This window comes from Chiloscyllium punctatum, chromosome 40 (assembly GCF_047496795.1).
Source record: "Chiloscyllium punctatum isolate Juve2018m chromosome 40, sChiPun1.3, whole genome shotgun sequence".
Taxonomy (NCBI): domain Eukaryota; kingdom Metazoa; phylum Chordata; class Chondrichthyes; order Orectolobiformes; family Hemiscylliidae; genus Chiloscyllium; species Chiloscyllium punctatum.
The window spans coordinates 63689-130388 of record NC_092778.1 but is presented as its reverse complement, the minus strand read 5'-3'; the positions used below and the strand labels follow the sequence as shown (position 1 = coordinate 130388).

The window sequence follows — 66700 nt, the reverse complement described above, 5'->3', positions numbered from 1 at the left end:
AGAACTGAATAGTTAGAACAATCAGGAAAGATTTGAACAGGCCAGGGCAAATTTCTTTGGAAAAGAACACCCTGATGATGATGATAGATCTTGAAAGGGTTTGATAGTCTAGATGCAGAGAAGATGTTTCCTCTTTTGGAGGAGACCATATCAGGATTTTAGGAGAAATGTCTTTACACAGAAAGTGATTGCAAAGTGAAATTTGCTACCAAAGGACATAATTAAAATGAATAGGCTGGAAGCATTTAGGCATAGCCCTTGTGGGGCAATGGTAATGTCCCTATATCTGAGCTAGAAGGCCGTGCAGCAAATCCCACCTGCTCCAGAGGCATGCCACACCCTGCCTGAGCAGGTTGGTTAAAATATCTAGAACCATTTAGGGGAAGCTAGATGATCTCATGAAGGCGAAAGGATTATATTGAACGATGAAAGAGCAAGAGAAAGGCAATTTCTTTTAAAATGTTATCTTGGAGTGTGATGTCACTGGTTATCATTGTCGTCAATACTAATTGCCCATGAGAGGGTGGTGAAGAGCTGCCTTCTGCATTACTGCTCTACTGCAGTCCATGTGGTCAAATACTCCCACAGTGCCATCAAGATGGATTTCCCACAATATGAAAAGTCAGCAATATAATTCCATGTTAGGGTGGTGCATGACTTGGAAGGGAGCTTGCAACCGGTGCTGTTCCCGTTTCCCTACTTCTAGGTGATAGAGGTTGAAGTTTACAAGGTGCAGACAAACAAGTCTTAGTGAGTTGTGGCAGTGCATCTTGCAGATGGTAGATATCACGGCTGTACATGAACATTGAAGAAGAAGTAAATGTTTAAGTTGGTGGGAAGGGTATTGATCAAGGGGACTGCTTGACAGCATTCCATAATACTTCTGACTTGTATCATGTAGATAATGAACACATTTTGGGCATTCAGGAGGTGAGTTACTCACTTCAAAATTCCCAGTCTTTGAAATGTTGTTGTAGTTACAGAGTTATGTGCCTGATCCAATTCAATTTCTGGTCAGTGGTAGCTCCCAAAATATTGACAGTGAATTTTTCATCAAGAGTAACACAATTGAATATCAAGAGACATTGGTTCAATTCTCTTTTGTTTGAGATGGTCATTGTCTGGCATTCCTGAGGTATGAATGTCAATTGCACATTATGAGTTTGAATCTTGTCCAGTTTTTCTGCATTTGAGCATGGACTGCTTCAGTATCTGAGGAGTCACAAATTGTGCTGAATGTTGTGTAATCATCAGCAAACATCCCCACCTTTGACCTTATGATGGAGGGAAGATCATTGATGAAGTAGTTGAAGATAGTTGGCTCTAAGACACTACCTTAAGGAAGCTATCTTACCTGGGATGATTAGCCTTCGATCACCACAACCAGCTTCCTTTGTGCTAGATATGATTCCAAGCAGTGGAGAGATTTCACCTAATTCCCATTGGCTGTAGTTTTTTTTCCAGGGCTCCTTGATGTTATAGTTGGTTAAATGCCGCAATGACAATAAAGACAGTCAAAGCAAAACGGATGAAACGAGAGCACAAATAGAAATACATAAGTATGATCTGGCATCCATTTCCAAGACATGTTGGTGAGGTAATATGGATTGGGATTGTATTCTTGGAGAGTACAGATATTTATGAAGAAATGGAAGCCAGGAAAAGGTGAAGGAATGAATGTTTGCCAACGTTAGCACAATAGTGTGAGGTGATTTTGTTCAGGAAACCAGCATATGGGAATAGTTTGGGTAGAGGTGGGAGATTATAAAGGCCAACTGATAGAGGTTGAAGTTTACAAGGTGCAGACAAACAAGTCTTGGTGAGTTGTGGCAGTGCATCTTACAGACGGTAGATATCACGGCTGTACATGAACATTGAAGAAGAAGTAAATGTTTAAGTTGGTGGGAAGGATGTTGATGAGTTTACAGACCAACTGATAGTAACAATATGGCAGAGTGGAGCATGAGAAGAAATGAGAAATTGTCAGAAAGGTACAGCGATATTTATGGGATACTCAAATCTACATATCAATTGAAAAAGTCAGGTGTGCAAAGATAGCCTAAATGAAGAGTTCATAGAATGTTTTTGAGGTTGTTTCTTTGAAAAGCAAGTTCTGGAGCTGGCCAGAAAGCATGCTAAACTCGAGCTGGTTTTATGCAACAAAATAGATTTAATTAACAATCTCATATTGAAGGTGTCCATAGATTTACATTTAATTTGAGGGAGAGAGGAGTGGGTATGAGATAATATTTTTATAAAGGCAATAATGGGGGCTTCAAAGTGGAACTGACTGAAATGAATTGATAAGTAGGTTAAACGACAGTTCTATAAAGTAGCAGTGGAAGATATTTGACGGGATATTTCCGAATACACAGAATAGATGCATTCTCTAGAGTAAGAAAAAATTCAAGGAATGAACTCTTGGAAGTTAACAGACATGATATGATAATATCAAACTTAAATGTCAGTAAAACTAAAGAGCTAATCACCAACTTCAGGAAGCAAGGAGGAGGGCACATCAATGGAATTGTGATAGAGATGGTCAAGAGTTTCAAGTACCCAGGAGTGACAATCACCAACAATCTGTCCTGTACACCCCCCACCACCCACCATGTTGATGTGACGGTCAGGAAGGCACAACAATGCCTTTTCTTCCTCAGGAGGCTAAGGAAATTCGGCATGTCCATAAAGACCCTCACTAATTTTTACAGATGCATCATAGAAAGCATTCTATCTGGACGCATCACGGCCTGATATGGCAACTGCTCTGCCCAGGAGCATAAGAAGCACAGAAAGTTGTGAACACAGCTCAGACCATCACGCAAGCCAACATTCGATCCATTGATTCCATTTTTACTTCTCATTGCTGCAGAAAGGCATCCAACATTGTCAAAGACCCCTTCCATCCCAGTCATAATTTCTTCCAATCTTTTCCATCAGGCAGAAGATAAAAAAGCTTAAACACACATACCAACCGATTCAAGAATAGCTTCTTCCCAGCTGTAATTAGACTTCTGAATGGACCTCTCAAATTTCAAATCTAGTGTTGATCTGGCTTTTTGTGCACCTTCTTTGCAGCCGTAACTTTGTATACCTCGCTCTGTTCAATTTCACTATGATCTTTGTATATTGTGATCTGCTTGTGCGCAAATAAAATCAAATTAATTCAAATCGAAATGAAAAACATATAATTGTGCAAAGGCAGGTCAGCAGTCTGGACAGATATTTTTAAAATACGCAAAGAATGACAAAAGATTATGAAAAAGGGTGGGGAAATGAGGGAAAGCTAGCCAGAAATATAACAGTGAACAGTAAGAGTTTCTATAATTATTTTAAAATGTAAGGTGTTTTCAAAGCGAGTAGTAGTCCTAAAGAAAGTGAGGTCAGAGAATTAATAATGGAAAATAAGGCAACAACAGATGGATTGAACAGCCATTTTGCATCGACCTTTACTTTAGAGGGTATAACTAATGTCCCAGAAACAGTAATAAATTAAGAAATGGAATGGTAGGTGAAATTCAGGAAATAATGTTACACCAGAGAAGTGATGTTGAGTAAATTGTTGGAACTGTGAGCTGACAAGTGCCCAGATCCTGATCCTAAGGTCTTAAAAGAAGCAACTAGTGAGATAGTTGATATACTGATTTTAATTTCCAAAACTCCTTTGTGGTCTACATAAATTGGAAGGTATCAAATGTAATTCTTTTATTCAAAAAGAGAGACAGAAATAAGGAAACTACAGATCAGTTAGGTTAATATCTGTCCTAGGAAAAATGTTAGAAGCTATTATTAAAGATTTAATAGGGAGAAAGTGAGGACTGCAGCTGCTGGAGATCAGAGTCAAGAGTGTGGTGCTGGAAAGGCAAAGCAGGTCAGGCAGCATCCGAGAAGCATGAGAATCAATGTTTCAGGCATGAGCCCTTCATCAGAAATTAGGGTTGTGGGCCGGAGGCTGAGAGATAAATGGGGTGGGGGGGCGGGGTTGTGTGGGGTTGGGGGGAAGGTAGCTGAGAATGCAATAGATTGATGAGGGTGGGGGAGAAAGTGATAGGTCGGTGAGGAGGGTGGAGCAGAAAGATGGGAAAGGCAATGGACAGGTCAAGAGGGTGGTGCCGAGTTGGAGGCTTGGGACTGGGATAATGTGGGGGGAGGGCTAATGAGGAAATTGGTGAAATGCACATTAATCGCAAGTGATTGCAGGGTCCCAAGGCAGAAGATGAGGTGTTCGTCCTTCTGGGGTCAGGTTGGTAAGGGTTTGGCGATAGAGGAGGCCCACGACCTGCATGTCTTTGGCGGAGTGGGAGGGGAAGTTGAAAGTGTTCAGCCACGGGGCGGTGGGGTTGGTTGGTGTGGGTGTCCCAGAGATGTTCTCTAAAATGATCCGCAAGTTAGCATCCTGTCTCTCCGATGTAGAGAGGACTGGGTTGGCGCACCGACCTCTACACCACTGAAGCCAGGTGCCAACTCGCAGTCACCTCCTCCTTTGCCCCCTTGACCACGACCTCATCTACCATCACCAAACTATCATCTCTCAGATCATCCACAACCTCATCACCTCTGAGGATCTCCTATCCACAGCCTTCAACCTTATCGTGCATGTACCCTGCGCCGCCCGATTTTATCTCCTACCGAAGATTCACAAACCTGACTTCCCTGGTCAACCCATTGTCTCAGCCTGCTCCTGTCCCACTGAGCTCATCTCTGCAAACCTTGACACTGTCCTGTCCCCCTTAGTCGAGGAATTCCCCACATACATTTGGGACACCACCCCACATCCTTCACCTCCTCCATACTTTTGTTTCCCAGTCTCCCTACGCCTTATCTTCACCATGGACATCCAGTCCCTGTACACATCTATCCGCCGTGACGAAGGTCTCCAAGCACTTTGTTTCTTCCTCTCACGCCGTACCAACCAGTACCCTTCCACTGACACCCTCATCCACCTGGCTGAACTGGTCATCACCCTTAACAACCTCTCCTTCCAATCCTCCCACTTCCTCCAAACCAAAGGGGTAGTCTTGGGTAGTTGCATGGGCCCCAGCCATGTCTGCCTGTTTGTCTGATACATGGAACAGTCCATTTTCTGTACCTATACCGGCACCACCCCCCCACCTTTTCCTCTGCTACCTTGATGACTGTATTGGCACCCCCTCATGAGCTCGAACACTTCATCAACTTCACTAACAGCTTTCACCGCTACCTCAAATTCACCTGGACCATCTCGGACACCTCCTCCCCTTCCTGGTCCTCTCCATCTCCATTTTCGGCAACCAACTAACCACGGACATCTACTACAAACCCACCAACTCTCACAGCTACCTGGACAACCCCTCCTCCTACCCTACCTCCTGTAAAAATGCCATCCCTTATTCCCAATTCCTCACCTCTGCTGCATCTTTTCCCAGGATACCAATTCCACCTTAGAAAATCCCAGGTGGCCTCCTTCTTCAAAGTTGTAATTTCCCCTCCCATGTAGTCGATGATGCCCTCCAGCACTTCTCCTTCACTTCCCGCACCTCCGCTCTTGAGCCCCACCCCACCCAAAGCAACAAGGACAGAATCCCCCTGGTCCTCACCTTCCATTCCACCAACCTCAGCATACATCGCATTATCCTCTGCCACTTCCACCACCTACAAACAGACCCCACCGCCAGGGACATATTTCCTTCTCCACCCCTGTCACCATTCTGGAGAGACCATTCCCTCCGTGAATCCCTCGTCAGATCCATGTCCCCCACCAGCCCGCATCCACTCCCAGCATCTTCCCCTACCACTGCAGGAAGTGCAAACCCTGCACCCACACTCCCTTCCCCTCACCTCTGTCCAAGGCCTCAAAGGATCCTTCCACATCCGATAGAAATTTACCTGTACCTCCACCAATGTCATCAACTGTGTCCATTGCACACGATTTGGTCTCTTCTACATCGTGAAACAGGACGACAACTTGCGGATAATTTCAGAGAACACTTATGGGACACCCACACCAACCAACCCCACCGCCCCATGGCTGAACACCTCAACTCCCCCTCCCATTCAGCTAACGATATGTAGGTCCTGGGCCTCCTCTATTGCCAAACGCTTACTACCCGACGCCTCGAGGAAGAATGTCTTATCTTCCACCTTGGGACCCTGCAACCATACGAGATTAATGAGCATTTCACTAGTTTCCTCACTTCCCCTCCCCCCCCATATTATTCCAGTCCCAAGCCTCCAACTTGGTACCACCTCTTGATTTGTCCATTCGCTTTTCCCATCTATCTGCTCCACCCTCCTCCCCACCTTCATCTACCTACCGCATTCTCAGCTATCTTTCCCCAATCTCCACTCCTCCACACTTCCATTTATCTCTCAGCACCTCCGGCCCACAAGCCTCATTCTTGATGAAGGGCTCATGCTCCTAACATTGATTCTCCTGCTTCTTGGATGCTGCCTGACCTGTCTTGTCTTTCCAGCACCACACACTCGACATTTAAAGACTTAACAGGAGGACACACAATTAATTTCAAGGTGATCAGGCAGTGTCAACATGATTTTGTGAAAGGAAAATTACATTTGATTAATCTGTTGGGAGTTGTTTCAGGTGGTAATATGCTGTAGATAGAGGGGGACTGGTAGATGTACTGTAATTTAGTTTTGATAAGGCGTTTGATAAGGTGGCACATCAAAGGTTATTGTGGAATGTAAACATTCATGATGAGGAGGATGATGTATTGTCGTAAAAGATTGGTTGCTACCAGGGAGCCCAGTGCAGATATAAATGTCATCTTCAGTTCGGCTATCTGTAATGTGTGGTGTGCCATAGGGATTGCTGCTGGGACCTCAGCAGTTTACAAGGAATGTAAATGAGGTAAATGAAAGGACAGAAAGTATGGTGGCCAAATTTGCTGATGACTCAAAGATAGGTAGGCAAGTAAGGTATGAAGAGGACTTAAAGAGGCTACAAAAAATATTGATAACTTAATTGAATGGGCGAAGATATGGCAAATGAAGTATAATGTAGGAAAATGTGAAATTGTCCAATTAGGCTGGAAGAATACAAAAAAATGCATCTTATTTAAATGGTGAGATAGTGCAGAGCTCGAAGATACAGAAAGGTCTAGGTGTCCAAGCGCACACATCACAATAAAATTAGTATGAAGGCACAAAAAGTAATGAGGAAAGCTCATAGAATGTTATCATTTATTGTGAGGATAATTGAATACACAAGGAGGGGGGTTATGCATCATTTATATATTAAGTCTGCACACAGTATTGGTCATCTTATTTAAGGAAGTCTGTAACTATGATGTACGCAGCTCAGAAAAGGGCTACCCGACTAATACCTGGAATGGGGTTGACTAATGGACAGGTTAGGCTTGTATCCACCAGAGATGAAAAGTTAAGAGTGACTTGATTGAAACACCTAATCCTGAAGGGTGGTAATAAAATAATGTAGAGACAATGTTTCCTCTAATGGGAGAATCTAGAAAAAAGAGTTATCGTTTAAAATTTAGGGGTTACTCATTTAAAACAAGGGTTTGGCATGTTAGGCAGATACCAGATAAAAAGCTTGGCATGAGTCTGGAAGGGTCTGAAAGTACTACTACTTGATTGTGAATGTGTCGTGAGGATTAATAGATAAGAGCTTATTCTTATGCTGTGTAAATAATTGCAGAGATGAAATAAACTATACTTGTTTACTCTGCAAGACTCTTCTTGTTAGAGCGGAAGCAGGCGATCCTTGCAGATCCAGGAGACCATGTAATCCTCCAAACGTTTACAAGATATAGTTGGCAGCACACACAAGTAAGAGATGGAAAGCAGAAAAGAGATAAAAGCATTATTTTGGATTGGCTGTCTGTAACTCATAAATTAATGCAAGGACCAGTGTTTGGGCCTCAGTTATTATAATCTATATCAATGAGTAGATGAGGAAACCAAGTATAATCTGATAAATGATTTGTTGATGATATAATAGATAGGTAGGAGAGTAAGCAGTGAAAAGGCTACAAAGAGATGTAGACAGATTAAGTGATGCAAAGGAACATGGTGGATGGAATATAATGGATAGGACAGTGAAGAAGGCATTTGGTATGCTTGCCTTTATTGGTTAGTGCATTCAGTATAGGAGTTGGAAGGTCATGTTGCAGCTGTACAGGACATTGATTAGGCCACTGTTGGAATACTGCGTGCAACTTTGGACTCCCTACTACAGGAAGGATGTTGTGAAATTTGAAAGAGTTCAGAAAAGATTTACAAGGATGTTGCCAGGTTTGGATGGTCTGAGCTACAAGGAGAGGCTGAACAGGCTGGGGCTGTTTTCCCTAGATTGTCGGAGGCTGAGGGGTGACCTTAGAGAGGTTTACAAAATCATGAGGGGCATGGATAGGATAAATAGACAAAGTCATTTCCCTGGGGTCGGGGAGTCCAGAACTAGAGGCCATAGGTTTAGGTGAGAGGGAAAAGATATAAAAGAGACCTATGGGGCTACTTTTTCATCCAGAGGGTGGTATGTGTATGGAATGAGATGCCAGAAGAAGTGTGGAGGCTGGTACAATTGCAACATTTAAGAGGCATTTGAATGGGTATATGAATAAGAAGGGTTTGGAGGGATATGGGCCAGGTGCTGGCAGGTGGGACTAGATTGTGTTGGGATATCAGGTCGGCATGGATGGGTTGAACTGAAGGTTTATAGAGGTTTATAAAATCATTAAGGGCATGGGTAGGGTAAATAGATAAGGTCTTTTCCCTGGGTGGGGTTGTCCAAAACTAAAGGGCATAGGTCTAAGGTGAGAGGGGAAAGATTTAAAAGGGGCCTAAGGAGTGACTTTTTCACACAAAGGGTGGTGTGTGTACAGAATGAGCTGCCAGAGGAAGTGGTGGAGACTGGTATAATAACCACATTTAAAAGGCATCTAGATGGGTATATGAATAGGAAGGGTTTAGAGGGACAGAGGGATCCGGCCCAAATGTTGGTAAATGAGACTAGATTTATTTAGGATATCTGGTCGGCATGGATGAGGTGGACTGAAAAGGTCTGTTTCCTTGCTCTATATCTCTATGCCTGTGTGACTCAATGACCAAATGTAATATCCATGCTACTGGACCATATTTCTGGGAGCCCTAACAGGATTAAATCTTACACAGGTGTTTAACTGTCTCTGTTCAGGTTACTAGGGCTTTCGGGGGGACATCTTACTCCCAATAGCTGCTGGTCAATCGTAGGTCATTGAAATGTCAGCTCCTGGAACACCACTGCAGAATGCCATTGGGAGGAGCAGGTATGGAGGTTCTGAGTACAGGTGGGTGGGTGGGCCTCATTTGAGCCAGCCATTCATATACTAGTGAGGAAGGTGAGAGGTGGGATTGCTATTGGGTGTCAGTGTGGAAAATAGGAGTTTTCTACCACAAGGGTGGCCCTTGATGCCTGTAGGTCCCTTAGTGAGGCACAATAGTGTCTGATCAGGGGATACTTCCTGCCAGCACAAACCTGCAGCAAGGTCATTGGGCTACATTTGACAATTATACATTTGATCTAATCACTCCCTGCTGCTGGTAGAATTAATGAAGAAAACTACTGCAGATGCTGGAAATCAGAAATTAAAATAGAAAATGCTGCAAATATTTAGTAGGTCAAATAGCATATATGGAGAGAGAATTAGAATGAAGTCCCAGGTCAATGGCAAAGCCCAAACAACATGGTTTGGAGCTCCTAGGAGTACATAATTGAAGATGCTGTTGCTGAAGCAGTGATTTCTCTGTGTAGTAATGAAACAAATCTGATAAAGAGCTGAAAGAACATGTGGTTCCATTGAGGGAGATGGTTACACTGGAATCTTTGGAATGCAACTCGTCTGGGTGGAGTAGAATAAACTGTAGGTTCAGCCAGAGACCTTGGAGTTTAGTGTCCCTCAGGGGCGTTTATATTGTTCAGGCTGCCAGCTTCTTGAAGGATTTCCCCAGAGGCTGTTCGTAGTTTGAAACAGATTTCACTTACTTAAAACAAAAGCAAAACGCTGCAGGTGATGCAAATTTGAAACAAGTTCAGAACATGCTAGAAATATTCAACATGTTGGGTGGTGATTGGCAATAGAGAAAGAGCATTGACATGAATCATGCACCGTCTTTCAGCTCCGTAGCTGTGACCTGATCTGCTGAGTGTTGCAGCATTTTCTTTGTTTTTATTTCATTTACTGAAGAGTTTTTGCATCCTCAGGGTATTCCCAACTGTTACAAAGCTAGTTTGAAGTATAATCTCTGTCATTTTAAATGCAGTGAGACGGAAGGTTTGTCATGGTGATAACAACCTGTCATGAATGGCAACAGAATAAATAAACAGATACATTTTGGTGGTGCTGGTTAAGGGAGGAATTTTGGCAGGATACCAGGAGAGCATCATTGTTCTTCTTTGAATATAACCAGTGCAAATTAAATAAACTCTTAGGTGGTGTCTTTTAATGTATCATTTAAAATTAGCACCCTGATTGCTGCATTTCTTCAGTCCTGCATCGAAACATCACTTTAGATTAAATGCTCATCTCTGGATCAGAAGTTCAACCTCTAACTTTCTGAATCAGAGATGAGATTGAGACACAATAGCTAAGTTTGCTTTAACCTGATTCCAGGAACCCAACATCTATACATCAGCTCTTTTATCACAACTCAGAAACTGACTGAATCAAAGACGGGGTAAAAACAATGACTGCAGATGCTGGAAACCAAATTCTGGATTAGTGGTGCTGGAAGAGCACAGCAGTTCAGGCAGCATCCGAGGAGCAACGAAATCGACGTTTCGGGCAAAAGCCCTTCATCAGGAATAAAGGCAGAGAGCCTGAAGGGTGGAGAGATAAGCTAGAGGAGGGTGGGGGTGGGGAGAAAATAGCATAGAGTACAATGGGTGAGTGGGGGAGGGGATGAAGGTGATAGGTCAAGGAGGAGGGTGGAGTGGATAGGTGGAAAAGAAGATAGGCAGGTAGGACAAGTCATGGGGACAGTGCTGAGCTGGAAGTTTGGAACTAGGGTGAGGTGGGGGAAGGGGAAATGAGGAAACTGTTGAAGTCCACATTGAAGCCCTGGGGTTGAAGTGTTCCGAGGCTGAAGATGAGGCGTTCCTCCTCCAGGCGTCTGGTGGTGAGGGAGCGGTGGTGAAGGAGGGCCAGGGCCTCCATGTCCTCGGCAGAGTGGGAGGGGGAGTTGAAATGTTGGGCCACAGGGCGGTGTGGTTGATTTGTGTGGGTGTCCCAGAGATTTTCCCTAAAGTGCTCTGCTAGGAGGCGTCCAGTCTCCCCAATATAGAGGAGACCTCATTGGGAGCAACGGATACAATAACCTCAATTTGGTGGAAAAAGACTGAGGTATGGGATAGTAATGATGTGCAGACTGAGGAAGTATTAACTGTTGGAATTTGGGGTGAGGGAGTATTGAGCAAATGTATGCTGGGGGAGTATTGAGGGGTAAAAAGAAGAGGGTAAGTGAAAAATGCAGGACTATTGAGGGATAAGTGTAGGCTGACGAAGTATTAAGGATTAGTTTGGAATGGTAGTCATGATTTGGAGGTGCAGGTGTTGGACTGGAGTGAACAAAGTTAAAAATCACACAACACCAGGTTATAGTCCAACAGGTTTATCTGGAAGCACTAGCTTTCGAAACTCTGCTTCTTCATCGGGTGATTGTGGAGCAGAATCATAAGACACAGAAGTTATAGCAACAAGATTGCAGTGAAATGGAATGTAATGTTAAACAAATTTAGCTTAAGTCTTTAATCTTTTAGAATGACCATGTTAGTTTCCGTTCCTTCATATGTAAATCCCGGAACTTTTTTAAAGTTACATTCTCAAGATAGCTTTTAACAATAGAATAGATTACCTACAGTGTGGAAACAGGCCCTTTGGCCCAACCAGTCTACACTGACCCTCCGAAGAGTAACCCACCCAGACCCATTTCCCTCTGACTAATGCACCTAACACTAAGAGCAATTTAGCATGGCTAATTCACCTGACCTGCATATCTTTAGACTATGGGAGGAAACCAGAGCATCCGGAGGAAACCTACAGAGACACAGGGAGAATGTGCAAACTCCACACAGACAGTTGCCAGAGGCTGGAATTGAACCTAGGACCCTGATGCTGTGAGGCAACAGTGCTGACCACTGAGCCACCTCAGAGGGGTAATATTGGGGATTAAGTGAAAAGTGGGATGTATTAGGGGTTAGAGTGTGAATTAGGATAGTATTGAGAGTTAGAATGTTGAATGGAGCAGAATTGATATATAATTGGACTTCAGTGGGGTGGATGGGGTGGGGGGCAATGGGAAGTATTGACAGTGTTATGCTCAGACCCTGGGCAAGCTTCCTCAATTTGTTACAGCTCCATGTGGGATGCCCAAAATCATTAAAATCCAGGGTGAGGAGTGATGAACTGCTCTCCCTGATTATTCACCTGCCCCCTTGGTTGGTTGCAGCAAAGTTTGTTTGAAAAGGATCCCTATCTTGTGGATACCTCTCTCCCAGATCCCAATGAGCCTGATTTAAAAGGAGCCAATTAAACCAGGGTTCTTCAATTAATAAAAGGAATGAGTTTTCAAAGTCTGATTTGTAGCTCGGGTGCTCATTGTTGTGGTTCTGTTCGCCGAGCTGGGAATTTGTGTTGCAGACGTTTCGTCCCCTGTCTAGGTGACATCCTCAGTGCTTGGGGGCCTCCTGTGAAGCGCTTCTGTGATCTTTCCTCCGGCATTTATAGTGATTTGTACCTGCCGCTTCCGGTTGTCAGTTCCAGCTGTCCGCTGCAGTGATCGGTATATTGGGTCCAGGTCGATGTGCTTATTGATTGAATCTGTGATCTGTGAATCACAGGTACAAATCACTATAAATGCCGGAGGAAAGATCACAGAAGCGCTTCACAGGAGGCTCCCAAGCACTGAGGATGTCACCTAGACAGGGGACGAAACGTCTACAACACAAATTCCCAGCTCGGCGAACAGAGCCACAACAACAGGAATGAGTTTATTAGTTATTAAAGAAGAAATAGCAATACAACAGATCATGAGGTGAGTCCAAAAAGATAAAAGTAAAGAAAATGTGGATCACCCTTTTAATTGTTCATGAAGAACAGATCTGATGATTCTATGGACATTACTTTGATATTGGCAGTTCAGCAGTTCATTTTGAGGTTCTTGGTTTTTCAGCTTGGTGGAAGTTCTGTTGTTTTGATTTCTTATCACAGTGGCTGAGTTCCAACACAGACAGAGAAAGAGCCTTTCCTTCTGTTTTAGCTGTAGTGCAGGTACGTTTTTATTGGCTGCTGCCAAAGCTGTGACCCTCATAACACTTCACATACAGGGATGCACAGCCAATACACACACACAGTCGTGTTGCAGTCAGTTTTCAATCCATTTTTTTCAATATGTTTCTGGAGGGTAGAAAAGACATGATTGCAAGAAATAGCTTTCTGCTAAGAGAGGGATATTCGATTCTCATTATCTTTTTCAGAAGCCTTTCCCTATTTGAAGTTTCCCTTCCACTTTACAGGTGGACTGCAGACAACAATTTGCCAGTCACTGAATTTACACCCGCAGTTATTTTTGTTCTAAGATATTCCTCTTTTGCAAAAGAAAACTTGCGAATTTTTAAAAAATCTGTAAATACTTCAGGATTCTGATATCCTTCAGGATCCTTTAGAGTTGTCTTAATAAGGTTTAGAGTATGAAATGTGGGTGCATTGAGAAGTAAATGAGGAGTAGGGCAGTATTGATGTGTGAAGATTGAGGTGGGAGTCTCCAAATGTCAGATTGTCGGGTGGAGGATTACTGAGGGTTATAGTGTAAAGTGGGGGAGCGGGGGAATGTTGAAAGTTCAAGTGTGGAATGAGGGAGTGTTGAGAGTTAAGAGTGTGGAATAAGGGAATATTGAGGATTTGGGTTAGAATGGGGGAGTATTGATGATTTGATGTGGAGTTGAGGAATTTTGAGGGATAAGAGTGTGGAGAACTTGGTATAGAGTGGGAGAATGTTGAGGGTTTGGTGTGGAATGGTGGAGTACTGAGTTTTTGCTTAATGGTAACACTAAGATATTGATAGTGAGGGATTGAGTCTTGGTAATGCTATTGAATGTCAAGGGGAGTTGTCAGATTCTCTGTTGTTGGAGATGGTAATTATTGGCACTTCTGTGGCAGTAATGTTACTTTACAGTTCTCAATGAATGTTACTCTCATCTTGCTGCATTTGGACATGGATTGCTCTGTATCTGAGGAATCACAAATTATGCCAAACACTCTGCGATTATCAGTAAATCTCCTCACTTCTGACCTGTGATGGAGAGAAAATATTTGAAGAAATAGCTGAAGTTGGTTGAACCAAGGACCTGCCCTGTGCTGTGGGAGAGCACTGAAGTTTAGAAGATGAGTAAGGCAAGTAAGTATTGAGGGATAATGTGTCCAGAGAGGTGGCATTTAGTGATGCAGGGATTGGGGGAGACTCTGAGGGGTGGCATGTATGGGGGTGGAAAGGCAATTTCTTTTCTTATTTGGAAATTAATTAGTCAGGCATGTAAAGCAACCTGTCTGACAGTTACACAAAACAATCCTGTCCCAAATGAACTGGCGTTGCTATTACAGCCTCTCCTGCTTGTGTTGTTACTGAGAATGGACCTGGAAATCAAAATGAACAAAACTGTCTTTTAAAAAATGTGATAACCTCAGAATTGCCTGAAGCTAGTTTCTTTTTGGACTTGAAGCTGAATTCTCTCTACATTATCACAGAACCTTGTTGCATAGAAAGAGGCCATATGGTCTATCATGCCAGACTCTTTGAAAGAGCTATCCCATTATTACCACTTCCCTGTGTATCCCCATTCCTCTGTCATTTGTTGATCCTTTTGAGGTATTTTCCAATTCTCTTTAGATGGCTCCTATTATACCTGCTTCAAGTAACACATTCCAGACCAAAGCTTGCTGCATGAACTTCCTTATCCCTATTCCTTTCTTTTGTCAATTTTGTTAAATTTAGATAGTGACCCTCCTCTTAGTGGGAATGATTTTTCTTTATTTATCAAAGCCACTCACATGGGTGGCTCAGTGGTTAGTGCTGCTGCCTCACAGCACCAGGGTCTCAGGTTCGATTCTAGCCTTGGGTGACTGTGTGGAGTCTGCATGTTCTCCCCATGTCTGCGTGGGTTTCCTCCCAACAATATGCAGGTTAGGTGAATTGGCTATGCTAAATTGCCCCTGGTGTTAGGTGCATTAATCAAGGGGGAAATGGGTCTGGGTGGGTTACTCTTTGGAGGGCCGATTTGGACTGTAGGGAATCTAATCAATTTTGAAAACCACTATTTAAACTCCCTTTTGAAAGAGAATAATCCCAATGATAAATGATGGACTTTGTTTCTGGTCTGCTCGATATTCCTTGCCAGATATTCTTAACTGATCTGTTGTCGGAGTATGCAGAGTTTGTGGATGGAGATGGATAGAGTGGATCAGCTCAATGGTGAGGCACAGTACAAAACTTGCACAAAGACTTCCTCCCTCTCCTGAGCACAAAATAAAACCTCACCCAATGATCTAAACAAATAATCAACTGGAGATAATGTGCAAGATGGGAATTAATCACTTCTTTGAGAGAGGAGCTAACACTGAGACACACGTGAACTTTATTGTAATAGATAAAAGTAATATGTTCTTGATTTTAAATCAAATATTTATCTTTACAAATAGCACCATGGGAAAACAATGCCAACCTCCGGTCTTTTTAGTTTGCCCTTGCAAGTTGTTTCTATTCAAATAATTACTTAATGCCCTCTTGAATGACTCGATTGAACCTGCTTCTACCACATTTCTGAGATGTGCATTCCAGACCGAAACTACTTGTGTGAAGAGATTTTTTCACACATCACATTTAGTTACATTGTCAGAGTCAAACATGGAAGAACTTGTTTTGTTGAGACTAAACTAGTTCCAGCTGGGTAATCAGTGGTTTGTTATTGAAACAGTTTGAAACATTATTTATTACTGATTGAATCACAAAGATAAAAGGTAAGTAAAAGGTAAGACTAGTTTCTTGACCTCTGGAATTATTTGTTTTGATTATTGTGATCTACAGGCTCACTCCTTCCTTGCACTACCTCACTCTCTCCATGCTCACCCTACATTGGCTCACGTTTTCCTATACACCCCTCCCCCATGGCTCACCTCTTTCTATACATCCCTCCCCATAGCTCACCTCTCCCCATACACCCCTCCCCCATGGCTCACCCCTCCCCAGACACCCCTCCCCAATGGCTCACCTCACCCTATACACCCCTCCCCCATGGCTCCCCTCTCCCCATACACCCCTCCCCCATGGCTCACCTTGCCCTATACACTCCTCCCCCATGGCTTACCTCTCCCTAAATAACACTCTCCCCCCTCATTGGCTCACCTTAGCCCATAGGTCTCTCTATACTGGCACACCCCTCCCCCAGGGCTCACCTCTCCCTATACACCCCTCCCCCAGGGCTCCCCTCTCCCTATACACCCCTCCCCCAGGGCTCCCCTCTCCCCATACACCCCTCCCCCTTGGCTCCCCTCTCCCCATACACCCCTCCCCCATGGCTCACCTTACCCTATACACCCCTTTCCCATGGCTCACCTCTTCCTATACACCCCTCCCCCTTGGCTCCCCTCTCCCCATACACCCCTCCCCCATGGCTCACCTTTCCCTATACACCCCTTTCCCATGGCTCACCCTATCCTATACACTTCTCCCCCATGGCTTACCTCTCCCTAAATAACACTCTCCCCCCTCATTGGCTCACCTTAGCCCATAGGTCTCTCTATACTGGCTCACCTCTCCCTATACACCTCTCCCCTCGGCTCACCTCTCCCCATACATCCCTCCCCCATAGCTCACCTTACCCTATACACTTCTTTCCCATGGCTCACCTCTTCCTATACATCCCTCCTCCATGGCTCACCTCTTCCTATACACCCCTCCCAGAGGGCTCACCTTTTCCTATACACCACTCCCCCAGGGGTCACCTCTCTCAATACATCCCTCCCCCATGGCTCACCTTACCCTATACACCCCTCCCCCATGGCTCACCTTACCCTATACACCCCTCCCCCATGGCTCACCTTACCCTGTACACCCCTTCCCCATGGCTCACCTCACCCTATACACCCCTTTCCCATGGCTCACCTCTCCCTGTGCACTCCTCCCCCATGTCTCACCTCTTCCTATACACCCCTCCCCCATGGCTCACCTCTCCCTATACACCCCTCTCCCATGGCTCACCTTACCCTATACACCCCTCCCTACACAGGCTCACCTTTCCCTATACACCCCTTCCCCATGGCTCACCTTGCCCTATACACCCCTCCCCCATGGCTTACCTCTCCCTAACCAACACTCTCCACCCCCTCACTGACTCACCTTAGCCTATACGTCTCCCTATACTGGCTCACCTCTCCCTATACACCTCTCCCCCATGGCTCACCACTCCATGCACACCCCTTCCCCACTGCCTCACCTTCCCTATGCACCCCTCCCCCGGCTCACCTTTCCCTATACATCCCTCCCCCATGGCTCACCTCTCCCTATACACCCCTTCCGCACTGGTTCACCTTTCCCTATACCCCCCTACACTCGTTCATTTTGCCCTATACTCCTCCTATACTGCTTCACCTGTCCTTAAGCTCGCCCTACTCTGGCCCATCTGTCCCTATATTCCTCCTACACTGGCTCATATGTCCCTATGCTCACCCTACACTGGCTCCCCCTACACTGGTTCACCTCTCCCTAAGCTCAACCAACACTGACTGGCTCCCCACTCTTCCTGTGCTACATTATTCTACAGCTAAGCAAAAGTATATACAGTACTGCAGTCAAAAACCTTTGCAATGCTGCAGTCAGTGCTTGCAAGACTCCATGGTGGAGATGTCAGGACTGAAACTGCTGTGTATGCGCAAGGTCTCGTAAGTTGGGGGAAGTGTGTCTTGGACATGTGCTCGAGGCAGCTGCAGGGCAGTGTTGAAAGTTGGTGGGTCTTCGTCACTTATGTAGACAGGAGATCCATGAGCTGTATTACTGATGGCTGGAGGGATCTCCTCCTGTTTGTTTTGCCACCACTTGCGTATAGTCTGTATGCATTTCCGGACAATGATCATGAACATATCGATGAAGAACACCTCCACAAACTCGATGATGCAAACAACTGAACAGCTCAACCACAGACCCAGCTGGCCTCCAAAGTTCGACAATAAAGTGACAATCTGGGATGAGAGAGTAGAGATATGAGATTAACTACAGAGATAATGACAGTAGCTTGAACTGGGGGAGCGGAATGTCTGCAAGTTGCAGATGGGGATATCCTGATCAGAACACTGCACTGGCATTTTAAAAAATTCTTTGACAGGATGTGGACTTTATTCACTAGGCAGCATCTGTTTCCCATCACTAATTGCTCTTTTAAAAAGTGCCTTCTTGGAGAACTGCAGTCCATGTGATGTAGGTAAACGCACAGTGCCATTAGGAAGGGAGCTTCAGGATTGTGATCCAACAGTGATCTAGTTCCAAGTCAGGATGGCGAGTGGCTTGGAGGGGAAATTAAAGGTGGTGTCTTCCCAGGCATCTTCTACCCTTGTTCTTCTTGGTGGCACAGTTTGGAAGCTAGGAAGGTGCTTTCAAAGGGCCTTGCTATGTTCCAGCAGTGTATTGTGTAGATTGTATACTGCTGCCACTGCTGGTGGGGAAGGGAGTGAATGTTCCCAGTGGCTGATGGGGAGCCAATCAAATCAGTTGGTTTTTCCTGGATGGTCATAGAGCAGCACAGCATGGAATTAGACCCTTCAGTCCCACTCGTCCATGCTGACCAGATAGCCTCAATCAATCTAGTCCATTTACCAGCTCTTCGCTGTCCCTCTAAACCCTTCCTCTTCATAAAAACATCCAGGTGCCTTTAAAATGTTGTAATTTTACACACACCTAACACTTCTTCTGGCAGCTCATGCCATTCATGCACCACTCTCTGCGTGAAAAAGTTGCCTCTTAGGTCCCTTTTAAATCTTTCCCCTCTCACCCTAAACCTATGCCCTCTAGCTTAAGACACCCCTACCCTGACCATTCACCTTATCCATGCGCCTCTTGAATTCATAAACTTCTATAAGGTCACCCCTTGGGCTCTGATGCTCCAGGGAAAACAGACCCAACCTATTCACCCTCTCCCTTGAGCTCAAGCCCTTCAAACCTGGCAACATCCTTGTAATTCTCTTCTGAACCCTTTCAAATTTCAGATCTTATCTACAGCAGGGAGACCAGAATTGAATGATTATTCTAGAAGTGGCCTCACCATTATCCTGTACGGCTGCAACATGACCTCCCAACTCCTATACTCAATGCACTGACCAATAAGGGAAAGCATACCAAACGCCTCTTAACCACTCTGTCTACCTGCACCCAAGGACTCTCTGTTTGGCAACACTCCCCAGGAACTTACCATTAAGTATATAAGCCCTGCCCTAATTTGCCTTCTCAAAATGCAGTACCTCACATTTAACTAAATTAAACTCCATCTGCCACTCCTTGGCCCATTGATCCCATTGTACTCTGAGGTAACTTTTGCTGCTGTCTACTACACCTCCAATTTTGGTGCCATCTGCAAACCTACTAACCATACCTTCTACATTCAAATACAAATCATTTATATAAATGACAAAAAGTAGTGCACCCAGCACCGATTCTTGCGGAACATTGGCACACTGCTGCTCACAGGCCTCCAGGCTGAAAAGCAAGCCTCCCATACCATCCTTTGAGTTCTATCTTCAAGCCAATTTTGTAACCAAATGGCTAGTTCTCTTGTTGATTATTCTGAATTAGTCCTTGCCTTTCCAAATACATGTAAATCCTGTTCCTCAGAATCCCCTCCAAAAACTTAGTCACCACTGATGTTAGTCTCACTGGTCTATAGTTCCCTGGCTTTTCCTTACCACCTTTCTTAAATAATGGCACCATATTAGACAACCTCCACTCTTCTGGCACCTCTGTGGCTGTCGATGATACAAATATTTCAGCAAGGGTCCCAGCAATTTCTTCCCTAGCTTCTCTGATCAGGTCCTGGGGTTTTATCCACCATTATGCATTTTAAGATGTCCAGCATCTCTTCTTCTGCAATATGGACACTTCTTATAATATCGCTATTTGTTTTCACAAGTTCACTAGCTTGAATATCCTTCTCTAGAGTAAAAACAGATGCAAAATACTAGTTTAGTATCTCACCCATCTTGTGCAGTTCCACATAGGGGTGTCAAAGTTCCTGAGTGTTGTTAGAGCTGCAGCCATTGAAACAAGTAGGAAGTGTTCCATCACACTCCTGAGCTGTCCATTGTAAATGAAGGACAGGCTTTGGGAGTCAGGAGGTAAGTCTTTTGCTCCAGAGTTTCTAGCCTCTGACTGCTTTTGTAGCCACAGTATTTATGAGGCTGGACCAGTTCAGTTCTGTCACTGGTGACTCAGGCTGTTGAAAGTGGAGAATTCACATTCAATAGCATTATCATTGGTGAATTCCCCACTATCAACAGCCTGAGTCACCAGTGACAGAACTGAACTGGTCCAGTCTTAAAAAATATTGTTTGATGACATTGTGAAGTGCATTAGGAATTTTTCATATACATACAATTTGCTGTGTTGAGGTGCCTGTACCACTGAGATGGGAACTGTTACCAATTTTCCAATCACTAAGCCATTGGCAGTGAGCCTGTGCTGTTGTTCATTTCGCTCAGCACAGAATGATGAGCAAACCTGAGACCTTCCTTCTTCATTTGGTTCAGGAAGGCACAATAAGCTTTACAGACCATTATGGAGTCCAGTGGGTAGGTTTCAATACTTACATTATTTGCAGCTATTTCAGAGATGTTCCTCTGATTGAGATCTTTGTAGAAGATGCCCAGATTGGCTAATTCATTCCTATCAAAGAAAGATCATGAAGTCTCAGCACAATCTGTGCCCTCTGTTATATACAGGCCCAATGGACGCAGACATAAAGATGAGAAATATGCTAGATCCCTGTCATTTACTCTTATTGTATGGATTTCCAGTCAAGGAAGAAAGACTTGCATTATTTCCCTATGGGATGTGAGTGTCACTGTCTGGGCCAGCATTTGTTGCCAACCTGACATGCCCTTGATCTGCCTTTCTGAACCACTGCAATCTCTGTTGTACAGGGACACCCACAGTGCTGTTCGGGAGAATGGTGTTAATTTTTATATAGTGAAGTGGAGGAACAGTGATATATTTTCATGTTAGGTTGGTGTGTGAGACTTGGAGTGAAACTTGCAGATTTCCAAATATCAGCTACCCTTGTGCTTCTAAGTGGCAGAGACCCACATGTTTGGAAGTTGCTGACAAAGGAAACTAGGTGATGTGTTGCAATATAATTTGTAACTGGTGCACACTGCCTCCATAGTTCAGTGGTGAAGAGAGTGAATGTTGATGGTAGATTAGATTCCCTACAGTGTGGAAACAGGCCCTTCGGCCCAACAAGTCCACACCGACCCTCCGAAGAGTAACCCACCCAGACCCATTTCCCTCTGACTAATGCACCTAACACTACGGGCAATTTAGCATGGCCAATTCACCTGACCTGCATATCTTTGACTGTGGGAGGAAACCAGAGCACCCGGGAGAAACCCATGCAGACATGGGGAGAATGTGCAAACTCCACACAGTCGCCGTAGGCTGGAATTGAACCTGGGACCCTGGTGCTATAAGGCATTAGTGCTAACCACTGAGCCACAATGCCACCCCTTTGAGGTAGCAATCCACAGGGCTGCTTTGTTTTGGATGGAGTTGAGTTTCTTGAGTATTGTTGGACCTGCACCCATCCAGGCAAGTGATTAAAGTATTCTATCACACTCCTGACTTGTGTCTTATGGATGGTGGACAAATACTGGTGTGACAGGAATTGATTTACTCACTGCACTTATACCTGCAATATTAACCTAGTTGATCCAGTTCAGTTTTTGGTCAGTGGTAAGCTCCAGTGATAGTGGGGATTCATTGATTGCAATGTCAAGGTATGTTGTATATGGTGCCTTAAACAACCTCAGAGTGCCCTAAATTATTTAAAGGTAATGAAGTACTGCTTGAAGTGCAAATATTACTGTTAAGAAGGGAAATCAATTCCCATTCATTCCCATTGCATATAATCCCAATGGATAAACTTCCTTCCCATCTGTTTGTTGAATATTTAGTGTCAGGAGTTTCTGCTGAGCACTACAAACACTTGGCTAATTTTATAGGCATATGTGAGTGTAACTATGTGATAGTATGTGTAGGATAGCGTGTGCGCACATGTGCGTGTGTGTGTGTGTGTGTGAGAGAGATTATGTGAGTAATAATACGTGAGTGAGTGTGTATGAGAAATAGAGTGTGAGTGAGATAGAGCGTGAGTTAGAGTGTGAAAATGTGAGCGTGTATGTGTAAGTAAGAGAGTTTGTGAGAGAGAGAGTGATAGAGAGAGAGTGTGAATAAGAAATATGATTCAGATGAGGAATTAGAGGGAAGGTCCATTTTGTGTTGTGCAACGCAGCTCCCTCAGGAAATTTGGACAAGTTAACAACTTAGAGCTTACTTTCTTAAAGTTCTGTTTCCATGGAGCCCTTTTTCCCAACTCAGAAGACGAAGAGTCCACTCCTATTTGAAGAAGGACAATGGAGTAAAATAACGTCATCATCACATTCAGCCAAGCATTAGCTCAATACCGCCTTCTGAATTGCTCTCCTTTCTCTCGCTTATGTGTTTGTTTGCATGCCTGGGTCTGTGTGTATCTTTGTTATAGATTTGCATGCATTTTGAGCTGTATGTTTATGTTTAAGTGTCTGAGTAAGTCAGGATGTGAGAGAGATTGTGGGCAATTGAATATCTATTTGTTTATGTTTGATTGCGAATGAATGTTTTGTTGGTACCTGTTCAACTAGACTGCTAAACAATGCTTTCTTTTAAACTCATTTCTCATTCAATACAATCCAATAATAAATGAATAAGCCAGGTCCCAGAGAATTAATACATCTCACCTCAGATGCTGATGAAGGCCACTGAGCAACACTCATGGTCATTGTCCATTCCTTGGAACTGTGGAAAGACCACACAAAGTATTATCTGAGTGAGTCAGAAACTAATAAAAAGAAAAATAGATAAATTTATCTGGATGCTGACTCTGCACTGGCAGAAACAACATCTAACCAGATATCAAAACAAGAACAGTATTGAACTGAACAATAGTTGCAGACAGCATTCTTTACTGAAAACAAAAATGCTGGAGATCATAGTGGGTCATCTAGACTCGAAATGTTAGCTTGCTTTCTCTCCATGGATGTTGCCTGACTCACTGTGATCTCCAGCATTTTTTGATTTCAGTACAGATTCTAGAATTTGCAGTAATTTGCTCCAGCATTCTTTACTAAATATTTGGACAGTCTGATAATCTAAATATCAAGGGGGAGATACATTTCTCTGTATTGAGTGCTGAGGAGGAACAGTGTTGTAACTGCAATGGGGAATATTTGCACTTCTGTATCTTTCATGTGTCTGTCCAGTCTCTCACAGTTGGGAAAGATTGTCAGGTTTTGAGCCTCAGGAACTTACTGACAGGCAGGTCGACAGGTCTTCTGGCAAACCAACTGCTCCTGAATAAACTGGCTGTGCAGCCTGTAATAGCAGAAAACTGTGGGAAAACAAAAGCAGTTTCTTAAACAGTCACATGTACAATGATATTCTTGCTTGCTATAAATATAGAGTTAAGTCTATATAATTTAAGATTCTCACTACACCTGTGTGAAGAAGTGCTTCCTTATTTCAATTTTGAAGTTGACCAAATTTTAATTTGAAGATTATTAACCCTAGTTCTGGACTATTTCACCCAGTCCTCCTGCTCTCCCCCAAATATACAAAATAACTTCTCCAGTCATACGTTTCGATACCAACCATCAGTGACTTGTGAATGGGGCAGACTTCTGCCACCAATCCTCTTTTCTACTATTTCAAAATTAACAATTTAGCCTCTCAGGGACATTGTCGAGAAAATCAAAATTTCTAAGGAAACTTCAAATTTAAATTAGAATATCATTTTATGGGATGATGACTGAACCCAGCCCCATTGGTGACCACTAATTGCAGAAGAATTTTCTTTCTGAGTAATTAGACATTAGTAGATTAGTTAGCTACTGATGTGGCACTGTAACAAAAAGTCTAAAGGTAAACAGAAACTTAACAAAATTAAACCGAGGGCCTTGATGATGGCCTTCATGCTCATGCAAAGCCCACTGATCAGCAAAGAGTCCTTCTTTCTATACTAAGTCTAAGAGGTACCAAATTAGCAGTGGTAGAGTACAAAACATTATTGAGTCTTAGCAAGAGGAGGAACAAGAAGATGTAACTTATTGCATTCTAGCAATGGATACAAGGTACATGGACAATTAGGTACAATCACAAAGGGTATTAGGAGTCAGAGATGATGTGTCTGCTGCCATCAGAACCTAATGCTGGATTGCTTCTTCTCCATCTTATGGCTATGTGTCATCATCAGATTGGCTGGAAATGATTGCAGCTTCAACATGAATCTTTTCAGAATCGTTACCTTTTACCAAATCTCTGGTTAAATCCTGCAACAATTTTAAATACCCCTCACCCTTTCTCCAAACATCCTGCCGGATATTCTTCCCCTAATCATTAGTTTCAAAAGGAATGAGTCAGCAATTCAATTTGTGACTGTTTGTGTGGACCTTGTTATTGCTCAGAATGACCATCGTATCCAAATACTTAGAGGCTACAATATTTCAAAGGGATTCTCTATATGATCATCTTTGGCTGGGATAAAATTCTACCCAAGTGAAAAAAATCTACAGACCGGGGAAGTGTGAACTCACTCCATCCTGGGTAGGTTTTGTAGTTACAATACTCTGCTTTCACTGGTAATGGCTTCTCATAGTGGCCACAGCCACACCTACGAATCATCTCCATCTGAAAACACGAGTGCAGGCACATCTGTGTGCAAATCAGAAAATAAGCCATAGGTTAAGGTGCAATCTTTATCCTTAATCATTAGGTCTATTTTGCCTTTTATTTTCCAAAAATTATATGATTGGCCAAAAATACATGACAAAACATTTTAATTTGAACATTACATATTTTCAAGAAACTTGTTCCCATACAGCATGTTCCACTTGATACAGTTGTAATAGACTTAATATTTACAAAACATATACTTTGTCAGATATACAGCCAAGGATGATAATATTTCAAATTGGGAATTACAGAAGTGTAATAGATATAAACTCGCAGCGTGGGTTGGTACCTGGGACTTCGATGTTGTGGCTATTACGGAGACGTGGCTAGATCAGGGACAGGATTGGCTGTTGCAGGTTCCAGGGTTTAAATGTTTTAGTAGGGTCAGAGGTGGGGGTAAAAGAGGGGGGGGTGTGGCTTTGCTTGTCAAAGATAGTATTACAGCGGTGGAAAGGAAGATGGACGAAGATTTGTCATCTGAGGTAGTTTGGGTTGAGGTTAGGAATAGGAGAGGTGAGGTCACCCTGTTAGGAGTCTTTTACAGGCCTCCTAATAGTCCTAGAATCGTTGAAGAAAGGATTGCGAAGATGATTCAGGAGAAGAGTGACAGTAATAGGGTGATTGTTATGGGAGACTTTAACTTTCCTGATATTGATTGGGAAAGCTATAGCTCCAGTTCGTTAGATGGGTCAGTGTTTGTGCAATGTGTGCAGGAGAGTTTCCTGACACAATATGTAGATAAGCCAACAAGAGGTGAGGCCATACTGGATTTGGTTCTGGGTAACGAACCAGGCCAGGTATTAGAACTAGAGGTAGGTGAGCACTTTGGGGACAGTGACCACAATTCGGTGATTTTTACTCTAGTGATGGAGAGGGATAAGTGTGTACTACAGGGCAAGAGTTATAGCTGGGGGCAGGGAAATTATGATGCGTTGAGGCATGATTTAGGATGTGTGGATTGGAAAAGTAGATTCCAAGGCAAGAGCGTAATTGATATGTGGAACTTGTTCAAGGAGCAACTATTGAGTGTCCTTGATAAGTACGTACCTATCAGGCAGGGAGGAAAGGGTCGTGTGAGGGAGCCGTGGTTTAATAAGGAGTTGGAATCCCTTGTTAAATGGAAGAGGGCGGCCTTTGTAAAGATGAGGCGTGAAGGTTCAATAGGGGCGATTGAGAGTTATAAGGTAGCCCGGAAGGACCTGAAGAGAGAGCTAAGAGCAGCAAGGAGGGGACATGAAAGGTCCTTAGTGGGTAGGATTAGGGAAAACCCTAAGGCTTTCTATAGGTATGTTAGGAATAAAAGAATGACTAGGGAAGGAATAGGTCCAATCAAGGATAGTAATGGGAAGTTGCGTGTGGAGGCTGAAGAGATTGGGGAGGTGCTGAATGAATACTTTTCGTCAGTATTCACTCAGGAACAGGACATTGTTGTCGATATGAATACTGGGGCACGAATAAGTAGAATGGATGGCTTTGAGATATGTAGAGAAGAGGTGTTGGAAATTCTGGCAAGGGTGAAAATAGCTAAGTCCCCTGGGCCTGATGGCATTTATCCTAGGATTCTCTGGGAAGCAAGGGAGGAGATTGCAGAGCCATTGGCCTTGATTTTTGTGTCCTCTTTGTCGACAGGAGTAGTGCCAGAGGACTGGAGGCTAGCAAACGTGGTTCCCTTGTTCAAGAAGGGGAGTAGGGATAATCCTAGTAACTATAGGCCAGTGAGTCTCACTTCTGTTGTGGGCAAAGTCTTAGAGAGAATTGTAAGGGATAGGATTTATGAACATTTGGATAGGAATAATGTGATCAAGGATAGTCAGCATGGTTTTGTGAAGGGCAGGTCGTGCCTCACAAACCTTATTGAATTCTTTGAGAAGGTGACTAAGGAGGTAGATGAGGGGAAAGCGGTAGATGTGGTATATATGGATTTTAGTAAGGCGTTTGATAAGGTCCCCCATGGTAGGCTACTGCAGAAAATACAGAGATATGGCATTGAGGGTGAGTTGGAGGTTTGGATTAGGAATTGGCTCTCTGGAAGAAGACAGAGGGTAGTAGTTGATGGCAAAGGTTCATCTTGGAGTGCCGTCACTAGCGGTGTTCCGCAAGGATCTGTTTTGGGACCATTGCTGTTCGTCATTTTTATAAATGACCTGGAGGAAGGGTTAGAAGGTTGGGTGAGCAAGTTTGCGGATGATACGAAAGTCGGTGGAGTTGTTGACAGTGAGGAAGGATATGGCAGGTTACAACGGGATATAGAGAAGCTGCAGAGCTGGGCAGAAAGGTGGCAAATGGAGTTCAATGTAGCTAAGTGTGAAGTGATTCACTTTGGTAAGAGTAATAAAAAGATGGATTACTGGGCTAATGGTAGACTACTTGGTAGTGTGGAAGAGCAGAGGGATCTTGGTGTCCATGTACACAGATCTCTGAAAGTTGCCACCCAGGTAAATAGTGCAGTGAAGAAGGCATATGGCGTACTGGCTTTTATTGGTAGAGGAATTGAGTTCCGGAGTCCTGAGGTCATGCTGCAGTTGTATAAGACTCTGGTGCGGCCGCATCTGGAATATTGTGTGCAGTTTTGGTCGCCATACTATAGGAAGGATGTGGAGGCACTGGAACGGGTGCAGAGGAAGTTTACCAGGATGTTGCCTGGTATGGTAGGAAGATCCTATGAGGAAAGGCTGAGGCACTTGGGGTTGTTTTCATTGGAGAAAAGAAGGTTTAGGGGTGATTTGATAGAGGTGTACAAGATGATTAGGAGGTTAGATAGGGTTGACAGTGAGAACCTTTTTCCACGTATGGAGTCAGCTATGACAAGGGGGCATAGCTTTAAATTAAGGGGGGGGTAGATATAGGACTGATGTTAGGGGTAGGTTCTTCACTCAGCGAGTCGTAAGTTCATGGAATGCCCTGCCAGTAGCAGTAGTGGACTCTCCCTCTTTATGGGTATTTAAGCGGGCATTGGATAGGTATATGGAGGATAGTGGGTTAGTGTAGGTTAGGTGGGCTTTGATCGGCGCAACATCGAGGGCCGAAGGGCCTGTACTGCGCTGTATTCTTCTATGTTCTATGTTCTATGTCCTATATAGACAACAGCACAGATACTTTAATGGTCAAATTGATATTGGGGCAGCACAGGCTAGAGTTATACTTTGGAATCATATGGAATTGCCGATGTAGCTGATTGTATGGAGGTTATCTGGGAAATTGAACTTTCTGATGGGCAACTCCTCTTCATCTAGAACCATCCATAAAATTACATTTATAGAATTTGGAATTATGACTTTCTTAAGCTTAATAATTAACCAGGAAAAAGATTAAAAACTCATTATAGCTCCTTGGTAACTATTAAACGGAACCCTGACTCATCACTGATGACCCCCATGTACATCCTCCTCCTACTGCATGCCTTACATCTTCCAGGCCATTGACAACATCTCCCCCATAATAATGCAGCCCCTTCCTCCTGCTGGACCTGACACTCCCCTGCACCCCCCACACCGTTGCTGGCCTACCCTTCTGAAACTGATGACTTTGCCCCACTCTTGGCTCCAATACCCATGACTTGACTGGACAATGGCCTAACATCAACACCCTCCCCCCCTCATCCAGGACCTGACAAACCCCTGACCTGAGCCAACGCACCCCTCTACCACAGGTTTGATTGCTTCCCTGGATGTTATTCTACCTATGTCATGCGCTGACACCCTCAGAACAAACACCTTCTTCCTTCCCATCCCCAGTGGTGGACCCCAGGCCCAGCTACACCGTCCACTTGGATCTGCCCAACATACCTCCCCAAACCACCCTTGGATCTGACAATCTCTGACATCAATAGTTCTCGCTCCATTTCTGTCCCTCTGCTGGCCTGATCTGCCCTGGAACAAAGACACACCCACACTCCTGCCTTTGAACCCCTCTCAGATGTGTTTCACCTATCAAATCTATCCATGTTACTGCTGCTAGACCTGACATGCCCTCAATCTCTGATGTACCCTAAGGACACATTCACTTACCTGGCAACCTGATTTCCCACCTCCACTAAGGTAACACCCTTACCTTTACCATGCATACTTATTCCATCACAGGAGCTGGCAAAGTGATTTACTGTGATACTAATGTCCTCCTTCTCCTCACTCTGTTGGTTAATGAGAGCGATGTTGCCTTACCTCATGGATTCAGACACACTGCTAGTCTTGTACACCTCCAGCATGTCTTGGCCAAGCAAGTCTAGTAAAAATGAATACAGCTCATCTAGTAAGTCATCGCTCTTGTGACTTTTGGCTTTATCAAAATACTCATTTGTCTTACTCTTCCAGAGTTAGCAGCTTGTCCATTTTCTCCCACAAGCTGCTCTCCAAGACCTTTGGGATCAAGGACTGGAATACCGGGAGAATGTGCTGTCTGGGATTTATGTTAAAGGGAATCCTCAAAATGTCAGACTGTGGTGACATTAAACAGCCATCATCTTCCTTCAGAAAGAATCTGCTAATCATAGCACGCTCCTTATGTCCCTTCTGAAAAAAGAAACACAAATTTGTCCTTGCCTGTACCATGGAGCAGACTTTGGACTGGAAGATAATTTTTAAATCCTCTGAATCGAATAACAGGCCTAGTCTTTGCTTCTTGGAGATTCTCTTTGACATTGATTCCCATTGACTTCGTCCAGAGAATATTTTGCATGATTTTCTGGAGTTGGCACCTAATGATTTCTTTCTACACCATTACAATTCTGTCATTCTGTGATTCCCTTGGTTTCTCTATCATCTTCTGAAAACCTTTGAAGGTGAAGAACCTCTTCAGGTTCACTTTGACTGCTTCCCACCAATGTCCTGAGATTCAAAGGGGGTTTCATGGCTTTCCAAACATTGAAATCCTCTTAAGTTCTCGAATGTTTTCTTGGGTCAGCAGACTCACATTCAGTTTCTATGTCCATCGGCTAACTGTCTAGTCTTACTGTATGTGGCAGTCAGCCAGTAGGAGGCAGTGGTCAGAGAAGAACATTTGTCTGATACTGGTGGATCTGAGCCTTAAAGCACAGGACACACACAGATAATATTATCTTGACCAGGTCAGTCTGTACTATAGTCCATTTACAAGCTTGCTGAAGACATGCAACTTGTCACTATTCTTTCCATTGTTTCCATCAGTAGTCTAGTCATGATATCCAATGTGCTGTCGGCCCTGCTGGATCATCCAACGGCAACAAAGATGATGCAGTTGAAGTCACTTTTCAGAATGACCAGTCTGGACATTGGCAGAAGCGATTGGAGGTGCTGAAGTGTGACCAGCTGCTTGCTATTTTGAGCTGTGAAATACTTGTTAGGAACCAGAGTGCAGGATTTGAGGAGTTATGAGGAGGCATCTATCCATCTTGTCCTTAATTTTGGAGATGGTGAATGTGTATTGCTAGAGCAGAATACATACAGCAGAGGTACCAGATTGATGGCATCTTCGACCACCATTTTGATTATTAGATGTAGGAGCAAAGAGCTGTATCACATCCTACTGCAGAAGCAGCTTGTCAGCTTTAGTCTTGGCCAGGTAATTCAAAGTTGAAACACATTGCCGAATAGGCATATTACTATGCATGTTAACTGATGTCATCTGAACAACCATTTTTAAAAATGTCACTTACCATTACCATTTGTCTTTTATAATTGCAGTCATCTTCTGTACTCCCAGAGTGGTCACAAATTATTTCACTTTTTGTGAGTCGAGGAAGCCATTCTGGTCTGCCCCATTTGTCCAGTCCAGATGGCATTGTTTGGTCCATGCAAAGTTTGGATTATTCCCTATTGACTGTTCTCCTCCCATATTAGTTCCCCTTTGAGGGCATTGCTGCTCCCTGCTTCCCCGAGCTGAGAATTTTACTGCTCCAGAGTGAGGATGTGCTTGTCTCTCTGCTTTGTGGTTCGTGCATGTTTCCCATTTCACTGTCCACAATGGATTGTGCCTCGGTGTTGCCTCCAGTTCCCTACAGCATTGTGACTCCTTCTCAAGTGTCATCCTTCCCTTTCCTTATCTAAAAAGCACCAGTACTTGTTGTCTGTGTTGTAAGGGTGTGGTTTGTTGCTGGTGGTTTGAGATGTGAACAAAGATAGGTAGAGGGACAGGTAGTGTTGAGGAACTGACGAGGCTGCAGAAGGACTTGGAAAGGCTAGGACAGTGGGTAAAGAAGTAGCAGATGGAAAACAGTGTGGGAAAATGTGAAGTTATGCACTTTGATCGAAGAATTGAAGCATTGTCTATTTTGTAAATGGGGAAACACTTTGGACATCTGAATCACGGGATTCTCTTAAGATAAACATGCAGGTTCAATGGCAGTTGGGAAGGCAAATGCAATGTTAACATTCATTTCAAGAGGACTAGGACACAAGAGCAGAGATGTATTGCTAAGGCTGTATAAGGCTCTGGTCAGACTGCATTTGGAATAATGTGAGCAGTTTTGGGCCACGTATCTAAAGAAAGATGTCCTAGGGTGGAGGGGTGGGGTGGGGGGGAAGGGGAAGGTGGTCCAGCGGAAGTTCACAGTGATGATCCCAGGAATGAAGGAGTTGTCATGTGAGGAGTAGTTGAGGATTCTGGGTCGATACTCAATGGAGTTTAGAAGCAAAGGGGGTATCTAATTAAAACTTACAGAATACTGAGAGGCCTGGACAGGTTGTATCTGGAGAAGGTGTTTCCACTAGTAGGAGAGACTACGACTCGACTGCACAAACTCAAAGAGAAGGAATAACCTTTCAGAATGAAGATAAGGAGGAATTTCTTCAGTCATAAGATGATGAACCTGTGGAACTCATTGCCACAGAAGATTGTGTGTTTTTAAAACAGAGCAACATAGGTTCTTGAATGGTAAGGGGATCAAGGATTACAGGGAGAAGGCAGGAGAATGGGTTTGAGAAACCTATTAGCCATGATAAAATTTTATGGGCCGAATAGCCTAATTCTGTTCCTATATCTTATGGTCTTATGTCATGCTCCCTTTGTAGCTTGCTAGAGGCATGAAAGGTTCTAGGACACATGTCTTCTATGTTAATGCCAGAATGTTATCACAGCCCATTGTCTTTGCAATATCCAGTACCTCCTACCATCTCTTGATATGCCCTAGTTTGGAATATACACACTTCCAAGATGGCAAGGTGGGTATTGTACAAGGGCACTATCACCATCCATATTTTGATGTAAACCAACAATGGCTCCACCATGAAGAGTTCCAGCTGCAGCAAGTTCTCCTCCTCAAAGACCTTGAAGAATATCAAGGTTCATGATATTGTTGACGTTCTTGAAGGTTATGAAGAAAGTATAGTGCATTGATGTGTCTCCCTCTCCATTTCTACCTGAATAGTATTCTGGACCCCTCTGGGGCATGACTGGCCGTAGTTGACACCTTCCTGACCATGGTCTCTTCCTTGAAAATGAGTTGAAGCCTTACCTGCAATGAATAGGTCTTGTTGTAAAGGTTTGTCACAGGAACATCAGCTCCGTCTATTGTACAGTCACTATACGGACTGCTCAGCCTCTTCAATACAGTCTAAATAAAACAGTAAAACACGACTGTTTGGAAAACAGTGTAGTCCCTAGAAATTTCAGAAAGAGGTAAATTACAGTCAACAAAACCATCGTCACTTAGTATATGCTTGTGCAGTTTTTTCTTAAACATGTGTCAATGCACTAGAGAGAATTTAGCATGATTTGGCAAGCCTCTGTACACCAGGTGAATTAATCATATCACTTAACATGGAGTGGTTACAGCATAGAAGGAGGCCATTCAGCCTGGTGTCTCCAGACCAAAACTGAATGATCTAATATAAGAAGTGTGACTGCTTCTTGAAGCAAGCATCCAGGTAACTTCTCCCTTTCCTAATGTAGCTCAATGTCTGTAGTTTGGACTCAGCTCCTCACCTCAGATGAACCAATGTTTTATAAAGGTTCACCATAGCTTTGCTTTCTTTTGCATTCTATGTCTTTATTTAGAAATCCCAACTTTAATTGCATTAAAAAGATGCACAATCATAAACCAAGAACATCAGGTCCTACAAGTCTTAAAATAAGCACCACAGAAGAGAATTCATGCAGCAATGATGTGATTGTGAGACACTAATGTAAGTGGTGAAACCTTTGTTTTAAATTTTATTTTGCTTCTTCTCATTCTTATAACCAAAATATATTGCTTCAAACTCTCCTGCATTAAATTTTATCTGTTACGTGCCCAACCATTTCACTGGTCTGTCCACGTCCTCTTGAAATCTGTTACTATCCACCTCAATGCTTCTAATGTTTTGTACCATCTGCAGAGTTTGAAACTGTACCCAGCGTAGGTCATTAATACATTTCAAAATAAGCAATGGTCCTAATACTGACAGATAAGGAACTCCACAAATACTTTCCATCAGTCTGAAAAACAACATTTCATCACTACTCTGTTTCCTGTCTCTCAACCAAATCCGTATCTATGTTGCCACTATCCCCTTTAGTCCATGGGTGTGAACTTTGCTGTCAAGCCTGCTTTGTAACATTTTATCAAAGGTCAGCTGGAATTTGTAACCACATCAACCACGTAACCCTCAGCAATCACACCTCTTCTCTGTTTGTCCATCAAAAAACTGAATCTCAGTCAAGCAAACAAGTATATTCATTTTCCCACCCCTTCTCTCTCTCCGTCCAAAGCACATCTATTCAGTCCATTTATGCTGGCTGCATTTCTGTATTCCATTCTGGAAAGCTACTTGGTAAAAGATAGCACTGGAGGTAATTTAATTAAAGAATTAAACATTACAGCATCAACTAAACTCAACCACCTCCAGTTTCAGTGCCTTTTGAAAGTGTATCTTTTTAAAAGATATGCTGAGGTGAAACCATAGATTCTGCCCATCACTGACAATCAAACACAATTAAAATACAATTAACACTCTATAGGAATTCCATAACATCTTCTCTGTCTCACTCCAATTCTTAATCCTAACGTACAACATTTTTAAATTGCAGCACAACAGTTTTATCCATTCCTTTAAAAATCTTTGGTCAGATAAGCTCAAACTTTGGATTCTGATGAAGAGTCGTATATGGTTCAAAATTTTGACTCAGTTCCTCTCTCCATAGATCCTGCAGGAATTGCTGAGTTGTTCCAACTTTTCCAGTTTTTAGTAACCTCAAAATCTCCCCTTTTTTCTCTGAATGAAACAGCCCTGACCTTGTAGCCATGAGATTTGCTGAGACACCTGTCAATGTGGAATTATAGACATATGTAAGACTGCTCTGTCATTCAATAAGATCATGGCTGATCTGTTTGTGATCATCAGCTCTCGTATGATATTTAATTCCCAACCCTCCTGGACAAAGCTCCAATTTGTTGCTTTACCATTTCGAGGCCCATAGCTGTCTCCGTTGCTGTCTGTACTTCGATTCCCATGTCTTCCACAAAGGGCTCTTCATTCTGATCATGAATGACAATTGTTGCCCCCATTGAGGTGACCAGAAATGGATTATATTCATTTTCATCCAAGTGCAAAATCATTTTCAGGCCTGGGAGAGAGGAAAGAAAGATATGTGTTTACACAGCATATATGATAATTTAAGGACATCTCATGCCTCGGGTGACTGTCTGTGTGGAGTTTGCACATTCTCCCCATGTCTATATGGGTTTCCTCCAGTGCCCTGGTTTCCTCTCTCAGTCCAAAGTTGTGCAGGTTATGTGGATTGGCCATGCCAAAAATTTCCTGGATAAGCAGGTTAGGTGGGTTAGCCCTGGTAAAATATCCCAATGTGGGATTATATGGATTTGTTTGGTATGGGCGAAATACTACTTGGTTGGTAAGTGTAAGCTTATTGGGTCTTTATACACTGTAGGGAGTCTGTGACCCCCAAATTGCTATATAAGCAATGAACAATAGTGACAGTTGTATAATATAGGAAATACAGCAGTCAATTTGTGTATAGCAAGTTGTCACAACAGAAATGACCAGATCATTTAGTTTAGGACATAGGAGAAAGTGAGGACTGCAGATGCTGGAGATCAGAGCTGAAAATGTGTTGCTGGAAAAGCGCAGCAGGTCAGGCAGCATCCAAGGAGCAGGAGAATCGACGTTTCGGGCATGAGACCTTCTTCAGGAATGAGGAGTGTGACAAGCAGGCTAGGATAAAAGGTAGGGAGGAGGGACTTGGGGGACGGGCGTTGGAAATGCAATAGGTGGAAGGAGGCTGAGGTGAGGGTGATAGGCTGGAGTGGGGGTTGGGGTGGAGAGGTCAGGAAGAAGATTGCAGGTTAGGAAGGTGGTGCTGAGTTCGAGGGTTGGGACTGAGACAAGGTGGGGGGAGGGGAAATTAGGAAACTGGAGAAATCTGAGTTCATCCCTTGTGGTTGGAGGGTTCCAAGGTGGAAGATGAGGCGTTCTTCCTCCAGCCGTTGTGTTGCCATGGTCTAGCGATGAAGGAGTCCAAGGACCTGCATGTCCTTGGTGGAGTGGGAGGGGGAGTTGAAGTGTTGAGCCACGGGGTGGTTGGATTGGTTGGTCCGGGTGTCCCAGAGATGTCCTCTGAAACGTTCCGCAAGTAGGCGGCCTGTCTCCCCAATATAGAGGAGACCACATTAGGTGCAGTGGATGCAGTAAATGATGTGTGTGGAGGTGCAGGTGAATTTGTAGCGGATATGGAAGGATCCCTTGGGGCCTTGGAGGGAAGTAATGGGGGAGGTGTGGGCGCAAGTTTTGCATTTCTTGCGGTTGCAGGGGAAGGTGCCAGGAGTGGAGGTTGGGTTGGTGGGGGGTCGGGTTGGTGGGGGGTCTGTATCGGCGCTGCCTCGTGCTTCCACGAGGCGGTTGAACAGTTCATCCACTTTACCAACACCTTCCACTCCGACCTCAAATTTACCTGGACCATCTCAGACTCCTCCCTCCCCTTCCTAGACTTCTCCATTTTGATCTCGGGTGACCGAATGCCTTATCTTCACCATGGACATCCAGTCCCTGTACACCTCCATCCCCCATCACAAAGGACTCAAAGCCCGCCACTTCTTCCTTTCCCACCGAACCAATCAGTACCCTTCCACTGACACCCTCCTTCGACTGACTGAACTGGTCCTCACTGAACAACTTCTCTTTCCAATCCTCCTACTTCCTCCAAACCAAAGGAGTATCCATGGGCACCCACATGGGCCCCAGCTATGCCTGCCTCTTCGTAGGATATGTGGTCTAGTCCATCTTCCGCAGCTACACTGGCACCACCTCCCACCTTTTCCTCCGCTACATCGATGACTGTATCGGCGCTGCCTCGTGCTTCCACGCGCGGTTGAACAGTTCATCCACTTTACCAACACCTTCCACTCCGACCTCAAATTTACCTGGACCATCTCAGACTCCTCCCTCCCCTTCCTAGACTTCTCCATTTTGATCTCGGGTGACCGAATCAACACAGACATTTACTATAAATCGACTGACTCCCACAGCTACCTAGACTACACCTCCTCCCACCCTGCCCCCTGTAAAAATGCCATCCCATATTCCCGATTCCTTCATCTCCGCCGCATCTGCTCCCAGGAGGACCAGTTCCAATACCGAACAACCCAGATGGCCTCCTTCTTCAAAGACCGCAATTTCCCCCAGACGTGATCGATGATGCTCTCCACCGCATCTCCTCCACTTCCCGCTCCTCCGCCCTTGAGCCCTGCCCCTCTAATCACCACCAGGACAGAACCCCACTGGTCCTCACCTACCACCCTACCAACCTCCATATACGTCATATAATCCGTCGTCATTTCCACCACCTCCAAACGGACCCCACCACCAGGGGTATATTTCCCTCCCCTCCCCTATCAGCGTTCCGTGACTCCCTTGTCAGGTCCACACCCCCCACCAACCCAACCTCCACTCCCGGCACCTTCCCCTGCAACCGCAAGAAATGCAAAACTTGCGCCCACACCTCCCCCCTTACTTCCTTCCAAGGCCCCAAGGGATCCTTCCATATCCGCCACAAATTCACCTGCACCTCCACACACATCATTTATTGCATCCGCTGCACCCGATGTGGCCTCCTCTATACTGGGGAGGCAGGCCGTCTACTTGTGGAACGTTTCAGAGAACACCTCTGGGACACCCGGACCAACCAACCCAACCACCCTGTGGCTCAACACTTCATTTTGATCTCGGGTGACCGAATCAACATGGACATTTACTATAAACTGACTGACTCCCACAGCTACCTAGACTACACCTCCTCCCACCCTGCCCCCTGTAAAAACGCCATCCCATATTCCCAATTCCTCCCACTCCCACACCACCAAGGACATGCAGGTCCTTGGACTCCTCCATCGCCAGACCATAGCAACACGACGGCTGGAGGAAGAACGCCTCATCTTCTGCCTAGGAACCCTCCAACCACAAGGGATGAACTCAGATTTCTCCAGTTTCCTCATTTCCCCTCCCCCATCTTGTCTCAGTCCCAACCCTCGAACTCAGCACCACCTTCCTAACCTGTAATCTTCTTCCTGACCTCTCCGCGTCCCCACCCCCCGCTCTGTCCTATCACCTTCACCTTAACCTCCTTCCACCTATCGCATTTCCAATGCCCCTCCCCCAAGTCCCTCCTCCCTACCTTTTATCTTAGCCTGCTTGGCACACTCTCCTCATTCCTGAAGAAGGGCTCATGCCCGAAACGTCGATTCTCCTGCTCCTTGGATGCTGCCTGACCTGCTGCGCTTTTCCAGCAACACATTTTCAGCTATTTTAGACAGAGAACATTACAGCACAGTACAGGCCCCTTCGGCCCTCAATGTTGCGTCAACGTGTGGTACTAATCTGAAGCTCTCTATCCTATAGTATTCCATTCTCATCCATATGTTTATCTAATGTCCATCTAAATTCCCTTAAAGTTGGCAAGCCTACTACTGTTGCAGGCAGTGCGTTCCACGACCCTACTGCTCTCTGATTAAAGAAACTACCCCTGACATTTGTTCTATATCTATCAGCCCTCAATATAAAGCTGTGTCCCCTCGTGCTAGCGATTGCCAACCAAGGATAAAGGCTTAGTTGAGGAATAAATATTGGCAAGGACCTCTGGAAGAACTCCATTGCTGTTCTTTGATTTGTGCCATGTGGTCTTGTATATTCATCTGAAAGGAGTTTGGTTTAACATTTCATCTGAAACACAGTGCTGCCAGCAGTTTAGCACTCCTTCAATACTGGATTGTCGGGATTAGGTTCTCAAATTGGGAGGGGTGCCTGAACTCATGAGCTTCCAACAAAGAGGACAATAGAGGTGCCTACTGAGCCATGGCTGATTGCCCAATCCTCCTGAAAATTGGTAACGAAAGGACAAGCATTTAAAGAATAAAAGGAGAGGTTGAAGAAATGTCTTATATAGAGGATATGGAATGTTCAACTGGAAACATTTGAGGGGAGCAAACTTTATATGAACCTTTGAAAGCAAATTGGATAAATGCTTGGGAAAGAAAACTCAGGTACTGGGGAAATTGGAGTTATTTCAAAGAGCCATCCATCACAGGCACAATGGGTCAAATTATCACCTTCTGTGCTGCCCAGTTGTGTAATTTTAGTTCCTGAGTGCAATCATGGATCTATCGAGTGGGACAGTGTGTTTCATGTAAAGTTGAAACTGTTGATAGGAGGATAATGGGTATAGAAGAGAATAGCACCTCATATGGCTGGGATGCTTATCAGTCAGTTTGAGATGGATGTCAGTCAGAGATTTTGATCGATATCAGTCAGATTTTACTTCATGCAAGATGAAGTCTGTCTTGATGGTCATCTACTTTGTGGTTATAATCATTAGCAAAACTTAGGAAACAAATTGAAATTGCTGGAGGAGAAGGAAGAAAAATAAAGAGAAATATGACATGCAAAATGAATGATATAAGATTTCGTTTCTTGATAGCTTCAGTGAGTTAATCCATATGCTAATTGAGCTATTCAAGTTGTGAAAGATCCAGAATTAAGCCCTGATGTACATTGTTAGCTGGTAGTGGACTGTAACAAAAAGGCCATGATGTGGAGGAGCCAGTGTTGGACTAGGGTTGGCAAAGTTATAAATAATACAACACCAAGTTATAGTCCAACACGTTTATTTTAAAGTACAAGCTTTTGGAGCAATTAAACTCCATCTGCCACTTCTCAGCCCATTGGCCCATCTGGTCCAGATCCTGTTGTAATCGGAGGTAACCCTCTTCCCTGTCCACTACACCTCCAATTTTGGTGTCATCTGCAAACTTACTAACTATACCTCTTATGCTCACATCCAAATCATTTATGTAAATGACAAAAAGTAGAGAGCCCAGCACCGATCCTTGTGGCACTCCACTGGTCACTCTTAGCAGAACTTATACACTTAATGGTAAGGTACTAGGGAGTGTCGCTGAACAAAGAGACCTTGGAGCGTAGGTTCATAGCTCCTTGAAAGTGGAGTCACAGGTAGATAGGATAGTGAAGGCGGCGTTTGGTATGCTTTCCTTTATTGGTCAGAGTATTGAGTACAGGAGTTGGGAGGTCATGTTGCAGCTGTACAGGACATTGGTTAGGCCACTGTTGGAATATTGCGTTCAATTCTGGTCTCCTTCCTATTGGAAAGATGTTGTGAAACTTGAAAGGGTTTAGAAAAAATTTACAAGGATGTTGCCAGTGTTGGAGGATTTGAGCTACATGGAGAGGCTGAACAGGCTAGGGCTGTTTTCCCTCGAGTGTCGGAGGCTGAGGAGTGACCTTATAGAGGTTTACAAAATTATGAGGGGCATGGATAGGATAAATAGGCAAAGTCTTTTCCCTGGGGTCGGGGAGTCCAGAACTAGAGGGCATAGGTTTAGGATGAGAGGGGAAAGATATAAAAGAGATCTAAGGGGCAACTTTTTCACACAGAGGGTGGTACGTGTATGGAATGAGCTGCCAGAGGAAGTGGTGGAGGCTGGTACAACTGCAACATTTAAGAGGCATTTGGATGGGTATATGAATAGGAAGGGTTTGGAGGGATATGGGCCGGGTGCTAGCAGGTGGGACTAGATTGGATTGGGATATCTGGTCGGCATGGACGGATTGGACCGAAGGGTCTGTTTCCATGCTGTACATCTCCACGATTCTATGATGATGCAGGATCATAGGACACAAAATTTATGGTAAAAGATTAAAGTGTCATTCAACATGCAAAGTAATGAACAAACCTAGATTGCAGTTAAATCTTTAATCACTTAGAATGGGAATGCAGCTTTAGAGTGATTAATATGTAAATCCCAGAACTCATTTCAAGTCACATTCTTGAAATAACTTAAGCTTTTGTGAAAAAAAAGGTGACATCTCAGCTCACAAAATGCATTAAAGGTGTGAGGTTGGAGTCTGTCTAACTGCCTACAGATTATGTGCTTTTTGAACAAAATAGAATGCAGCATAACAATGCAGAGTCGAACAGAAGCTGACAGCCAAGGTCGGTACCTATGAAGATGGCCTCAACCAGGATCTTGGGTTCATGTCACACTACAGGTGTCCCCACTACACTCTACACTCTCACACGTACACTCATGCATAAGCACACATACATATACACTCTTACACACAATCACACTCACACATATCCGCTCTCAACCACACTGTCTCTCAGACACACACATACACCCACACTCATATTCACGTGCACATCCTCTCACAGGCATATCTCCATCACACTCATGCACACACTCTATCAAGCAAGTGCACGCACACACACACACAACGCATACAAGTCTATAGAATGAATTTGCATTTGCAGATTTATTTTGTTTTGTTCAAAAAGAACACAATTTATAGGCAATCAGTCCATGTGACATTTTATAAATTCTTACTTTGAAAATAGAACCAGTCTGACCCAAGGCTGGGATACAGACAGACGCTAACCTCACACCTTTAATGCATTGCCAGCGCTAAGGTGTCACTTTTTAAAAATAAAAGCTTAAGTTATCTCGGGAATATGACTTGAAATGAGTTCTGGAATTTACATATTAATCACTCAAAACCTACATCCCCATTCTAAGTGATTAAAGACCTAACAGCAATCTAGGTTTGTTCAATACATCATATCAGTTATATGACAATTTTACCTTTTACTATAAGTTGTGTCCTTTGATCCTGCCCCACTAGCTACTTGAGCAGTGCTCCGAAAACTTGTGCTTTGAAATAAACTGTTGGACTGTAACCTCAAGTTGTGTGACTTTAACTTTGTAACAAAAAAGGGACCAGAATAAAGGGTAGGCTGCACCTGGGGCCCAGAATAAAATCTGTATCCACGGGCTAGTGTAAGGTGCAATCCACACCCAGGGATTCAAGAGTGATGGATAGGCCACACCTATATTAAAGGTTAGGCTGCTCCCAGGGTCCAGAGTAAAGGATCTAAGTTTTCATCTTAATGAGCTGGGACCTCTTGCAACATTGCATGCTAAGGGAAGTGTGCTACAGTACATCTGAATTGCTCAGCTTGAGCTGAGACACATTAGTACCTGTGATTGTAGTGTGTTTATGTAAAGCTGTGATAAAAGTTCATTGAATTCCTCACAAACTATGTGACCCATTTCTCATCCTTATGATATGGACTTAATAACTGTATTACAGTATAATAGTGACAGACCATCAGTTTATCAAGTCACCTTACTCTCAGCCACATAGAGGGGTCAGAGTAAAGGATTGGCCCATCCAGGGGGCCAGAGTATATTGCACTACGAGAGTTAAATGGAACTCCCGAAGTTCAGTTTTCGCTTTAATCTTTAACATTGCCTCTCTGTCGGAGGTAGATATTTTTTAATGTCTGCTTTTTTTTTACCATTTTCACTGCCACCAATGATGGTCTGGAGAATGCTGCCATTCTCTCCACTGTTGAAGGTGAAACAGTTTCCGTGCAGGGGATGGTGCATTAGGCTGAAGTTCCTGCATTAAGGACAGACAGAGACACAAACCTTAGTAGCTGAACAAGGCAGTGCAGTCATTGGAAAGAAAGGACAAATGCTGTCACTTAGCTAACATGTGTTTGGCTTCAGAATGTCTGTCATTACTGTTCCTCTGATTGCAGCACTTCCTCATTATCACCCCTCTAGTATTGCTGCACCCACTCCGTACAGCTCCACTGACAATGCAGAGCTCCTCAGTAGCATCTCTCTATCTCTGAAACACTCCCTCAGTGCTGCCCTCCAACAAGGCAGCACTCCCTCAGTGATGCCACTCTAATAGTGCAGCACCATCTGATAGGCTCCCTCAGTGCTTCCCTTCCAAATGTGCATCATTCTGTCATTATTATCCTCCCACAGTGCAGCACTCCCTCCATCCTGCTGCTTTGATAATTTAACATTTTCTCATTCATGTCCTCTGTTGTGTGCCTTCAATACAGTCCTACAGTGCAGCATTCCCTCAATATTGCAGCTCCCACAATACAATGCGCTCTCAATATTGCTCCTGTGACAGTGCAGCTCTCCCACAGCATTACCCTTTAGCAGTACTGTTGCCAGAGCAAAAGGGATGTTAGCCCGGAGAGAGCTTTGAACTCGTGACTACAACCAGTGGCTAGAGCACTGTCAATTTAGCTAAGGTTTAATAATTAATAAGATGTAGTTACATAAATCTCAATACATTAACCTTGAATCACATGGTAGTCCATCAAACCGACAGCTGAATATGAGGTCATCAGCGGAGTAACCCATCTGCAGTTTCTTTTCATGAGGCACCTGTGCCATGATATTGAGATAGTGCAGTCGGTACCATTCCTGAATGGCCGTTATGCCTGAGCTGAATGTGTATATAATGCAGGTAGAGTTTTCATTATTGTCATTGTCGCACTGTCACCATAGAGAGGGAAAGAAGAGAAATGTTATCACTAAGAGAGACAGCGTCACGAAGGCACAAGGTCATTGCCATTTGCACTCTTCATTGATAGCTCAGTAGGTCAATACCCATCCTCTTGATAGAGTCAGCACCAGTCCACATGCTCTGGTCAGTGTCAGTTCACTCACTCCTGCCAGTGCCAATCCACTCCCTCTAATCAGTGCCAGCCCACTAATACAAAGTCCATTCATTCTAGTCAGTGCCAGTGCACTTGTTATGGTCAGCACCAGACCCACTCTGTCTAGGAAGTGCTAGCTTGCGTGCTCCTGTCAGCGTCAATTCATTTAATTCCAGTTTACCAGACCTGCCGGTGCCAACCCATTTAGTCCAAACAACACCAGTCCACTTGCTCTAAACACTGCCAGTCCATTCACCCTGTGAATGTCTATCAACTTACCTCAGTCAGTGCCAGTCCATTTGCTCTGGTCAGTGCCAGGTGAATCATCACCAGTCTGCTCAGTTCATTAAATGCCAGTCCACTCATGCAATTCAATGCCGATCTACTCACTTCAGTTGGTGCCTCCTGTTCACTCTGGTCAGTGGCAGTCTAGCCAAATATGTCAATGCCTGTCAATTCACTCTGGTCAGTGGCAGTATGCTTGATCTAGTCAGTGGCAGTCTACTAATTTAGGTCAGGTCTAATCTACTCTCTCAAGGTCAGATCTTGGCCTAGTGTTTTTGTCAGAATCAGCCTGCTCACTATGGTCAGTGCCAGGCTGTTTACTCTGGTCATTTGGGCCACTCAATACAAAGGATGCCATCTTCCTTCTGACCCCTTCATTGAGCTTTGTTTCACAACCCCCTCCACTCCCATGTTATCTTTGGGCCCAAAGGAGCTTAATTAGAAGCTGGGAGACTGGAAGTGGAACTCACCAGATGGAAGCCAACCAGTTTGGTTCTATCCTGTGTGTTGATGCTCTCAAAGGACTCGATTTTCACCGTACCATTAATCCTGTGCCGTTTCTTGGTGATGAGATCAGATACGATGCTGTACTCTTGGGTAACCAACTCGATCCACATCAATGGAATATTTGGGAACAGGATGTCATCTTGGTTATTTGCAGCAAGCTGGTGGAGAGCATTCACATGACTGTTGTTAGGATTATCAATTAAGCGGTAAAGCTCGTTTATGGCCATCAGAGTGTCCTGGTCTAGTTTCTCAAAGAGATGTCTTGTTGCATTGTTTCTGTGAAGAGACATGAGCAAACCCAGAATGAATAGGAATCACTGGGCCAATAAATTTCAAGATCTATCATGCTTAGCTTCCATTATCCTTGGAGATGACAGTGGAGTTGTTAAAGATTGATAATGATTAATCCCCACCAATTAGATGCCTGACAGTCCCAAATATGAACTGAGGGTCACACAGCATTGCCCTTTGATGGGAAGGATTACTGCTTGTCACTGCCCACTCAGGTGTTTTCCCTTTTGAGAATTGGATCAGTGTGTGACTGTGACTCTGTGTGTGAACACATGCAAGGACTGTTCCTGTTGCTGCTTGGGGCCTGCCTCACTGCTGCTGCCTGGGACTTGCCTTGGGGCCCCTCCCCAGGACCTCCACCATTGCTGCTGTTGTTGCCTGGGGCCCGCCTCCACCGCCGCTGCCTTGGACTCAGTTTTGGGGCTTCCTGGGACTTGCCTGGGGACCCTCCCCAACAGGCCTGCCCCCCACCACTGCTGCAGCCAAGGAACTGCCCAGGACTTGCCAGAGGCCCGCCTCCACCACTGCTGCTGCCAGAGGCCCAACACAACGTACAGCAGCAGAGTATGACGAGCCCGAAGGTCGCAGGGCCCAGCTGCACCTATGCCGGGGTAGCCGCTGCCTTAGGCTCGGCTGTCCCGACCCCGGCCGCAACCCAAACCCCCTTCAGGCACCTTACCAAACCCCTGGGGGTAAAGGCCTATCCCCACCCTAACACGACCATCGAGGCCTGCAGCAAGGCCATGGCTAGTGTGGTCGGCCCACTGGCCATTGTCGCTGCGTCCCAAATGTACGGGAAGGCCGTATTTTTCCTGAAGACCGAGCAGGCGGTCCACCTGGCCGTGGAGAGGGGGCTGACTGTGGGCGGGACACATTTCCCCGTCGACCCTCTGGAGGTTACGGCCCAGAGGGTCGTGATCTTCAACATCCCGCCCTTCATTGCCAGCGAGCTCCTTCTCCCCCACCTCACCACCTTTGGGGGAGATCTGGTCAGGGATCCAACCGCTCCTGCTCGGTCTCAAGGACCCCGCCCTCCGGCACGTCTACTCCTTCCGTTGCCAGGTGTTTATTTGCCTGGCCCGGGAGGAGGTCACGGAGGGCTCATTTACCCTCCTCCACGAGGGCGTGGCCTACCGCGCCTTCTGGACGGTGGACAGTGTGCGGTGCCACCTGTGCCATGAGGTGGGGCACATTAGGAAAAACTGCCCCACCCAGAAGGCTGCCCAGCCCTCGCCCACGGCTGCCGGTGGTGCCGCCGTGCCCACTCCCCCTCCCCCAAAGTAATCACCACAGGCCCCGGCACCGGAGCCTGAGCCGGAGGCTTCCGATCCTCCAGCCTCTGGCAGGGAGGGGGGTGAGCGTCCAGCCGGCCGGAAGGCGCTCAGGAAGGCGCGACGCGTCAGGCCCGCCCACGGGGAGACCACCCTATCCCCATCCCCGACACCCAGCCCACGACCTGCCCCGCCCCGGCACGACAATGCCCTTGCGGCCGTGCCAGCGTCGCCCCGGCGCGGGAACCCTGACCCCCAAACCCCCGAACCCGTACCTGACCCTGACCCCACATCTACCCCCCACCCCGATGGAGAAACCCCTGGGGCTGCGACGCCTGCCCCAGGCACTGCAACACCTGGCCCCGGGGACCCCGAGCCCGAGCCCGAGCCCCGCCCCACCCTGGCACTAACCTGGGGGGGGGGACCACCGCTGCCCAATCTCCCGCAGCGACCGTGTCTCCGGGCCCCGGAGAGGGAACTGGGCCCCTGCCCCGCCTGCCATCACCTGATAAACCAGGGGCGGGGCAGGAAGTGACACAGCTGACCCTCCCCACCCGGGCCATGCCCCCTGCCTTCCCCCAGCCAATCATATTCCGGGAAAGGCTGGGGGGAGGGGCCTCAGGCCCCATGACCACCAAGGCGGGCGGGGAGGGAAAGGCCCATAAATCCCCCCCTGTCTTTCTGGGGAAGAGGGGCTGGCCCTTGGAGGGGAGAGACAGTCCTGCAGCGCGCCGGCGGCGCTGCCCCTCTCCAGGGGACGGGCCCAAGGGACCCCACAACGATCCTGCACCGCGGCCTGACCTGCCCAATAACAACGACGAGGGCCCCTTTACTGGGTCGCCGAGCGGCGGTAGGTGTTATCCCCGCTCCTCCCTCCCAGACTGTTTTTCCGGGGGCCTTGGCCCTGGGGGATGACCTTTTCCTGGGGGACGATCTTTTCCACGAGGAGCCAGACGTCCCGGTGTCGGGAGAGGAGCGGGGCCCCGAGCCTCTGCCGCCCGACGACCCGAACTCGGGGCGTTCCGGGACAGGGTGCGCCGAGGAAGGTACCGCCGGTGACCCTGGGGGTGGGGTCGCCGGGGGTTCGAGGCCGGTTGGCGGCGCCGGACCAGCCCCCATCCTCTCGGTGGGAGAGGGGTCGGCGACCGAGGGCGACCTCCAGGAGGAGGGTTCGGGATCGGTGGCGGACACCGGGGACGACGCGGACTCTGTCTGCAGTGACATTTTTGAGTCCCAGGTGCCCCCCGCCGATCTCCCCCCTCATCCCCCTCGAGGAACTCCGGGAATTTGTCGAGGAAACTCGAGGTCGCCGGGATAGAGCCCAACTGGCGCTCGACCGCTGGAGCTCTTTTGAAAAAGTTTATTGGTCGGCCCACGCTGCTCGCCAGGCGCCTGGGCTCGACGTCAACGAGCGAAAGCGAGTCAGGAACTTCCTGGGGGCACTCCTGGTGAGGGCGAGGGACTCCTGCGCCCCTCCCTCGTCCTCCCAGTAATTGTATTTGTTTTTAAACTGTACTGGTGGTGGTAGCACAACGCTTCCGACATGGAGACGACTATAGCCAGCCTCAACATCAACGGCAGCAGGGAGTCACAGCGCAGATTCCAGACCCCCTCGGTCCTTCGGGACGGGAGGTATGCGGTGTGCTTCCTGCAAGAAACCCACACTACCCCGGGAGACGAAGCCACCTGGCTCCTGGAGTGGCGAGGGGGGGTCTACATGAGTTACCTCACCCGCAGATCTGGCAGGTGGCTATCCTGTTGGCCCCGCATTTTCAGCCGGAGATCTTGGGGGTCAGGGAGCCGGTGCCAGGCCGTTTGCTTCACCTGACGGTTCGGCTGGGGGGCGCGGTGCTTCACTTGGTGAACGTATACGCTCCCCTGGCCGGGCCGAGGCAAGCGAGCTTCTTCCAAGAACTGTCCGCTCATCTCGCTTCCATCGATGAGAACCAGTGCGTCGTCCTCGGGGGAGATTTTAACTGCGTCCTCGAGGGCAGGGACCACGGCGGTGCCCGCACTGGCTGTGCGTCGGGGAAGAGGTTGGGGGACTTGGTCAAGTCCTTCGACCTGGTGGACGTCTGGCGGACTCTCCATCCCGACTCCATCGCCTTCACCTTCGTGAGGCCTGGGGTCGGAGCGTCCAGAATCGACCGCCTGTACGTTTCGCGGGCGTACGCCTCCTGTTTTCCGAAGGCCTCCACGCGGCAGGTGTCGTGCACGGACCATCACCTGGTGTGGGCGGAACTCCTTCCGTTCGGCGCCAGGCTCGGCTCCGCGTACTGGCACTTTAACAACCTGCTGCTGGAGGACGAGCGGTTCCGGGACTCGTTTCGTCGTTTCTGGGCCGGCTGGAGAAGGAAGCGGGGAAGCTTCCCCTCCCTGAGGCTATGGTGGGACGTGGGCAAGGCTCACGTCCGCGTCTTCTGTCAGGAGTACGCGAGGGGGTCGACCAAGAGGCGGAAATCCAGGATCGTGGAGTTGGAGAGGGAGATGCTCGACCTGGAGTCACGCCTCGGTCAGCCCGACGCGGACCCGGCCCTGCGCGGGGTGTACGAAGAGAAGAAGGCCGCGCTCCGGGACCTGCAGCTCGTCGGGGCTCGGGGCGCGTACGTGAGGTCGCGGATCCAGCTCCTCCAGGACCTGGACCGCGGCTCCCCCTTCTTCTACTCGCTGGAAAAAAGGCGCGGCACCCGTCAGCAGCTCCTTGTGCTGCTGGCCGACGACGGGTCCCTCGTCTCGGATCCGGAGGGCGTCAGGGCCCACGTCCGAAACTATTACACGGCTCTGTTCTCTCCGGATCCGTCCAGCGAGGACGCTCGCAGAGTTCTGTGGGAGGACCTGCCGCAGCTCGGCCCGGAGGACGCCGGAAGGCTCGACGCTCCCGTCACTTTAGAGGAGCTGACCGGCGCCCTCGACCGGCTCTCGAGGGGCAAAACCCCGGGGCTGGACGGGCTGACTGTGGAGTTCTTCAGGGCGTTCTGGGACGTCCTGGGGAACGACTACGCACAGGTCCTGGGGGAGTGTCTAAATGCCGGACAGCTGCCCCTTTCTTGGCGCAGGGCGGTCATCGTCCTGCTGCCGAAGAAGGGGGACCTTCGTTCTTTGAAGAACTGGCGTCCGGTCTCCCTCCTCAGCACGGATTACAAAATCTTCGCCAGGGTGTTGTCTTCTCGCCTGGCTTCCGTGCTGGCCCACATGATTCACCCGGACCAGTCCTACACGGTCCCGGGCCGGAGGATACACGACAACGTCCACCTGGTCCGGGACCTGATCCATTTCTGTCGACGGGCTGGTCTGCCGAGCGCCTTCCTGTCTCTCGACCAGGAGAAGGCGCTCGACAGGGTCGATCACGAGTACCTGCTCGGGACTCTGCGGGCGTTCGGGTTCGGGACGCGGTTCGTCGCCCGGATCCGACTTTTGTACGCCGCCGCAGAGTGTCTGGTTAAAGTTAACGGGTCCCTGACGGCGCCCCTTCGCTTCGGGAGAGGAGTGCGTCAAGGCTGCCCCCTGTCCGGCCAGCTGTATTCCCTGTGCGTGGAGCCTTTCCTGCGCCTCTTGCGGAGGAGGTTGTCGGGGCTGGTTCTGCGCGGCGCGGGCACGGGGGTGGTCCTCTCGGCCTACGCCGACGACGTGCTCCTCACTTTCACCGACCCGGCTGACCTGGGGAGGATGCGCGAGTGCCAGGCCGTGTACTCGGCGGCGTCTTCCGCCAGGATCAACTGGGCCAAGTGTTCCGGACTACTGGTCGGTCCGTGGCAGGTGGACTCTCTGCCGGAGAAGTTACGGGGGTTCAGCTGGAGTACCACCCATCTCCTCTACCTGGGGGTCTACCTCAGCCCGGCTGAGGAATCCTGGCCGGCCAACTGGCAGGAGCTGGAGGCCAAAGTCTCGGCTCGCCTAGGCCGCTGGACAGGACTGCTCCGAGTGCTATCTTACAGGAGTCGAGTGCTGGTCATAAACCAGCTGGTGGCCGCCATGCTGTGGTACCGGCTGGTCACTTTGGTCCCTCCTCCTGGCTTTGTCGCTGACATCCAGAGAACGTTGGTCGACTTCTTCTGGGACAAAAAGATGCACTGGGTCGCCGCGCAGGTTCTGAGTCTCCCTATCGAGGAGGGCGGTCAGTCGCTGGTGTGCGTCCGCACCCAGGTCGCGACGTTCCGCCTTCAGACCTTGCGGCGATACCTTTACGCGAGCCTCCTCCTAGGTGGTGCGCCCTGGCGACGTATTTTTTCCGCCAGGTGCGTAACCTCAACTACGACACGCAGCTCCTGTTCGTCGACCGTGACGGTTTGGAGGTCGACCTCAAGGTGCTGCCTGTCTTTTACCAGGACCTGATCACTGTCTGGAACATGGTCGAATCGCGTCGTGCCTACCCTCCGGCTGGAGTAGCGGCTGTCGTCAGGGAGCCGTTGCTCAGGAATCCGCACCTCCGTACTCGCGGGTTCGAGTGGCTGTCGGAGGTGAGGGCCGTGGCAGCGAGGGCGACCAGGATCGGGGACGTGCTGGGTGCCGGGGGCCTGGGCTGGACTCTGCCGCAGGACATAGCGAGCAGGGCAGTGGTAGACGTCCGGTACGTGGCCACCGCCATCCGACGCCTTAAAACGGCGGTGCTCGGACCCGACGTAGTGCACCAGTTGGAGGACGCTCAGGTGTGCGGTGGGATCCCGTCCGCGCTCACCCCTGCCTGGACGGAATTTCACATTGGCCCCAAGGTCCCGTACTTCCCGCGGGAGCCTGTGCCCCACAACCTGAGCCGCCTCCGGAATTTTAATTTTGTGTCTTTTAAGGATATAAAAAGGAAGGCCCTGTATCGACTGCTGCTGCACACCGTCCACCTCTTTTCCCTCATCCACCGTCCGGACACGCCTTGGCGTGCCCATTTGCCACCAGGCGGTGGAGATCCCCAGTGGAGGGCTCTCTACGCGGGAGTCCTCCCCCTTTTTCTCGGGGATCTGGGGTGGAGGGTGCTGCACGCAGCAGTCCCCTGCAACCGCAGATTGCGGTGGTTCTCTGACTCCTAGCCCAATGGCTTGTTCTGTGGTGCTGTGGAGTCCGTGGACCATCTGTATATTGGGTGTGGCCGTTTGCACTCTCTTTTTTTTTGATTTTTCTCAAAAACCTCCTCTGCTTTTGGTTGCACTTCTGTCTCACGCTCCTGATCTTCGGGCACCCGGTACGCAGGAGGGAGGGCAGGTCTGAAGACCTCCTCGTGGGTCTGCTCCTGGGCCTGACCAAACTGGCCATAAATAGGTCCAGGCAGCGGGCAGTGGAGGGGGTCGTTAGGGCCAACTACTTGCCCCTCTTCCGTGGTTGCGTTAGGGCCCGTGTGTCCTTGGAGAAGGAGCACATGGTCTTCACCAACACCCTGGAGTTGTTCAGGGAGTGGAGTGCATTATTTTCCCCCTCCAACTCTATTTTGATTTAATCCCTACCCTCCCCTTCACTGATCACAGTGTGCTTGTCACTGGCCACTCGCGTTTTTTCCTATCTTCCTGCTGGTGGAAATTGAATAAAGATTTGTGCACTTTGTGTCTCTCACTGTGTCTCACACCTGCGCGCGTGTGCACACACACACGCACACCCCATAGGCACTGGCACCAAAAAAAAAGCACTACTGCAGTTAGGCGGTAGTGTGGGGGTTAAAAAGGGCCTCTTTGTGAAGGCCATTGCTTTAAAAAAAATGTACGGAGGGTCACGCAGTATTGTCCTTTGATGCGAAGGGCACTGTTTGTCACTGGCCACTCGGGTGTTTTCCTATCTTCCTGGTGGTGGCAATTTGAATAAAGATTTGTGCACCTTGTGTGCCTCTCACTGTGTCTCACACCTACACACACGCACACAACATGGGTGCTGGGGAAAAAGATAAGCACTACCACAGTTAGGCGGTAGTGTGGGGGTAAGAGGAAACAAAAGAAAAAAATGAACTGAGGGAAACCCTGTTGATGAAAAGCTTTAGGAACCATAGGTACAAAATCACTTATTCCTACAAAGTTCTGTTGCATTCACTACATGACTAATATAAAACTACCCAGATACTGTATTCCATATTATTGTTTTCCCAAATAAATTTATTTATTTCGCTTTTAAAAGTATTAACACTAAAATCTATAAATTGACCTCTCAGTCACTAATTGCTCACATTATCTGTCCAGAAATGTTATTGAATGAATTATTACACCTGTGGCCTGTTGACTCTCTCAAGCAGATGTAAAGGTCACATTCTATTAGTTTGGAGATGAAGAAGGGGCTTCTCTCACTTTTGTGGCTAAATTTATTCCTCGATCAATGCCACTGAAGCATATTACCTATCAATTCCTCATTATTTTTAGGAGCATGCTGTGTTCCAAATTAGCTATTGCATTTCCTACACAAATGACACCATTTCCAATATAGTTCAATGCATATAAACCACTTTTGGGTGGTCCTGAGATTGAGAAAGATGCTACATAAATGGGAGGTTAGACAGATGCTGGGATCCACAGAGAGTGTGGAGTTAGTGAAAGGCTGAAGATTGAGAATTGATGACCTGCAGATTATGGATCATAAATACTGACCTGTATGGGTTCATGTTGCAGATGGTAACAGCTGGGAAGGTGATTTCCTGAAATTGGACAGTGATGGTGACAGAGGCAGTGTAGTAAGAAATGATGAGTAAGGCACACTGCCAGATGATGATGCCCACCGCACTCAATGTCAGAATCATCCAAGCTGCCCTCCGCAGACGGCCTTGCGATACCACAATCCTGCGGCAGCCGTGGGTGTTGGTGTGGTAGCAGTACCATCGCAGCAACTCAAAGATGCTTGCTGCCTGTGGTCCTGTCACCGGCAGCTTCTCTTTGATCTTCTCTTTCAGTCGCTTTCTCCCTGATTCCATGGTATTTCTGCTGTGGGTCCTTGACACAGGAAGAGGTTTCATAGAAACTTGACATGACCATTTAGAGACATAGAGCTTCACAGCACAGAAGCAGACATAGAACATAGAATGCTACAGTGCAGTACAGGCCCTTCAGCCCTCGATGTTGCACCAACCTGTGAAATTAATCTGATGCCCATCTAACCTACACCGTTCCATTATTATTCATATATATGTCCAATGCCATTTAAATGCCCTTAACATTGGCGAGCCTACTACTGTTTCAGGCAGGTCATTCCAAGTCCCTACTACTCTCTGAGTAAAGAAACTACCCCTGATATCTGTCCTAAATCTATCACCCCTCAATTTAAAGTTATGTCTCCTTGTGTTAATCTTCACCATCTGAGGAAAAAGGCTCTCACCGTCCACCCAATCTAACCCTCTGATTATCTTGTATGTCTTGATTAAGTCGCCTCTCAACCTCTCCTCTTCAGTGAAAACAGCCTCAGTTCCCTCAGCCTTTCCTTATAAGACCTTCCTTCATACCAGGAAACACCCTAGCAAATCTCTTCTGAACCCTTTCTAAAGCTTCCACATCCTTCCTATAATGTGGTGACAAGAACTGCATGCAGTACTCCAGGTGTGCCTTACCAGTGTCTTGTACAGCTGAAGCATGACCTTGAGGCTTCAAAACTCAATCCCTCTACCAATAAATGCCAACACACCATATGCCTTCTTAACAACCCTATCAACCTGGGTGGCAACTTTCAGGGATTTATGCACCTGGACACTAAGATCTCTCTGCCATGTATACTGATAAGAATTTTACCATTAGCCCAGTACCCTGCATTCCTGAAACAGAGGAACCTCAATTATTTGAATATCAATTATCCGAATATCAAATTATCTGAAGGAGATCTTGAGGTCTCGATAAAAATGTTACATCAAAGACGTTTTTTTAACAGTGATCACGTCTTTTTGTTTACAGTGATTAAACAGGCACTGTCTCCAAATGACTGACCTTCCGCCCTCTCTCTCTCCCCATACTTTCCCTGGAGTTCTACAGAGGGGTGTACCCTAAACCCACCCCCACCCCCACCCCCATATAATCTCTCCAACATTGTCCTGTACAGGGTAAAGGTGGAACCTGTCAAAACGTTGCAGTAAAACGTTGTGTGTGTGCTATTTGGAGGTTTACCCCACGAAGGCAGCAGCAGTCTGCTTGTTGTTGGTGTCCAGTCTGGCTGCCCTGGAGAGGGGGCAGGGGTGGACAAGGGGCACACGGGGTAGTAGGTGGGAGCAGTGTTGGACTGGGTTGGGGGTGTGTGGGTGGGCGGTGTTGGATGGGGTGTGGGGCGGTGTTGGACGGGGTTGGGGGTCGGGCAGGGGGCGGGGGCTCGAGCGTGGTGTGCTGTTGTCTCATCTCCTGAACGGGGAGTAGACTTTAAAAACTCCAAGCCCCAGAGGAAAGGCATTTAATCGATTAACCGAATAATCAATTATCCAAACAAAATAGTGCCTGTCCATCTCATTCGGATAATCAAGGTTCTTCCGTATTTCTTCCGAAGTGAACTACCTCACACTTTTCCACATTAAACTCCATTTGCCACTTCTCTGCCCAGATCTGCATCTTATCTATGTCCCTCTGTAACCCACAACATCCTTCGGCACTATCCACAATTCTGCCTACCTTAGTGTCATCTGTAAATTTACTAACCCATCCTTCTACACCCACATCCAGATCATTTATAAAAATGACAAACAGCAGTGGCCCCAAAACAGATCCTTGCAGCACACCACTGGTAACTGTTCCAGGATGAACATTTCCCATCAACCACCACCCTCTGTATTCTTTCAGCTAGCCAATTTCTGATCAAATTCACTACATCACCTTCAATCTCGAAATTCCATATTTTGTGCAATAGCCTACCATGTGGAACCTTATCAAATGCCTTACTGAAGTCCATATACACCCCATCAATCACTTTACCTTCATCCACCTGTTTTGTCACCTTCTCAAAAAGCTCAATAAGGTTAGTTAGTTAAGCACAATCTACCCTTCACAAAACCCTGTTGACTATCTCTAATCAAATTATTCTTTTCCAGATGATTATAAATACTTTCCCTTATAATCTTTTCCGACACCTTATCCACAACTGAAGTAAGGCTCACTGGCCTATAATTATCAGGGTTGTCCTGACTCCCCTTCTTAAACAAGGGAACATTTGCTGTCTTCCAGTCTTCTGACACTACTCCTGTCGACAATGACGACATAAAGATCAAAGCCAAAGGCTCTGCAATCTCCTCCCTGGCTTCCCAGGGAATCTGAGGATAAATCCCATCCGGCCCAGGGATCTTATCTATTTTCAGATCTTCCAAATTGCTAAAACCTCATCATTGTCAACTGTAATCCCTAATCTTGTAGCCTCTATCTCTGTATTCTCACTAACATTGCCCTTTTCTAATGTGAATACTGATGAAAAGTATTCATTAAGTGCTTCCCCTATGTCCTCAGATTTCACACACAACTTCCCACTGCTATCTTTGATTGGCTTGAATTTTACTCTACTCATCCTTTTATTCCTAATGTACCAATAGAAGGCCTTAGGATTTTGCTTGATCCTATCTGCCAACAACTTCTCATGTCCCCTCCTGGCTCTTCTTAGACCTCTCTTTAGATCTTTTCTGGCTAACTTATAACTCTCAAGCCTCTAACTGAGCCTTCACACCTCATCTCACATAAGCCTTCTTCTTCCTCTTGTCAAGAGCTTCAACTTCTTTAGTAAACCATGGCTCTCTCTCTCTCGACAACTACTGCCCTGCCTGATAGATAAATACTTATCAAGGACCTGCAGTAGCTGTTCCTTGAATAAGTTCCACATTTCAAGTGTGTCTATCCCTTGCAGTTTCCTCCCTCATCCTATGCATCCCATATCTTGCCTAATCCCATCATAATTGCCTATCCCTGCCCTTCGGTCCGACTCGTCCATGCTAACCAGATATCCTAAATTAATCTAGTCCCATTTGCCAGCATTTGGCCCATCTCGCTCCAAACCCTTCCTATTCATATACCCATACAGATGCCTTTTAAATGTTGTAATTGAACCAACCTCCACCATTACCTCTGACAAATCATTCCATACACGCACCACTCTCTACATGAAAAGTTGCCACATAGGTCCCTGTTAAATCTTTCCCCTCTCACCCTAAACACATGTTGTCTAGTTTTGGACTTCCCTATCTTGGAGGGAAGGCCTTGCATATTCACCCTATCCATGCCCCTCATAATTTTATAAATTTCTATAAGGTCACCCTCCAGTGTCCGACACTCCAGGGAAAATAGTCCTAGCCTATTCAGCCTCTCCCTATAGCTCAAACCTTCCAACCCTGGCAACACTGTTGTGCCCTGTCCTCTTCATCTCCCCTGGCAGCCCTTCCATACCTTCTCATCTATCCTATGCTTCCCTCCCATCCTCTTCATGCCTCACATCCATCTCCCTTTTTCCATGCCTTTGCTCTCATCCCTCTCCCACATGCCCCATCTCCCATCTGTAACTCATCCATCTTTCCATCTTCTCCCCCACTCCTTTTTCCCACTTCTCCCTTATGCCATCTTTCCTGGTTCTTCCCTCTGTCCTCCAACATATCCCAAATCTCTCCACCCCATAGCCTCTCCCCAAGAATGGGGGCATTTGTGAGTCCACACCTTGAACACCGTGTGCAATTTTAGTCTCCTTATTTAAGAAGGATTAAACATCTTTGAACGGATTCAAAGGAACTTTACCAGACTGATACCTGGAGTGAGCGGGTAAGCTTATGGGGAAGGTTGGACAGGCTGGGCATGTTTCCTCTGGAGCTCCAGAGAGTCAGGGGGTGACTTGGTTGAAGTGATAAACTTAAATGGTCTTGACAAGGTCAACATGGGAAGAATGTTTCTTCTTGTGGATCAGCCCAGAAATAGGGGGCACTGTTTCAAAATTGGGGGTTTCCCTTTCAGGACAGAGATGAGCAGATTTGTTTTCTCCCTCTCAGATCATTGGGTGATGGGAGTCTCTACCTCTGAATGCAATAGAAGTGGCGTCATTCAATATTCTTCAGATGGAGGTGTGTCGACCCTTGTTAGGCAGGAAATAAAAGGTTTTTAAGGGAATGTGGAATTCTAAACACCCACAGAACGAATGTTGCTGAATGATGAAATGGCTTAAGGGGCAGAATGGTTTACTTCTATTTCTATTTTGTATCTTTGTAATAGAAATGCATCCACACCCCATTGCTTTGCTTAAATGGAAAATAAATAGCAAGGACATTGTAAATCCAGTTTTAATCCAACTTGCCAGGGGGAGAAAGGAATAGTTTGAGGTTGAAATTATTGAGGTCACTGATGAGTGAAATCAGTTAAATTATAAAATGTGTGTCTGACCTCAAAAATAATGAGCACGACCCCTATAGTCAAGTAGCTGTCTCAGGCTCAAGTCTGTCAGCTATTTTTCGAGTTACAGCCAGCAACTGGATAATAATGCTCACATTGAAGAGAAAAGCCAGTCTTCCTGCTCTGGTCCTGGGCTTGGAGAATGTACAACCAAGTACAATTCATAAATATGACCTATACTTTGGGGCACATGAAATAAATCAGTTCTGACAGTGTTGTGATCAGAGTAGGGTGGGAGTAGGGGTGTAGGTTGGGGGAGTGTAGATAGAGAAGGTAATTGCAGTTAAAATTGAAAACAGTTATGAACTCCTTTAATGGAAGATAGATATTTGTACATAAACACAGACTTTAATTTTTTTAAAAAAAGATTTGTCTCTTTTGAAGTGACTCGAGTTGTACTTACCAGCAACACAGGGAATTAGTAAGTGAGGACTCACTAACTCCAACTTTCTAAAGGATTTGGGGGATTTAGTACTCCCTCTCACAACTGAAAGATATTTGAAGTGCATTTTTACCTAAGCTTGTTTAGGGTTGCCACTTAAACAAGGAACACAATGAGACTCAAAACATTAAAACAAATTGTACAACTTACCAGAAAATGCCCTGTCTCATAGCAATCTCATTAAAATCCACTTTAAAAGGTTCGGGTGTAATGAGGGTGTAGGGAAACAATTTCAATCAAACATGATAGTTAACATTAAAAAGATATTTAAATCAACACTCCAATGAGATTTTATTTAGATTATCTACTTAACGATACTTAGCTTTATGACGGATTACATTACTGTATAACTGGGGATTATTCACACAAAGAAAAACTTGAACATACCTGTTTGAGGTGTGAGAGAAACAGAGCAGTTGTTTAAGGTGAATCCTGGAAGCTGGGAATGCAGAATCCTGAGGCTGTGTGTGTTTGTGGTTTGTCAATTTGGACAGTCTGATTTGACTGCCAGTTCTTGCTGTAGAGACCCACCCCCAGCTGAAGAGACTGTTCCAGGACTCAGAGTGACACCTTCTGGTACAAACCCTGGTCAATGACCTAACAACACTTATTCTACATACAAACGAACTGGGCCCTTTGTACAGGGCACATCAATAAATTGAAGAAAGCTGGGAGACCAAACTAATCATCAGTTGAAGAAATGAGAATATAGCAGAAAATATAAAGCAACAGATTTATAAGGGAATAGGAACCATTGCAAAGTGAGCATTTATTAGCCAACCTTAACTGCTAAAAGAGATTGGTGATACAATTGAGGGACTCGTTCTACCACTTCAGGGAACAGTAAAGAGTCCAGGTTGTACCTGTCTTTTTAATGTAAAACAGGCATAAAATGCACCAACGTAGAAGTGGGAGTACTCAATGCTCAGTCTGCATAGGTGTTGATCTGACTGCTAGATTTGTGGGAGGATAAGGTTTTAAGCATCCTGGATAGCCATATTGTGCTGGGGGTGAAACACATTATAACTGAATGAGATCTATTACTGTTATGATGCCAGCTGGTGTTATTAGTGGATAAGTTAGATCCTGGATTGAAATTGGCTTGATAGATCATATACTGGTTTTCTTAATTTAACAAGGGTGGTACTTTAATGAAACAAAAGTACACAATACTGCAGATTTAGTTATAACAGTAAAACAGAAATTTATTTTTCAAATTAAGTTAAGATGAAATAGAATAAACCAAGCTATTTATTATCCAAGCTATTTGCAATGGTTCCTATTCCCTTATAAATCTGTTGCTTTATATTTTCTGCTATATTCTCATTTCTTCAACTGATGATTAGTTTGGTCTCCCAGCTTTCTTCAATTTATTGATGTGCCCTGTACAAAGGGCCCAGTTCGTTTGTATGTAGAATAAGTGTTGTTAGGTTGAAAGATTCTTAAACACAGTAAAAATGCAATTGCATCTATTCCGACACCATTACTTCACACCACTTCACAGAGAGAGTTCCTTTTATTTTATCACATCCATATGTTTGACTTATCTATTTCTTTCAGTTGTTGACCTTGAGAGTTTGATAGCCTTTTTCTTGGTTATTTACACAACTGAGCTTAGATTTTCTCAGTTTTGGAGAATCAAGCTAAACACTGTTGGTCTGAAACTTTCAAAGTAAAATCCTGACATTGAGGTAACTTATTTTCTAACTATGCTGAAACAACTTCCTTCTCTCGGAGAAACTGTACTTGCATATAACCTTAAACAGGAATTCTGCGAACTGCAAACCAAAATCTTTCCAATCTAAAGGTTCTTACCTATGCAAAAAAAAAATCAATTTCTAATTCTTCTAAATTGAACACCAGCTAATGCTTTTCAATGTTTACTCTGGTCACTTATAAAACTCTCACAATGCAAATAATTTCACATTATCATTTTGGAGCTCTCTCTCTTTCTCTCAAACTAGTTTAAACAAATTATGGCTCCAGCATTATTAAACCCCCTCATATGCATAGAGCAAAGCCCACAATCCATTAGTTCAGCTCACATTCTATTAGGTAAGTTAAATTATATTAACATACATATATAAATCACACATTTTATAACAGATTATATCAGGTGTGAGACACATAATGAATGGTGTGATACCTGATGAAGGGCTTATGCTTAAAACATTGATTCTCCTGCTCCTCAGATGCTGCCTGACCTGCTGTGCTTTTCCAGCACCACACTCTTCAACTCTGATCTCCAGCATCTGAAGTCCTCACTTTCTTCTAGTGAAACTCACTATGCCTGGTTTGAAACAAACTACAAGGTGTGTGTACACCAACTCATATGAAATACACAATGATTAGATCTCTATGTATGGTCCATCACCGTAACATGGTGGAGAGAATTCCATGCTTCAACAATCCCTTGAATGATGTTGGGAACCCCTTGCTCTTGGAAGGGCCTTGGTAGGGTGCAAGGCATAAAAATATCAAGCAAAGTAAGATCCAAAATATTATCCATAGCAAAACAGACAGATGAAGATTGAGCATTTCACTGGCAGAGTAAGTCAGCATCAGCAAGGTGAACCCAGTCTTCATAGCTTTGACATATCACGGAAATCTGATCATTCATGCCTTGAGATTGTTTGGATAATAATGGTCCCCTGAATGACAGCACTTTGATTTGGTCAATTGGTGATGAACATCCATCAAGCATCGAATCATTACAAGGCTCAAAAATGCAAGAGGAAGTCAATGTCTCAGCTCTAAATCAGCCTGATAAAAGGGAGAAAGTCCAAATGCAGCACATGGCCAAACTGGAAAAGCTTTATTGGCCATGCTAAATTGCTCATAGCATTCAGGGATGTGTTGGTTAGGTGCAATGTCATGGGAAATGTAGAGGAATGGGTCTGGGTGGATTACTCTTCAGAGGGTTGGTGTAGACTTGTTGGGCCAAATGACCCCACTCTGTGGGGACTCTAAATTTCTAATTCTAAACCTAACTCAATTCCTTAATAGTGGGGTTGAATACAGTCTGTTGTTGTAGACTCCTGCATCGAGACCATTTAGTTTAATATTGTTGTCAAGAGAACTGATTTGATGAAAATGATGATGAAATATGATAGCTCCTGGAGTAAAAAATGAGCAGCCTTCATTGACTAGCAGAACAACTCAAGACTGCAAATAAAGAAGAATTCTAAGCATTCCGACAACTCACTGCCAAAACAAGTCCAGAAGAAAACAGTTGGTGGTAGGAAATGAGAACCTGAGGGTTGAGTTTTTTTTAGGTAAGTGTCAGTTTTGTCAAGTTTCAAGGAGGATTTCTCTCCAAGTGATATTTCATGCTATATCTGACTAAACTCGCCTCATTGACTACCTACCCTACCCCATGGCTCCCCTCTTGCCTGAGTCTAGTCACATTCCACAATTTGGTCTCCCTGGAATAACGCACTATTACCGAGATATCCCAGAATGGACTGCAGTTGGCATTTTTAAAAAGTTTATTGTGCACCTAGATAAGCATTATTTGTTTGGAGCTGCCCTACATTGTTCCTGATATGGCAGACAAGGCAAAAATGGCACTCTGATTTGTGGGAACGGACCTGGAGGATCTGGTAGACGAGGTACTGCAGAAGCGGGAACCACTCGGTGCAGAACTGGCAGTGGACATCATCACACCTGACCATCCTAGTCTAGATAGTGGTCACTACCCAGCTCAGTGCAGTTTCAGCTGTCTAGATAAATCCACAGCAATATAGCAAGAAGGTCAATAATCTTCTCCACTATGCTAGCTGTCACCATTTTCTCAGTGATATCTCACACTCATTCTATCTTTGCTATTTTGAGAGACACTATGAGTGTCTTTATCCGGGTGTGGACATATCCATTGATGTTTTAAAACCTCTAGTAGCTAACCACTGGTGTTATAGAGGACTGGGATTAGATGTTACCTAGGATGCTAAGTGAACCAGATCACCAAGCATGGATTACTACCACCCTTTGGGACATAGAGTTAGAAACTATTCTAATCAATTTACCAAAAGCATCATTTGACGTGACCTTTTTGCTTTCTTTAACAATACCAACACAGTTACAATCTCACCAAACACTAAGTAACAATAAAAACCAACTTAACAAACACATTAGTTATCCATACAATAAAACACCATGCGCAAGTGCTGACATTGACCACATCATCAATTCTCATATATACACACACCTGGTAACAAAAAGAAAGTATTTGTCGTCACAGCATAGAGCTGGCTCAGTTTAATGTACTTATAAATGTCTATTCTATTCTTCCACTCCAGTGCTTCTGATCTAGAAGACATGAGTCTTATAACCCATTCAGTAGGCTGTCAGGTGGCCTCTTCAATGAGTGGATAGTCTTCAACTATCAGACTCCTAGTTTAACAAGCCTGAGACTGTATTCAGGTCTGCATAGGAACAGTATAGCAGTGTATAATGTCTCCTCTGATAGACAACTTCATCACAGGACACCACCTCTGACACTGCTGCAGGGAGATTGGTTACCCGGGAAACTCACAACCAGCCTCTTCGTTCTCTTTTTGATGGGTATTTACGAAGCCATGCTGACTACCTTGATCCACGCGGATCAAACAGCTGTCTTGCAGTTTGTCTCTGGGTCATTTCACCAGCCAACAGCACTGCTGCAGTCATAGCCAACAGCACTGTTACAGCCAACAAGGTAAAAACAATGACTGCAGATGCTGGTAACCAGATTCTGGATTAGTGGTGCTGGAAGAGCACAGCAGTTCAGGCAGCATCCAAGGAGCTTCGAAATTGATGTTTCGGGCAAAAGCCCTTCATCAGGAATAAAAGCAGTGAGCCTGAAGCATGGAGAGATAAGCTAGAGGAGGATGGGGGTGGGGAGAAAGTAGCATAGAGTACAATGGGTGAGTGGGGGAGGGGATGAAGGTGATAGTCAGGGAGGAGGGTGGAGTGGATAGGTGGAAAAGGAGATAGGACAAGTCCGGACAAGTCATAGGGACATTGCTGAGCTGGAAGTTTAGAACTAGGGTGAGGTGGGGGGAGGGGAAGCGAGGAAACTGTTGAAGTTCATATTGATGCCCTAGGGTTGAAGTGTTCCGAGGCGGAAGATGAAGCGTTCTTCCTCCAGGCGTCTGGTGGTGAGGGAGCGGCGGTGAAGGAGGCCCAGGACCTCCATGTCCTCGGCAGAGTGGGAGGGGGAGTTGAAATGTTGGGCCACGGGGCGGTGTGGTCGATTGGTGCGGGTGTCCCGGAGATGTTCCCTAAAGCGCTCTGCTAGGAGGCGTCCAGTCTCCCCAATGTAGAGGAGACCGCATCGGGAGCAACAGATACAATAAATGATATTAGTGGATGTACAAGTAAAACTTTGATGGATGTGGAAGGCTCCTTTAGGGCCTTGGATAGAGGTGAGGGAGGAGGTGTGGGCACAGGTTTTACAGTTCCTGCGGTGGCAGGAGAAAGTGCCAGGATGGGAGGGTGGATTGTAGGGGGGGTGTGGACCTGACCAGGTAGTCATGGAGGGAACGGTCTTTGCGGAAGGCGGAAAAGGGTGGGGAGGGAAATATATCCCTGGTGGTGGGGTCTGTTTGGAGGTGGCGGAAATGTCGGCGGATGATTTGGTTTATGCGAAGGTTGGTAGGGTGGAAGGTGAGCACCAGGGGCGTTCTGTCCTTGTTACAATTGGAGCGGTGGGGTCTGAGGGCGGAGGTGCGGGATGTGGATGAGATGCGTTGGAGGGCATCTTTAACCACGTGGAAAGGGAAATTGCGGTCTCTAAAGAAGGAGGCCATCTGGTGTGTTCTGTGGTGGAACTGGTCCTCCTGGGAGCAGATCCGGCGGAGGCGGAGGAATTGGGAATACGGGATAGCATTTTTGCAAGAGGTATGTTGAGAAGAGGTGTAATCCAGGTAGCTGTGGGAGTCGGTGGGTTTGTAAAAAATGTCAGTGTCAAGTCGGTTGTCATTAATGGAGATGGAGAGGTTCAGGGAGGGGAGGGAGGTGTCAGAGATGGTCCAGGTAAATTTAAGGTCAGGGTGGAATGTGTTGGTGAAGTTGATGAATTGCTCAACCTCCTCGCGGGAGCACGAGGTGGCGCCAATGCAGTCATCAATGTAGCGGAGGAAGAGGTGGGGAGTGGTGCCGGTGTAATTACGGAAGATCAACTGCTCTACGTAGCCAACATAGAGACAGGCATAGCTGGGGCCCATACGTGTGCCCATGGCTACCCCTTTGATCTGGAGGAAGTGGGAGGATTCAAAGGATAAATTTTTAAGGGTGAGGACCAGTTCGGCCAAACGAATGAGAGTGTCGGTGGAAGGGTACTGTTGGGGATGTCTGGAGAGGAAAGAACGGAGGGCTTGGAGGCCCTGGTCATGGCGGATGGAGGTGTAGAGGGATTGGATATCCATGGTGAAGATGAGACGTTGGGGGCCGGGGAAACGGAAGTCTTGGAGGAGGTGGAGGGTGTGGGTGGTGTCTCGAACGTATGTGGGGAGTTCCTGGACTAGGGGGGATAGGACAGTGTCGAGTTAGGTAGAGATTAGTTCAGTGCGGCAGGAGCATGCTGAGACAATGGGTCGGCCAGGGTGGTCAGGTTTGTGGATCTTTGGAAGGTGGTAGAACCGGGCAGTGCGGGGTTCCTGGAGTATGAGGTTGGAAGCTGTGGGTGGGAGACCTCCTGAGGTGATGAGGTTCTGCATGGTCTGGGAGATGATGGTTTGGTGATGGGGGATGGGGTCATGGTCAAGGGGGCAGTAGGAAGAGGTGTCCTTGAGTTGGCGTTTGGCTTCAGCGGTGTAGAGGTCAGTGCGCCAGACTACCACTGCGCCCCCTTTATCTGCTGGCTTGATGGTGAAATTGGGATTGGAGCAGAGGGATTGGAGGGCTGTGCGTTGTGAGGGTGAGAGGTTGGAGTGGGGGAGGGAGGTAGACAGGTTGAGGCGGTTAATGTCCCGGCGGCAGTTGGAAATGAAGAGGTCGAGGGCAGGTAATAGGCCAGCGCGGGGTGTCCAGGTGGATGCAGTGTGTTGGAGGTGGGCGAAGGGGTCCTCAGAAGGTGGGCGGGAGTCCTGATTGTGAAAGTAAGCTCGGATTCTTCCATCGCCTCCACCTCCGAGCTTACCTTCACAATCAGGACTCCCGCCCACCTTCCAAGGACTCCTTCGCCTACCTCCAACACTCTGCATCCACCTGGACACCCCGCGCTGGCCTATTACCTGCCCTCGACCTCTTCATTTCCAACTTCCGCCGGGACATTAACTGTTACAATCATAGCCAACAGCACTGCTGCAGCCATAGCCAACAGCACTGTTATAGTCATAGCCAACAGCAGTGCTACAGTCATAGCCAACAGCATGCTACAGTCATACCCAATAGCACTGCTGCAGTCATAGCCAATTTTTTTAAATTTCAAAAATATACTTTATTCATAAAATATTTTGATGATCTGTACAATTTGCCATGCCATACATCCGTAAACATTCCATTTCTTGGTATATAGAGACAGAGTAATCATTCATATGTACAGGTCTGTACCATTACATATTTAGCTGAGGTGTCAGCAGAGCCCAAATGACTGCATGGGCCCCCTGTTCTCCTTAGGCAGGCAGATGTTACATGGTGGTTTTTCCCCACCGTGCCTTGGCGGCAGCTGCCCCAAGCTTCAGCGCGTCCCTCAACACGTTATCCTGGACCTTGGAATGTGCCAGTCTGCAACACTCTGTCGGGGTCAACTCCTTCAGTTGGAAGATCAACAGGTTTGGACCGCCCAGAGAGCATCCTTCACCGAGTTGATGATCTTCCAGACACAGTTGATGTTCGTCTCGGTGTGCGTCCCGGGGAACAGGCCGTATAGCACGGAGTCCCGCGTCACGGCGCTGCTCAGGACGAACCTCAACAAACACCACTGCATTCCTCTCCAGACTTCTTCTGCATAGGCACATTCCAGAAGGAAGTGTGTGACAGTCTCGTCCCCCCCACAGCCGCTTCGAGGGCAGCATGTGGTGCGGCTGAGAGTCCGGGCGTGCATAAAGGATCTCACAGGCAGAGCCCTTCTCACCACCAGCCAAGCCATGTCTTGGTGCTTGTTGGAAACTTCTGGCTTTGACAGTCTGCTCAGGGAACCGCACAATACGATCCGTCCTCTCCTTTTCCCAAAGGGTCTCAAGGACACTAAGAGCTGACAACTTCCTGATGTATTGTAGTCAAAGGTGTTTTCCTTCATAAACTTCTCCACAAAGGACAGGTGATACGGAACGGTCCAACTATTCAGAGTGTCCAGCGCAGCGAGGCCAGGTCCATCCTTTGCAACACCAGGGACAGGTTGAACCTCAGTACGTAGTGACACTTGGTGTTTGCGTACCGGGGATCCACGCACAGCTTGATGCGGCCACACACAAAGGTGGCCATCAGGGTGAGGGTGGCATTGGGTGTATTTTTTCCCCCATTGCCCAGATCTTTATACAGCGAGTGCCTTCGGACCCGGTCCATCTTTGACCGCTATATAAACTGGAAGATGGCCCGGGTGACTGTAGCGGCACAGGTTCTGGGAATAGGCCAGACCTGTGCCACGTATAACAGCAATGACAGTGCCTCACACCTGATGACCAGGTTTTCACCCGCGATGGAGTGTGACCGTAGCTTCCATCTGCCCAGTTTCTGCCTCACTTTGCTGATACGCTTCTCCCAAGACTTGGTGCATGCCTCAGCCCCCCCGAACCAAATACCCAGCACCTTCAGGTGGTCAGACCTGACGATGAAGGGGATCGAGGATTGGTCAGCCCAGTTCCCGAAGAGCATGGCCTCGCTCTTGCCTCTGTTTACCTTGTCCCCCGAGGCCCATTCGAACTGGTCACATATGCACATGAGTCTGTGCATGGACAGCGAATCCGAACAGAAAACGGTGGTGTCATCCATGTACAGGGAGGCCTTAACCTGCAGGGCCCCGCTGCAAGGAATAGTCACCCCTCTCGGGCTCGCATCCTTCCTGATGGACTCGGCAAATGGCTCTATGCAGCACACAAACAAGGCAGGAGAAACAGGGCAGCCCTGCCTGACTCCAAATCTGACTGGGAAGCTTTCTGATTCCCACCCATTGATTGAGACTGCACTGACAATGTTGGTGTAGAGCAGTCTGATCCAATTGCAGATTCCCTCCCCAAAGTCCATTTTGGAGAGAACATCTCTCATATACCTGTGTGATATCCTGTCAAAGGCTTTCTCCTGGTCCAGGCTGATCAGGCAGGTGTCCAACCCTCTGTCCTGCACGTAGGCGATCGTATCCCTGAGGAGTGCAAGACTCTCAGCGATCTTCCTGCCTGGTACAGCACAGGTTTGGTCAGGGTGAATCACCGACCCCAGAGCAGACCTGACCCGGTTGGCGATTACCTTTGACAGAATTTTGTAATCCGCATTCAACAATGAGATTGGTCTCCGATTTCTGAGTTCCTCTCTGTCCCCCTTCCGCTTGTAGATGAGGGTGATGATGCCTTTCCTCATGGATTCACTCATGGTACCTGTCCGAAGCATACTGACATACACCTCCAGCAGGTCCTGGCCAATCAAGTCCCACAGAGCAGAATAGAGCTCGACTGGTAAGCTGTCGCTTCCAGGAGTTTTATTCTTTTCGAAGGACTCGAGGGCCTTGGTCAGCTCGTCCAGAGATAGCAACTGGTCTA

At 46.4% G+C, this 66700-nt stretch overlaps 1 protein-coding gene across 1 annotated transcript; it reads right to left on the bottom strand.

Moving 5' to 3' along the window:
* Positions 1–17542: 17542 nt before the first annotated feature.
* On the bottom strand, positions 17543–57504 carry LOC140464259 (epithelial sodium channel subunit gamma-like). Its single transcript, XM_072559093.1, has 13 exons — positions 57414–57504; positions 51857–52195; positions 43707–44019; positions 42588–42787; positions 41782–41885; positions 34358–34521; positions 32432–32530; positions 24867–24984; positions 23587–23665; positions 23016–23073; positions 22574–22635; positions 20832–20907; positions 17543–18218 (listed from the first exon to the last, which is right to left on the bottom strand). The coding sequence occupies exons 2-13, from the start codon at positions 52174–52176 to the stop codon at positions 17856–17858; spliced, it is 1956 nt and encodes a 651-aa protein (XP_072415194.1). The 5' UTR covers positions 52177–52195; positions 57414–57504; the 3' UTR covers positions 17543–17855.
* Between the last annotated feature and the right edge of the window lie 9196 nt (positions 57505–66700).

Bases quoted from the DNA above. Each gene is read 5' to 3' on its own strand.
- LOC140464259 (XM_072559093.1), bottom strand. From the start codon at position 52,176: ATGGAATCAGGGAGAAAGCGACTGAAAGAGAAGATCAAAGAGAAGCTG. The intron at 34,522-41,781 runs GTAAAAAAAAAG...CCTCTCTCCCAG, and splicing joins CATTGGTGGCAGTGAAAATG to GCCTGAAAATGATTTTGCAC. The intron at 23,074-23,586 runs GTAAGTTCCTGA...GTCTTTCCACAG, and splicing joins ACCTGTCGACCTGCCTGTCA to TTCCAAGGAATGGACAATGA.